Source organism: Eretmochelys imbricata, chromosome 20 (genome assembly GCF_965152235.1).
Source record: "Eretmochelys imbricata isolate rEreImb1 chromosome 20, rEreImb1.hap1, whole genome shotgun sequence".
NCBI classification, from domain to species: Eukaryota; Metazoa; Chordata; order Testudines; family Cheloniidae; genus Eretmochelys; species Eretmochelys imbricata.
This window is the reverse complement of record NC_135591.1, coordinates 2,795,847-2,856,794: the sequence shown is the minus strand read 5'-3', so window position 1 is coordinate 2,856,794 and position 60,948 is coordinate 2,795,847. Positions and strand designations below refer to the sequence as shown.

General features: G+C 63.9%; 3 protein-coding genes and 2 non-coding genes across 10 annotated transcripts in view; 4 read left to right on the top strand and 1 right to left on the bottom strand.

The window, feature by feature from the left end:
* The first annotated feature begins 372 nt into the window (after nucleotides 1-372).
* On the top strand, nucleotides 373-5,894 carry ATP5F1B (ATP synthase F1 subunit beta). Its single transcript, XM_077838675.1, has 10 exons — nucleotides 373-544; nucleotides 1,344-1,526; nucleotides 2,057-2,231; nucleotides 2,726-2,847; nucleotides 3,221-3,405; nucleotides 3,726-3,884; nucleotides 4,150-4,272; nucleotides 4,429-4,641; nucleotides 5,045-5,246; nucleotides 5,671-5,894. Exons 1-10 carry the CDS (start codon nucleotides 412-414, stop codon nucleotides 5,766-5,768), a joined length of 1,593 nt encoding a protein of 530 aa, XP_077694801.1. The 5' UTR covers nucleotides 373-411; the 3' UTR covers nucleotides 5,769-5,894.
* On the top strand, nucleotides 1,574-1,647 carry LOC144277961 (small nucleolar RNA SNORD59). Its single transcript, XR_013348500.1, has one exon. It is a non-coding gene; the product is annotated as a small nucleolar RNA SNORD59 (small nucleolar RNA).
* On the top strand, nucleotides 3,049-3,122 carry LOC144277960 (small nucleolar RNA SNORD59). Its single transcript, XR_013348499.1, has one exon. It is a non-coding gene; the product is annotated as a small nucleolar RNA SNORD59 (small nucleolar RNA).
* Nucleotides 5,895-11,374: 5,480 nt separating the features above from the next.
* Nucleotides 11,375-46,471, top strand: BAZ2A (bromodomain adjacent to zinc finger domain 2A). 6 transcript variants are annotated; one of them, XM_077838204.1, is made up of 30 exons: nucleotides 19,269-19,362; nucleotides 20,139-20,280; nucleotides 24,766-24,903; nucleotides 26,643-27,170; nucleotides 27,877-28,062; nucleotides 29,198-29,419; nucleotides 30,243-30,434; nucleotides 30,547-30,607; nucleotides 30,711-30,819; nucleotides 31,034-31,135; nucleotides 31,477-31,693; nucleotides 32,335-32,396; nucleotides 32,527-32,592; nucleotides 32,698-32,904; nucleotides 33,264-33,518; nucleotides 33,732-33,946; nucleotides 36,083-36,157; nucleotides 37,144-37,306; nucleotides 37,667-37,726; nucleotides 37,858-37,996; nucleotides 38,089-38,642; nucleotides 39,170-39,380; nucleotides 39,813-39,968; nucleotides 40,056-40,213; nucleotides 40,553-40,836; nucleotides 41,217-41,349; nucleotides 41,589-41,735; nucleotides 42,010-42,242; nucleotides 42,373-42,516; nucleotides 42,981-46,471. In XM_077838204.1, the coding sequence occupies exons 3-30, from the start codon at nucleotides 24,768-24,770 to the stop codon at nucleotides 43,147-43,149; spliced, it is 5,184 nt and encodes a 1,727-aa protein (XP_077694330.1). In that variant the 5' UTR covers nucleotides 19,269-19,362; nucleotides 20,139-20,280; nucleotides 24,766-24,767; the 3' UTR covers nucleotides 43,150-46,471. The 6 variants fall into 6 exon arrangements, with proteins under 6 accessions (XP_077694331.1, XP_077694328.1, XP_077694330.1 ...); XM_077838205.1 differs by lacking the exons at nucleotides 19,269-19,362; nucleotides 20,139-20,280 and adding an exon at nucleotides 11,375-11,466; XM_077838202.1 differs by lacking the exon at nucleotides 20,139-20,280 and having other exon boundaries at nucleotides 19,226-19,362.
* Nucleotides 46,472-52,913: 6,442 nt separating this feature from the next.
* The window catches only part of RBMS2 (RNA binding motif single stranded interacting protein 2), a 24,928-nt gene continuing 16,893 nt past the window's right edge, over nucleotides 52,914-60,948 (bottom strand). The window contains 10 exon segments of the mRNA XM_077838365.1: nucleotides 52,914-54,626; nucleotides 55,209-55,295; nucleotides 55,741-55,821; nucleotides 55,903-56,013; nucleotides 56,697-56,747; nucleotides 58,373-58,453; nucleotides 58,455-58,467; nucleotides 58,677-58,723; nucleotides 59,826-59,935; nucleotides 60,692-60,771. Coding sequence (XP_077694491.1) covers nucleotides 55,215-55,295; nucleotides 55,741-55,821; nucleotides 55,903-56,013; nucleotides 56,697-56,747; nucleotides 58,373-58,453; nucleotides 58,455-58,467; nucleotides 58,677-58,723; nucleotides 59,826-59,935; nucleotides 60,692-60,771 — 655 coding nt within the window. The 3' untranslated portion in view covers nucleotides 52,914-54,626; nucleotides 55,209-55,214.

Sequence of the window (60,948 nt, the reverse complement as noted above, 5' to 3'; positions counted from 1 at the left end):
CCCCCTCCCCCCCCCGACCAGCCCCCCATCCCCGCCAGGTCCGGGCTGCCCTGCAGCAAGGACAAGGCAGAACACGTGCTCACGCCTTCCTGGGTCCTGTGCCCTTAAGCAGGGAGCCCGCCTTTTCCAGCTGCACCGGCCAATCCCCTTCAAGCTCCGCGGAGGGTTTCCTCCCTCGCGCGGACCAACTGGGAGGGGGAGCGTGCCCCGAGTGGCAGAGCTCCTGCCCAATGGAAGAGAGGCGCCCGGGGCGATGGACAGGAGCCTCGCCCAATGAGCGCGCGGGGCCGCAGGACGGGCAAGCCCGCCGCCCAACAGGGCGCACTGGCCTGGGTGACGTGTGGCCCGGCGGCCCCGCCCCCGCGGCGCAGGTCTTCTGCGGGCGGGCGGCCGGGCTCACTCTGCGCCGCCATGTTGGGGTTCGTGGGTCGCTGCTCGGCCGCCGCCGCCTCCCCGCTGCTGCGGCGCGGGGCGCTGGGCCCGGCCGGGGCCGCGGGGCCGCTCCGCGAGCTGCTGCTGCGCGGCGCGGCCGCCGGCGGGGCCCGTGAGTGCGGGGCCGGGCGGGGTCACCTTGGGGCCGGGAGCAAAGGGGGGGCCGGGCTGGACCCGGGCTGCGGGGGGGGGTCGAAGGGAGCGGGGGGGGGGGCCGGGCTGGAACCGGGCGCGGGGGGGCGGGCAGCGAAGGTGGATCTGGGGGTTGTGCCGCAGTGGGGGGGGTGGAAGCGGGGGGGGTCGAAGGGGGCGGGGGGGGGCCGGGCTGGAACCGGGCGCGGGGGCGCGGGCAGCGAAGGTGGATCTGGGGGTTGGGCCGCAGTGGGGGGGGGTGGAAGCGGGGGGGGGGTCGAAGGGAGCGGGGGGGGGCCGGGCTGGAACCGGGCGCGGGGGGCGGGCAGCGAAGGTGGATCTGGGGGTTGGGCCGCAGTGGGGGGGGGGTGGGAGCGGGGGGGGAACCCCAGGAGATTTGGGCTCCAGCGGGGGGCGGTGCCGGGGAGGGAGCCGGGCTGGAACCGGGCCCGAAGGGGAGTGGCGGGGACGGGCATCGGGGAGGGGGCCGTAGCCCTGGGTTGGGATGGGACTGACCCAGGTCAGGGCGGCCTAGAGGGAGGTTGGCCTCCCACAGCAGCGGGCGGCGAAACTCGGGGCCGGGAGACTCGCCCTGGGAGCAGGGGGCGCTGGTCCCCCCGGGGGGCAGATAGCAACGGCTGCAAGGATCATTTCTCCCACGGGGCCCAGCTCCCTCTGACAAGCAGCTTGTTTTCCCCCAAATCCCTTGGTGGGGCATCGCAGCCTGTCCCCTGTCCCAGCATCTGACCTTGACTCTCGCCTCCTTTGCCCCGTCCCAGGACGGGACTATGCAGCGCAAGCAGCCCCCGCCGCCAAGGCCGGGGTTGCCATGGGCCGCATCGTGGCTGTCATCGGCGCCGTGGTGGACGTCCAGTTCGACGAGGGGCTGCCCCCGATCCTGAACGCCCTTGAGGTGCAGGGCAGGGACACCAGGCTGGTGCTGGAAGTGGCTCAGCATCTGGGTAAGCGGTGGCCCCTCCAGGTCTGTAACTGGCACAGGGTTGAGGCTCCTTCGCTGATGATCGAATGTGATGACTTTCGTTCTTCTGAGCATGCTGAAGCCACTACTATGGTCTGAGGAGGAGCAGGCTTAAAATGGCTGCTGGCCTGAATCTGTCTAGGAGGAAGCCACAGCGGGGGATGCAGTGAAAGCTGTTCCCAGGGACTCCTGTGCACGTCACCTGCTCTGATGTCCTTTCCACCTTGGCTACCTATGCAGCCTCCAGTACCAGAGGCAAAGCGACTTGCCCAAGGTCACACACGTGTCAGAGCAGGGAGCTGAATATAGCTCTCCCAAGCTAGTGCCCTAACCACTAGGCGTCCCTGGAACTGTCCTCCCTGCTGAGTACGGAGAAACACACACACACAGAGCAGTGGTCAGTCAGGACAGGTTGCAGTGGTCAGTCAGGACAGGTTTTGCAGCAACTGTCTTGTTACCTGTGATTACCTTTATGTAGCATCCATGTAATGCTCCTTTCCCGTGCCCTGGCAGGTGAGAACACAGTTCGTACCATCGCCATGGATGGTACCGAAGGCCTGGTGAGAGGACAGAAAGTGCTGGACTCCGGGGCCCCAATCAGAATCCCCGTAGGCCCTGAGACCCTTGGTAGAATCATGAATGTGATTGGGGAGCCCATCGACGAGAGAGGCCCAATAACGACCAAACAGTAAGTGCAAACGGTCTCCGGCCTTGCAGGGCGGGGGAGAAGGGGCAAGCCCCTGCAAAGAGACTGGGCTGCATGTCACTTGGGACTGCCTGAGAGAGTGGGGGGGCGGGCATTGTCGCAGACCCTCTGGGCCTAGGTAAATGGCTGAGAGTTTGCACTGGCGTCTCCTTGGCATTACAGGGACTTGATTGGCAGGAGCTAAACTGAACATCGGATGTTTTCTCCCTATTAAGTGACTTCTGCCCTTAGATTTCAGTAGTGCCTTGAATCCAGCCAGCGTGGGTCCCGGTTACCTAGGTGCGGTACAAATGCGGAGAAGCAGAGTGAACTGAACCTCCGCTGCCCACAACAAGAGAAACCCCAACGGCTCGTGTTTCCTCCAGCTGTGGTCGCCGGCCGGTGGCACAGTACACCCTAGCAGGCCTTGAATGCCATCCTCCCAGGCCATCCAACTTCTGCAAGCTGACATGATCCTCTGGGCCCCTGTCTTGCAGGTTTGCTGCTATCCACGCCGAAGCCCCAGAATTCGTTGAGATGAGCGTAGAGCAAGAGATCCTGGTTACCGGCATCAAGGTGGTGGACCTGCTGGCACCGTACGCCAAGGGCGGCAAAATCGGTACGTTGCAAATCAAAGGGCCCATGTGGGGGAGGGAGGCGGGGTTCGGGAGGGGGGGTCAGCACGTGGTTCATGGAGCTGGACTCCCTTTCAGAGTTTAGGAAGCTACCCTGAACCTTTGTTAGTGTGGGGGCCGAGTAAGAGGAGCGTGGTGGGTTCAGAAGTCGTATCCGTTCCTGCCCTTGCTAATGCGCCCTGTTTCCTTCGCTGATGAGTAACCTGGTGACTTTCGTTCTTCTGAGTTTGCTGAAGCCACTTCCAATCTCCTGAGAAGGAAAAAGGGGCGGGGGCAGGGAGAGCCTTGTGGCAAAGGAGCTGCTTGTCAGGGCGCTATTGAGCTAACCAACTGCACTCACTTCACCCGCCCGCCCAGGTCTGTTCGGAGGCGCTGGCGTGGGCAAGACCGTGCTGATCATGGAGCTGATAAACAACGTGGCGAAAGCCCATGGTGGCTACTCGGTGTTTGCCGGCGTCGGGGAGCGAACCCGTGAAGGGAACGACTTGTACCATGAAATGATCGAGTCTGGAGTCATCAATCTGAAGGACACAACCTCCAAGGTGAGGGGGGGCCCTGGATAAGGTCCCTAGGGGTCGAGCTGCTCCGCCGTGTTTGCCCAGGAGGGAAAGCCGAACCTTCAGATCTAGGAAGCGTGCCCTGAGCAGTGCTTTGTGGCTGGCCAAGCAAAGAGCCTCGGGGTCAGCCCCTCTGGGAAATGTGTGGTCCTTGGGGGCAGAGCTAGGGCTGTCCCTAGCCGCGGGCAGTAAGTCTGTCACCATAGCCCTGGGGCTCCTGGAACGGCCCAGCGGAGGGCGTTAGGTGGGGCCTGGCGAGCAGCCCCAGCTGTCCTGGTAACACGTTCGCTCCCTTTGTGCTGCAGGTCGCCCTGGTTTATGGGCAAATGAACGAGCCCCCAGGCGCCCGTGCCAGAGTCGCGCTGACTGGGCTGACAGTGGCCGAGTACTTCAGGGACCAGGAGGGCCAGGACGTGCTGCTCTTCATAGACAACATCTTCCGGTTCACGCAGGCTGGCTCTGAGGTATGGCGGCAGGGTGGTGCCAGGGAGCCATGGTCACCTGCCCAGCCTGACTGGCAGGTCCCCTGGCCAACGGGGTGAGCTAGGGAGCACTGGCCACCAGAGAAAAGCGGGGTCGGGGGAGGAACTCCCTGCAGGTCCAGGTGGCCCTTCTGTGTCTCACCATGGAACTGTCCCACCTCGTCCAATCCATGTGAAAGGCTCCCGTCCGGGCAAGGCCGTCTGTGTCTCTGCAGCCTCCGCCTGACCTGGCTTTGCTTCCTTTCAGGTCTCCGCCTTGCTTGGCAGAATCCCCTCAGCCGTGGGGTACCAGCCCACCCTGGCGACTGACATGGGCACCATGCAGGAGAGGATCACCACCACCCGCAAGGGCTCCATCACCTCTGTGCAGGTAACTGTTTTGGGGAGTGGCCCGTCAGTGCGCCCTCGGACACACAGGCCTCTCCCGGCTCATGGAGAGGTTTCCCATAGTGCTGCTGTATCATGACCTCAAGGGTGACGTCCCACTGGCATTCAGCCATCATAGCCCATCTCTCTTGTTGCCTAGGCGATCTACGTACCAGCTGATGACTTGACCGACCCTGCCCCTGCCACCACATTTGCCCATTTGGACGCCACTACTGTGTTGTCCCGCGCCATTGCTGAGCTGGGCATCTACCCTGCCGTCGATCCTCTGGACTCCACCTCCCGCATCATGGACCCCAACATCGTGGGGCAGGAGCACTACGATGTGGCCCGGGGGGTGCAGAAGATCCTACAGGTGAGAGCTGTGACGGGAGGTTGTATGGGGTGAGAGCGACAAAGGCCCCGTGGTTAGGAGGTGAGACTGGGCCGTGGAAGGGCAGAGTCCAGTTCCCTGCTGTGTTAGCTGGGACAAGTCCATTGCTCTCTCCGCAGCTCAGTTCCCTGTCTGTACAGAGGGGAGGGGAGGAGCACAGACTGGGAGGCGCTTGGGTCCCCTCTTCTGTGCCCCCAGGCTGGGGGCACAGCAGCTGGCCTAGAGGCTGATGGGAAGGGGAAGCTCAAGGGTACAGCCTGTGGATCTGTGTACGGAAGGCTTGGCCAGCTGGGAGCCCTGGTTAGCTGCCGAGGAGCGGGCAGTTCTGGTTGCCCCCAGCTCTGCCAGCCTGTCGGTGGCCTGCAGCGCTTCTCTCTCCCCCTAGGACTACAAATCCCTCCAGGACATCATTGCCATCCTGGGGATGGATGAGCTGTCGGAGGAGGACAAATTGACAGTAGCCCGTGCCCGCAAGATCCAGCGGTTCCTGTCCCAGCCGTTCCAGGTGGCCGAGGTCTTCACTGGCCACTTGGGCAAACTGGTCCCACTGAAGGAAACCATCAAGGGCTTCCAGGACATCCTCGGAGGTGAGGTGCCAGGGGTGGGGCTTCTTGACTTTTCAGCTAACCCAGCCCTAGAAGTAGGGGGTACAATGGCTGTGGCCCATGGAGTCTCCCCTCTGCTCTTAGCTGGGAGGCTGGACCCACATCTCCTGGTGCTGCAAGCAGGGCACTGAGGTACGTGGCTGTCTTGCTGTCCTGGGCTGCCTGGCAGGGACTTGGCTGGTGTGTTCCAGCTTCATCTGGGGAGCTGCTCTTTGGGCTGAGGGGGGTGGGGAGGGCATGGTGTGTGTGCGCGCTATATCCCCCCCCATGATTCCTGTGAAGCTGCAGGGACCTTCCCCACATGTATAAGAGCCCTGGTGTTTACTGCCCCCTTGTGGGGAGTCCCTGGGGTGCAGGGAAGCTGGGTCCCCCTCCTCACTGCTGCCCCTTGCTCCCTCTTGTGCAGGTACCTACGACCACCTGCCGGAACAGGCCTTCTACATGGTGGGCCCCATTGAGGAGGCTGTGGCGAAGGCGGAGAAGCTGGCCGAAGAGCACTCGTGAGCGACTGGCTCCGTCATACCTCTCCCCCAGCGCATCCCCACCCGGCTCCTCGGGCCCGAGCTGGGTGTTGTCCTGTCTCCAGAGTATATTTAAAGTTTCCAATAAAACATCTGTCTAAAACATGAAGCAGGGCTGTTGAGGCTGTGGGGGGCAGGATCTGCATGGGGCAGAGTTCTGGGTGAGGGGTGACACCTGGATCAGTGGGGGGGGATTCTAGGAGCCACAGCATAACTTACAGGGCTAGTAAAACATCGCCACTAGCTTCTAAACCAGCTGGTCGCTGGGCCTCGGCTGCCCCCTTCCCTCCCCTCAGCTCTGTGCCCTGCAGAGGGGCTGAGCGGCAGCAAGGAGTCTAGCTGCTGAGTCATTTCTCCCAACCTGAGCTGCTGTCTGTGGCTCCTGGCTAGTCCGTGGCCACCCCCCGTGGCCGTGCTGCGGTGCAATCTTCTGGCCCGGCTCCTGCCCACGCTTAACTAGCGGGTGGGGGGATCGGCCGAACTCTGTCCCCTGGTGGCTGGGGGAGGTGGGTAGCGAGGGCCTGAGATTGCAGAGCAGCTTGTCGGATGCTTCTGGGGAGCAGAGAACAAAGGGCCTTGGCTCTGAAACAGTTTGGCCTGGCCTGGCCTGGCCCAATGTCCTCCCTCGGCCGGCGCCGTTCTCTTCCCAGGGGCAGGTGGTCTCTTGGAATGAGCCTCTGTCTCTTGGTGTGCAACCGTTGGGCTTGGCTTTAAGAGGTGGGGGCCACTGGCCTAGGGGCGAGTACCCAGCCCTGTCTGCTTCCTAATATGCTCATCACCTACCCAGGACTGAAAGACTCCTGAATGCCACCTTCTGGCACTGCCCCGGCTCCAGGCCCAGTCCTTGACCCCATCCCCCTCTGCCCTGAAAGCCCCGGTCTGGCACCAGTGCCTGCTTAACATGGCTTCGCTGGCAGCCGGGCGATGACGCAGCCCGGGGCTTGGGGGAAGTGCTGCAGGAGACATGCCAGCGCAGAGTCCGTGAGGGAGAAGCAGCGGGTTGCTCAGCTGTACCTGCGGGCTGCGGCTGGCTCTGTTAACTCCTGAGTGTCTGGGTCCGGCGCTAACAGCCACTGCTCTGCAAAGCCTGTACCCCATGCAAGAGCAGAGGGAGGCTGGGGGGATGCACTTCCAGCTGGTTGCCTTGTCTAGTTGCTCACTGCTCCACTTGCAGGGCTGGCTTGGGGACTGGGGCGAGGATATTCCACTCACAGCAGCTGCCAGAGAGCTCGCGAGCCAGGTTCATGTGCAATAAGTGGGGTGTTTCCCTTTGGCCCCTCTGTTTCCTCCAGCATCTTCCCTGAGCCGATCCCATGGGTCTACAGCCGCATCTCGAGGTCCTGAGAGCTCAGGGCCCCTGGCTGCTGTACAGCTGGTGGGACTCTCCCTGCCCTGAGGACCTTAGACAAAAGCTGGGGAGGGGAAGTGATTGAGCTGGTTTGGTGGCGAAGCTGGGCCTAGAACCCAGTTCTGCCCCCCAGCTCAGGGCTCTGTACACTAGGCTGGAGTTAAGCCAGCCCAGGCCCCTGGTCTCTGAGCAGCACCTGGCACAAGGGGCCTAGGTCTGTGACTGGGACGACTGGGTACTACCGCAATACAAAGGCCACTGAAATGCAGCCACCTCTGGGTTGGAACGTGGCAGCTGTTGAAGGCTCTGAGGGCAACAGTCCAACAGGAGCCAAAGACTGTATCCAGCTGCCTCAGGGAGGCTAAACGCAATGAGGGGGCGGACAGCAGAGCCCCCGCCCAGCCCGGTAAGAAGAGCTATGGGAGTGGGCGGAGCCCTGGGGCCCCAGGGCATGTGGGTCCCCCAGCGTGTGCCAAGGGTGCAGCTCTGAAGTGCCCCACCCCTGCCGGGGAAGCGTAGAGGGGAAGGGGCTGGTTCACCCACCTGGAGTGAGCCAGACGGTGCATGGCCCCGGGCTGGGGGCGGGAGGGAGTTTCCAAACCGCTCTCCTGGCAGCATCTGTAACCCAGCAGGGCAGGGGGCGGCCCGGAGCAGGCAGGGCCCCTTTGCGCCGCTGGTGATGTACAGGGGCTAGCCCGAGCCGTGCGGATCTGCCCCAGCCGCATCTAGACGGGGCTCCGATGCTTTGTGGGGGCTCCTAGCTGTGGGGGTGGGGGCTGGCTCTGGGGAGCCCGGGGCTGGCCTCACCGGGGTGCGGGGTGGTCCATGTTGGCGAGGGGTGTTTCCGTATTATTGGGGGCTGATTTAAAAAGGCACCGCTGGGGTAGGACGCTCCAGGGCGCTGGCAGCCCTCGCCCGGCCTCCCCTCCCGTGGGCCCTGCCCTGCGGGGCTGAGCCTGCCGGGGCCTGGCAGGGGGAGAAGCACCCAGCGGCTCAGCAAACGCTGGCTGGGACCCGGAAGGAGTTGGGGGGGGCAGGCAGATGCGGGATTCAGCCAAGACCCCGGGGAGCTGCTTTTGGGTGGGGGGGTTAGATGAGAGGGGGTTACACAGGACCTGGTAGCTGGAGTGAAGCCAGCTGGGGGGGGGGAGGCACCACAGTCCCCTTTGCCCCCTGCAGGCCTCTCCATTGTGGGGGTGCCCAGCAGCCCCCTTCCCCCCCAGGCCTCCTGTCTCTTGCACCATTTTGAAAACACAAAAGAGCCATTTGCTCGGCTGCCTCTTGGCTTTAATCACCATCCCCAGAGCAGCTGGGCCTTTTGTGTGGCTGGGCCGGGCTCGGGGCTCCCCCTAGTGAGAGCAGAGGGGCCGGGAGCCTCGCAAGGGGGAGGCCTCTGACCGTTTGTGGGGGGGGGGGGGGGAGTATAAATGCGGGGGGGAAGGTCAGATTTTCATGCCCCACTTGGCACTGAATCCAGGCCAGGCCCTTGGTTGGGAGGGGAGCCTGGTCTGGGGTCAGAGAGAGGGGCATGAACCGTGGGAGAAGGGGAGGAGCCCCCCCCCCCCCAGTCCCTGAGGGGGGAAATGAGTTAGGACCAAGGCCCCAGCCCCACCAGCCCTGGGAAACCCTGGCTCCTTGCAAGAGGAAAGTGGCTATGTGCCCCAGTGCCCCCCCCTCCAGCCCCACTCCCCTGGGGTTAGTGCAGGGCAGAGATGGGTTCTCCCCCAGCTCAGGACACAGCGCCTGGGGGGACATTTCACCCAGCCCATCTCCTCCTGCCTTTGAGCAGACACAGGGAGAAGCATCAGGGTGGGGAGGGCTGAAAATCCCACCAGCCTGGCTCCTCCTGTTGGGCCGAGGTGGGGAACAGGCTCCGTGGGGCGCTCTGCAGTCTGGGGCGGGGGGTTTCCAGGCTGGCCCGAGCACACAGCAGGGAGTGACACGGCCTCTCCCCGCGGCTCAGAGTCCAAGAGGTTCGGCCTGTGTGCCAGGGAGCCCCGGGTGGGTGATCGGTGCCAGGTCTCGCCAGTTCCGCCCCACACTTTCCCCCGCGCAATCAGCCAGCCAGGGGCCAGGCACCAGCCCCCCGCCAGAGGGCACAGGAAAGGGGCAGGGGAAAAGCGCTTCTCTGGGGTCTGCTGGCTGTCCTGACCAAGGTGCCCGATGCTGGGGGCTGCGTGGGGAACACCGAGCCCTTGGCCTGCACCCCATTCAACACAAGAGGCTTTGGGACCCCCTTTTTGCAGAGGGCCCCAGGGGAGGGTCAGGCTTGAGCATGCCAGGGAGGGAAGCAGCGAAGCCAGCCAGCAGGGACGGTGTCTCTCCCCTCGGATGGAGCTAGCTGCGGGGCTCTCACGCCCCTCCAACCGGGTGGTGCCCAGTCCCAGAGCTCCCTGCCCTATTCCTTTATCTCGCAGGCCTGGGGGCCACCTTTGCCTGGCAGCTTCAGGTGCCATAAAGCAGCCAGTGCCCCAGGACCATGTGTAGCTCAGACCCCCGCCAAAACCAGCTCTATTTCCCCATCGGCCATGGGCAGAGACTGGCTATTTCGCGGCCTGCCCATGGGGCAAAGCCGTAATGGTACCCCATGCAGCGGGGCAGGAGGGCTCCGGCTAGCTGCTCAACTGCTCCAGAGCAGGACGGAGGTGGGGGGGGGTTTCTCCCCTTTCCCAGGCACAAGATTTAGCGCAGCAGCGAACGGAGAGGAAAGCATTTGCCTGCCTTTGCGGTGCCTGAACTGGCCCAGGCTTCGAAAGAAGATTCCCAGGATGCTTTGCAACTTAGCTAGCCTGGAGATCACCTGTCACTGAAATGCAGCTGCCTCTGGGGTGGGGCGTGGCAGCTGTTTAGCACCTTCTCAGCAACACGCTCAGTTTGGGACAGGAAGTGAAGACCCCCCTTCTCCGGCTGATTAACCCCTCCATTGGTGGAGGGCCGACCGGATGTTCATGGGCACGAGCAGTCGGGATCTCCAGCGGCACAGCACCCCCTATCAGCATGCTGGGGATTGGGGCGATGCCAGCTCTGCGGGAGGAGCGCCCCCCTTGCATTCCTGGGGCATTAGTTTGCGGCAGGGTGAGCTGGCTTCACTCAAAGTTTTGCCCGCACTTGCTGCTGGGCAGGATCCGAAAGGGGACCAGGGCCTAACCCTACGATCCCAGCCCAGCTGGGGAAAGCCCTGGCTGGGGTGGGCTCCCCTGGCACTGTCGGGGGGAGCTGGGAAGAGGTCCCGGCTGCTTCCAACCCTGAGCTAAAGAACCAAGGGCTAGGGGGTGGGTGGAGAAGGGAATTTTTTTAACCCCTAAATCCATTCTCAGGGGGCTCTAGCGAGGTGCGGCTCCCTAGGGCTTTGAACCCATTTAAGCTTCCACCAGCACCCACTCTTTACCCTGTGCCTGGTGTACTGGGGGGGTGTCATAGGGTGCATGTGGCATGTCCAGGGCATCGGAGGGTGCCCAGACAGGCATGGGGGGGGGTCCATTATGATGCATGTGGATCCTGGTGCACTGGGGGGCCATTACAGTGCACATGGGTCCTGGTGCATTGGGGGGGGGGACCCATGACAGTGCACGTGGGTCATGGTGCATTGGAGGCCCCATTATGATGCACGTGGCTCAGGGTGCATGGGGGGGCATGACGATGCATGTGGGTCATGGTGCATTGGGGGGCCATTACAATGCACATGGGTCAGCGTGCATGGGGGGGTCCCCATTACGATGCACGTGCGTCATGATGCATGGGGGGGCCATTACGATGCACATGCGTCAGCGTGCATGGGGGGTCCCCATTACGATGCACGTGGGTCAGTGTACATGGGGGGGTCCCCATTACGATGCACGTGGGTCAGCGTGCATGGGGGGTCCCCATTACGATGCACGTGCGTCACGATGCACGGGGGGGGCCCTATGATGCACGTGAGTCACGGTGCTTTGGGGGGGCCCTATGATGCACGTGAGTCACGGTGCTTTGGGGGGGCCCCCCCATGACGATGCACGTCGGTCACGGTGCATTGGGGGGGGCATTACAGTGCACATCCGCCACGGCACCCCATGCACTGGGTGGGGTGGGGGCTCCCTATTACGGCCTGCAGCCGCCGCCCCCTCCCGCACATCAGGGCCGGGGCTCGCTCCGCTCCGGCTGCAAATGGCTCCTGCACCTTTAAATAATTCATCCGGCTGCCTCCTGCACGGGGCCGGGCGGGGAGGAGCAGCGCCCGCCGGTGACATCAGCGCCCGCCCGGGCTTCTGCAGCCACCTGCTCCCAGCCAGAGCCCGGCGGCGGCGGCGGCCCGGAGCTGCTGCGCCCCGGGACCCCCCCGCCCCCTCTCGGCCAGGTAAGGAGCGCGGGGTGCACCCCCGGGGGGGGCGGCTCCCCCCAGCTGAGCCCATCCTGCCCCCCCCCAGCCCAGCTGCTGCGTGCAGCCTCCGGGGTCCCAAAGCCATGGGCCCTGCCTGCCCCCCCCCCCCGCATGGGGATCCCCCGATCCGGCTGCCTGGAGTGTGTGTGTGTGTGTGGGGGGGGGGTCCCTCCGCTCTGCCCTCCCCCAGGCGAAGGGGGCGTTGGATGCTGGGAGAAACTTTGTGCAACTCTGTCCGGGGGGGCGGGAGGGAGGTGTTTGGGGCTTGTGACGCAGCAGAGGGGGGGTGGAGAGGGGGGTCTGGGGCTTGTGACGCGGTTGGGTGGGGGGGTTGCAAAGGGGAGTATGTGTGTGTGTGTGGGGGGGGGGGCTTGTGATGCAGCTGGAGGGTTGGGGGTGCAAAGTGGGGGCCCCGGAGGATCTGGGTCTTGGAACACAGCTGGGGGGGAGGTGCAAAGTGTGTGTGTGGGGGGGTGGAGCTTGTGACGCAGCTGGTGGGGTGGGGGGGGTGCAAACAGAGGCCTGGGGGAGTTTGGGGCTTGTGATGTGGGCAGAGTGGGGGGTGCAGAGGGTGGTCTGGGGCCTGGGACACAGCTGGTAAAGCACCATCTGGCCTGTTCCCCCTCCCTGCCCCAGGGGCTCTGGGGCAGGATTGTTCCCTGGCATGGCTGGCCTGTGCTTTGCCTAGCTCCCAGGGATGGGTTTGGGGGACCCTCCCTCCTTCTGTCATGGCCTGGCCCCTGCCTGCTCTTGGGGGTCTCTCTGTGATCAGTGTCATCTGGGATGCTCCTCTTAGGGGTTCTTGTATGGGGGGGTCCTCCCCAGACCCCTGCAGTCAGGCTGGGAATGAATGTGAAATGAGGGGTCACTGGGTAATAGAGTTGTGGGGGGAGGGCTGGGAACCAGGACTCCTGGGTTCCATCCCAGGCTCTGGGGGTGGAAGGGGATCTAGTTGTTAAAGCAGGGATGCGGGAAGTCAGGACTCCTGGGTTCTACCGCCAGCTCGGCCACTTTGGGAGTTGCTTCACCTCCCTTCCTCAGTTTCCCCACTTGCACATCTGGGAGAACATTTGCCTGGTTCCCGGGGTAGGGGGTCAGTGTGTGTTGGGGGCCCGGTCCGGAGGCTGTAGGGCTCTGGCTGGGCTGGGCTCTCTAGCTGGGTGGTGCCCGTTGCCTGAGCTAGGGTTTGCAAAGCACTCTGGTCCCGCTGGGTGGCAGGGGGAGGCCAGAGCAGAGGGTCTTGGCAGCTGGAGCGAAGCCTAGGCCTGGCTGTTTCTCCTCTTTCCCCGGGCGCACGGTGCAGGCGGCTCCCGGCAGCGTCTGGCTAGCCTGGGCCAGTGGGGACTGAGGTGCCGGGCAGGGCCGCAGGTGCACGGTAGGGGGGCACCAGGGTCTCCGCTGGGCGCAGGGGGCTGGCTGATCCCCTCTCTCCAGCTGTTTCGTATTGACTGGCGAGTGATGCTGGAAGCTTCCTCCCTTGTCTTCTGCTGCTGCCTGGCAACTTGCGACCTTGTTAGCCTCGACCTCCACACTGTGAGAGGGGGTCTGGATGGGGGAGTGGGGGGGCAGCATTTCTGGGGGTCTGCGTGGGGGGGTGAGCTAATGGTACTAAGGTCCTACAGCCACGTGCCGCCCAGCAGGGAGATTATCCTGGGACCAGTGAAAGCCCTTTGCTCCCTGGAGATGCCGGTGGGGGTCAAATTTCTCCAGCAGGGAAGCTGGGTCCAGGGGCATGGAGCCCAGGGGGGTTGGGTGAAGTGGGAGCTGGGGTGAGGGGCAGAACTGGGGAGGAGGCATTGGAACCGGGGGCGTGAGAAACAGGCCTGGTGAAAGTCTTTGCACGGAAAAGTTTTGACCCACCGTGGCTCTGGGGGCCGGGGTGAGGGGGGTGAATCTGCCCGTGGGAAAATATTTTCACAGGAAAGCAAAGTTTCCGGGGGGGGGGTCAGCAATAAATAAATAAATACCCACACACATCGTGAAAACGCTTGTGCAAATTGTCCCTGGGAAGCGTGAGCTGCTTTGGCGCAGCTGTGGCAGGCGGGGGGGGGGTGTTCCTGGGCGCGTGGGGGTGGAGGGCGGGCCCGGCGTCTGACTCCTCGCGTGGCATCGGGCCAGGGCCTGCTGCCCGGCCTCGCTTGATGGGACCCCTCCGGGGTCTCCGTCTTTGTGGCTCTGTGCTAGGGACGGCCCGGAGGGGGCCTGTGTCCTCTTCCCCGGCTCCGCGTCCTTGGGAAGGAGAGCGTGCCGAGGCTGGAGGGGTCCGCGAAGGGCTCGCCCGGCCTGGCCTGGTCACGTTTCACGCTGCTGCTGCCCTGGGTCCCGTGTCCCTGATCGGTTGTGCCAGGAGTTGTCTGGGCAGATCGGTGCTGGGGGAGCCCTGTCGTCCACCCCCCCCCCCGCCCATCTCTCCCAGGGCCTGCCGGGACACAGTCAGGCGTCCCCCCTCCTGGCTGGGGACGCGCCCGTGCTTGTCCTGGTGGTGATTCACGGGCAGAGCCAAGGAGCGGGCTGGCGAAGGCTTCCCGGCTGCCTGCTGATCACGGGTGGGAGGGGAAGTGCAGGGTGCTCTCCAGGGGTTGGGCGGGGGGGGGCTCCCCCCCACTGCCTGGCACAAGCGTTCGCCAAGCTTAGCCATCTGTTCCCCCTGCACCTTGCAGCCGCCTGGAGCGGCGCCCAGACCACAATGGCTCCTGGTTTTGTCTCTGATGGGGGGGGGGGGGGTGTGACATGGGAGAGAGGGGAGGAGTTGGCAGCCACAGGCCAATCTGGAGGCAGCCCCCACTGCCTCTCCCCACCCCCCATGCCCCTTGGACTTGTTAGCATCCTGCCCCCCACCCTGAACACCAGCCTGTGCCTTGCCCTGTCCAGATGCTCCCGGGGGGCTACAGGAACGGGGGTGGGGGGCAGCCGGTAACTTAGGGGGCAGAAAAGAAGCCCATGTGGCCAGATCATCTGATGGTTCTTCCCTGCCCCCCCCTGGGTGCTCCCCCAATCCCTCCTGGGGCTGAGCTGTCTCCAGCAGAGCATTAAAAGCCCCCTTGGCTATGGGGTGGTGGGACAAGGCCCTGTGTGTATTTGAGGGGGCCAGGTGAGAGTAGCTGGGGGGCTTGCACTCCTCCCCCAATCCTGGTCCCTTCTCCCTGCTGGGGGGGCCGGCGGCACATGATTCCCCCCCCCTCCAGTGCTTTGGCTGTTGGAGCCGGCTTGTGGCATCTTCCCCATGGCAGAGGAGTTGGGGTGGTGACGGGGTCCCCCACTCCGGCCTTCATCTGCTGCCTCCCAGGGTTGTGAGCTTGTCTCTGGGTGGGCTTGGCAACTGTGGGGGAGTCAGGGGGACATTGGGCAGAGGAGCTTGGGGAGGGGTTCTTGCAGTTGGGGCCACTGGGATGGTGGGTTGGGGGGCACTGGGATGGGGCGGAAGGTTCAGAACTGGCTGGAATTGAGCAGGAGAAAAGCAGAAGGGTTTAGAAATAGACCAACTCGGCAGCAGTGGGTGGGGTGGGAGTGGGGGCCTGGGCCGGCTAGCGGGAGCGATCCAGCTAGCCCCTCTTGGGGGAGGGCAGAGAGCCAGACCAGGCGCATGCAGGGTCCCTTCTCTCCCCACCCACTTTTGATTCCTACGCCTGCTTGGAGACGTGGCCAGGACTCCCCGATGGAGGGGGGGATCTGCACCCTTGGGTGGCACGGAGGCAGGAGAGGCGAGGGATGCTCAGCAGGCAGCCCCCCCCCCCCTTCTTCAATTGCTTTGGCTTCAGAGCCTGGAGGGCTGGAGGCTTCCCACAAGAGTGGGGATGAGATGGGGTGTGGGGGTCCAGGGAGAGCAGTGATGCAGGTGGGAGGGGCTGGAAGCCTTTCGCGGTGGGGGGGGAGCAGAGGTGGGAGTCGTCTCGTCCCACAGCCCTAGAGTCAAGGGGAGCTGATTGGCACCCCCTCCCTCAACGCTGCAAGTTGGAACCCCCCCCCGCTCCTTCCCCTTCAGCCTGTGGCCCTGGGAGCAGATGCGGGGAGCGGGGGGCTGGCTCAGTGAGGGATCCCCTGAGCGCTTGGGGGAGTGGCCCTGCTGGGGCGGCTCGGGGAGCTCGCCGGGCAGGACCATGTGCCCAGCTCTGTGCTTGGCAGGGCCCCCGCGCGTGAATGCGGAGGGGAGATCCCCTGCACCCCTCCCCCCCCAGATTTGCTCAGCCCACCAAGCCATGCTGGAGGCCTGCTCCATCCACCCACCCCCCTCCCATGCTGGAACGCCCCCCCTGCTTGGGATTACCACAGCTTCTCTCCTTAACCTACTTACGCCTCTGGCATCGGAGGCGAGCAAAGTCTCCCCCCCCCCCGCCCCCAACGGGAGCTGAGCACGGCTCTCGCTAATGGGGTTGCCTGGTGCGTCCCTCACCCCCGCAGGGAGGCAGGCTGGGGAGGGGAGGGGGTCTGGTTGAGCTGGGCTCTGCATGGCGATGGAGAGGGCGCTGGTGCAGCCCTGCCGGGGGCTGGGACCCCCCCCCAGGGGCTGCGCAAAAGGGCAGCTGAGTGCCGTGTTCCTAGTGAGAGCTGGGGGGGCTGCAGCATGCGCTGGCCGTGCCGGCAAATGCCCGTGAGGCTTGGAGGCCTGGCCTGCTTGTGCCCACCTGGATTGTATTCGGGCTCCCTTCCTGAAGAGGGCAGGTGAGAGGGTGGGGGCGCAGGGGAGGGGAAGTAACTAATTGGCCATCGGGGGGTTCAAACTCTGTGTGATGAGTTTGATGTTCTCAGGTCCAGTCCCTGTGGATTCAGGAGCCGTCTCCTCCTCACTGTGTGACCGTTCCATCTTCCCCGCTGTGTGTACCAGGCTGGTCTAGGCCAGTACGTAGACACCCCACCACCCAGCGGGTCTTAAGGTTCACGGGCCTTGGACTCGTCCTGCATCCTCCTGTCTGCCACAGGAAGCAGAGCTCGGGATGCAAGGCTGGGGGGCTGGGTGGGGTGGATGTGCTAGGACTCCTGGGTTATTTTCTTCGCCCTGACTTGCTGTGCTGCCTTGGGGGGGTGGGTGGATGAGTCATTTCCCGGCTTGTGCCTCGGTTTCCCCACTTTGTAAAATGGGAGTGATGCCTGCCTCCCAGAGGGGCTGTGCTGATGGATTAGCTGGTGGCTCAGTGGAGTGCTTTGAGATCCTTGGGTGAGAGGCCTAGGGGAGGGCTGATGATAATACCTAGCTGTCTGGCTGAGTCAGCATTCGGCACCGGGAAGAGCGGCTGAGGGGGGGGCTTGTGCCCGCTTACACTGTAAGATTTCTCCATCTCCAGCTGCCCGCTCCCTGCGTCCTCCCGGATCGGTGCGGCCGGTGGCTGTTCTGATCCATGCGTGTGCCCCTCCTGGTCCTCCACTTTGCCCCTGGAGCTGGGAGGGAGCCATCAGCAGCCCCAATCTGCTGACGCTACGGCAGATGGAAAGCTCAAGTCGCTGGCGTCTGGACCCGGCTCAGCAAAGCCAGGAGATGCAGCCACTGGCCTCTCCCCAGAGGTCCAGTATCCATGCTGTCTTGCAAGGAGCTAGTCTGAGCCCCCACTTTGTGGGGCACGTTAGATGCAGGATGGGGCTTCGGATCCAGATTCTGATCCACAATGGGGTGAACTAAACCCACCGCCCACCAAGGCTGGTTCCCGACTCTGCCCCTGGGGCTCATCTCTGACGTGGGGGTGCGGGGTCTGGCCTGGGGTTAGCTATGGAGATGAGCAGGCTGGGTTTGGGATTGATCGCTCTCCTGGGAGCCGGGCAGTGGGAACGAAGGATGCACCAGGGAGAGGCTGTAAATGCTCAGCATCTAGCCAACTTTCGCCCTCCCTGCTCTGCGCTACGCTTCGAGGGGCATCTTCTGTGCTTTCCTGAGCTCTGTGCGCGAGTGAGAGAGAGGTGAAAGGCGAACTGGGAGGCTCCCAGGGGGCCACGCATCTGGGAGTCTGGGGAGCTCGGATTTGGGGAGGGTGGAGTGAGGAAATGCAGTGCTGCGGAGGAGGATGGGTGGCATTGCCTAATGGTTAGAGCACAATATGGGGAGCCAGGACTCCTGGGTTCCGCTCCCAGCTCTGGGCAGAGAGCGGAGCCTAGTGATTAGAGCAAAGGTGGGAGGTTGTGATCCAAGACTCCTGGGTTCTGTTCCCTGCTGTGACTCCCTTGAGTGCCTCGGTCTCCCCTCTGCAAGGTGGGGCATGCTGGCCCTGACCCACTGGAAAGCGCCATGAGCTCTATGGAGGGGGACAGGGGGTCCCTTTGGGGGCAGGAGGGGAGCTGTGAGTTGGAGCTGAGTGGGGGTGTGTCTGAATAGAGGAGGGAGCTGAAGCTAAGAAGATGCCCCTACCTGAGGGTGGGTGGGGACTAGAGCTTTTCTAAGGAAGGGGAGATAACACCCCAGCAACCTGGGGGGAGGGGACTGCCCCAAAGTCTCCCAGGCTGGCATCACACTGGGGAGTCCTACCATGGTGCCCCCCAACCCCCTTCTCCCTGTGTCCTCAGTGCCCTCTGCCCCTCTCCTCATCAGGACCTCTCCCACCCCGCTATCCGCTCCCTCTCTGTGTCCCTAGTGTCCTCCCTGGCACCCCCTCACCATATCCTTGGGGACACCCCCATTCTCTTGTACTGAGCTTAAGGGGCTCAGCACTGGCACAGCCTGCCCCCGGGCAGCTACTGCCCCCCAATCCCTGGGGGAGGGGGGAAGGCAGTGCTAGGACCCAGCCTGGCCCCCCAATTGGGGGGGCGGGGAACAGGGCGGCGCTAGGACCCGCCCCCCCGCCATTCCCCAGGGGGGTGTGTGTATGGGGGGGAACAGGGCAGCGCTAGGACCGGCCCCCCACCAATCTCCGGGGGGGTGTGTGTGTGGGGGGGGACAGGGCGGCGCTACTACCCGGCGCCCCCGCCAATCCCCAGGGGTGTGTGGGGGGGGAACAGGGCGGCGTTAGGACCCGGCGCCCCCGCCAATCCCCGAGGGGTGGGGGGGAACAGGGCGGCGCTAGGACCGGCCCCCCACCAATCCCCGGGGGTGTGTGTGTGTGGGGGGGGGGGAACAGGGCGGCGCTAGTACCCGGCGCCCCCGCCAATCCCCAGGGGGGTGTGTGGGGGGGAACAGGGCGGCGCTAGGACCCGGCCCCCCGCCAATCCCCGGGGGTTGGGGGGGGAACAGGGCGGCGCTAGGACCCGGCCCCCCGCCAATCCCCGGGGGTTGGGGGGGGAACAGGGCGGCGCTAGGACCCGGCCCCCCGCCAATCCCTAGGGGTTGGGGGGGAACAGGGCGGCGCTAGGACCCGGCCCCCCGCCAATCCCCAGGGGAGGGTGTGGGGGGTAACAGGGCGGCGCTAGGACCCGGCCCCCCGCCAATCCCCAGGGGAGGGTGTGGGGGGTAACAGGGCGGCGCTAGGACCCGGCCCCCCGCCAATCCCCAGGGGAGGGTGTGGGGGGGAACAGGGCGGCGCTAGGACCCGGCCCCCCGCCAATCCCCGGGGGTTGGGGGGGGAACAGGGCGGCGCTAGGACCCGGCCCCCCGCCAATCCCCGGGGGTTGGGGGGGGAACAGGGCGGCGCTAGGACCCGGCCCCCCGCCAATCCCCGGGGGTTGGGGGGGGAACAGGGCGGCGCTAGGACCCGGCCCCCCGCCAATCCCCGGGGGTTGGGGGGGAACAGGGCGGCGCTAGGACCCGGCCCCCCGCCAATCCCCGGGGGTGGGGGGGAACAGGGCGGCGCTAGGACCCGGCTGCCCGCCCGGCCCCGCTTCCTGCCCAGCGCGGCTCCCCGGACCCGGCCACGCTGAGTCGGCCCCGAGCCCGGAGCCCGCAGCCCGGCCCGGGCCATGTGAGCGGGACCCGCCGCCGGGGCGCCGAGCCGGGCCCGGCACCGCCCGTCGCTCCAGGTCCGGGGGGGGGCAGGGCGGGCGGGGGAGTGGGAGAGCCACCCCCCACAGCCTGGGGAGGGGATTCCCCCCGTGGCTGGTTTGGGGGGGCAGGGTTATGGGGGATCCCCCCGGTGGCTGGTTTGGGGGGGCAGGGTTATGGGGATCCCCTTCTGGCTGGGTTGAGGAGGGCAGGGTTATGGGGGATCCCCCCTGTCGCTTGGCTGGGGGGGGGCAAGGCTATGCAGGATTCCCTCTTTGGAGGGGGGGATTCCCTGTGCGAGGTGGGTTTTGGGGTGCGGGGTGGAGCCCGGGAGCCCTGGCTCCCAGTTAGGGATCCCCCTGCGTAGGAAGGGGGAGGGGTGCAGCCCCCCTGTGCCTGGCTTGGGATGTGGCTGTTGCGGGATCCCCTCGTGGTGTGGCTGGGGTGGAGGGGGGCGGGGAATGGATAGCTGGGGGGGGGTCTCCTATGTGTGGTTGGGGAGGGGGAATCTATGGGTATGTCTGTTGGGGTGGGAGAGTTCTGTGGCTGAGATCACAGGATAGCCAGGGGAGTCCCCGCTGTGTGGCTGGGGGGGATCCCCCAGCATTTTGGGGGGGGAGGGGCTGGGGGGGAATCCCCTGTGGGGTCCAGGGCTGTGTCACACATAAACACGGAGCCCCGGTGCCAGCAGCCCTTTTCCTCTCCCCCCTGCAGGAAGTGGCCTGGAAATGGCAGCCGGGTTTGTTGCGTCTCTTGTTGTTTTTGAAATGTCCTTTTTTTTTTTTTTTTTCTCCCCAACCCTATTTGGTTTCAGTTTCTGGACTTCCCGGAGCTTGGGAACCTGGGCCACAGCAGCCCCTTTCTGGCCGGCCGGGGTCCATCTCTGCCTGTTAAAAATTGCCTTCCAGGGTCCAAGGCAGTGTAAAAGCCCTATTTCGGAGCTCTCCCTTCCCCGAGTGAGTTAAAAGCCCTTGGGGACAAGCCAAAACAGGGGGGAGGACCTTAAAACCGAACTCGGGGGCTGCTGACGCTGGGCGTGTGTATTCGCTCTTGACTCCCCTGACTAGGCCTTTCTCACGCTTGTGTTTTATAGTCGGTTTCCCTCTTTCATTCGGTTCCCTTGTGGGTGAGGGAGGCCCAGACCCTGTCTGCACTGAATCCACCTCTGGCGGACCTTGCTGACGGGTAGAAGGCCTTGTCTGAACACACAAGACGTACCGCTTTCACTAGACCAGGAGAAACGTACAGTTCCCCTAGCGTCAATGTGGTTATCCCATGTAAACGGACAGGAAGGGGGGTGGACTATGCTGGGGTAACGGGGTTCATACCAAGGCTTGTACTGGGGTAACTGGATAGTCCCCCTACAAATCATGCACCCCTGACCAGACATGATTGTGCCAGGACAAAAGCCCTGGGTTGGCTGGGCCTAAAGCCATCTATTGTTCCTGAGCAGGGACCAGTTTTACAGGCTTGTCTAGACGCGAGTTGTCCCAGTTTAATTTAAATCTGTGTAAACTGGTTTAGCTCCTGTGTGTGGACGCGGGTAATATATCGTTTTCAAACTGGTTACGTTGGTTCATTTGCGCCCGTCCAGTTACCGATGTGAGTTATAAACGGATGGGAACCAATATAAGGAGGTGTGCGTAGGTTACGCTGGTTTAATGAAACTAGTTTAAAGAAACTGGTTTAAAATCACACCTTCGGTTAACCCTTTGTGGCTAGATAGGTCTGAAGTGGTTGGGGAAACACAAAGCAGGTGGTTGGCGCCGCTGCAAATGTCTCAATAGTCTGTTGCCATGTTGGCTTGGCTAAACCCCTGTGTTGGAGAGGCTGAAATCGAAAGCAAGGAACCCCCCTGTTTTTAATCGAAATGAAATCAACACAACAAACCACCCACCTGCGTTTCAATCGGCGTTGGGTTTAGCAAACCGGTGCTGCCTAGAATAATACAGGGCCTAAATTCTCGGCTGCCGTCTCTTGAAAGCTTCTGGCTGGTTCCGAGGTTCTGTGAGCGGCTCCGTGGGTTTCTAAGCATCCCGGTTCCCTGCCCACTGAATTGATCACAACTGCCTCCTAAGTACCCCCCACGCCCGTTCCTGCCTGTGATGTTTCTCATTTGCTCATGATCTCCGGCTGGGTCCAGAATCCTCCTTGTTCTTGTCACCACCTCTCCTGTGAAATGGTCGGCTGCAATGACAAGCCGTGGCCTAATTCTGTCTCCTGCCCAGGTGTGGGGAGGGTTGCTGGCCGGTTGGGGTGAGTGGCTCATTTCCGGGTGGGAGCCGAGGCCTGGGGTTGTTGGGATGGGATTTGCGGGTGTCTTGGGGTGTGGTGGGGAAGGTACTGTTTGTTTCAAGGGAATCCGATGCTGCCCAGTCCTGTCCGTGCTGGGCTGTTGGCCGGGCTAGGCCCAAGGAGATGTCTGCTCAGCCCCCGCGCAAACAACCCGTTACCGACGGGGGAGGTCAGGGAGAGGCGTCTGGAAGCTGCCGGTGCCGGTACTGGCCTGCGATCAATACCCCGTCAATACCCCATCGGGAGAATGACGCCCGCTCGCCTCCAGTGCTGCTCATCTGGGGAGGAGCTAACGAAGCAGCCAGCTCACAGCTACAGCCAATGTTCTCTCGCAGCCGCGGCTCCTGCTTTCAAACCCTGACCCTATTAGTCGAACCGCTCCCATCCTATTCATCTCCCTCCTCCCTCGCTGTAATTAATTCCCCATCTTCCCTGCTTTTATTTGGTTCCCTCTCAGCCAGGCTGCACTCACCCTCCTCCTCCTCCTCCTCCTGGCTGCTTTCCTAAGGCCAGGGTTCCTCCACCCTGCGGTTAGCTACCTCGCCCTCCTGTCCCCAGCACCTCCCTTCACCTTGGCACCAGCCTGGCTTGTCCCCATGCTCTCAGAGCTGACCCTGCAGCAGTCACCTGTCTGGTTCCGGCTTCTCGGCTCCTCCTCTGGCCCTTAAAGGGCCAGAAACAGGTTTGCCAGCTAAAAAACTGCTGCCGGAAAGGGGTGGGTGTGTGTGGTGGTTTTTGGTTTTTTTTTGTTTTTTAATAACTGTCTGGCCCGGCTTTCCCAGTGCAGGCACGGGCTGGAGCCCTGTTCTTGTTGTGGCTTGTAGGAGCAATCAGAGCTAGGCGGTGATGCTCTGTGCGGTGGGGGACTCTTGGTGTGGCTGTGAAAGGGAGACGTGCCTCTGAAGGGGGGGGGAGGGAAGGTCACTTTCTCGGCTGATCGCTAGTGAATGTGACCTGTGCCCCAGTGAGCAGCACGGACGGGGTGTCACGAAGCAATAGCGAGGGGGGTCCCCCGCCTGCGAGATGAGTTGCCTGCCGCTGAAATTTCCCGAGTTGGTGAATCAGACGCTGTCGTTATCCTGCGCTGACGGGGAGCAGCCCATCGGGCTCCTCCGGCCTGGGAGCATTGCAGCGAATGCCGCAGAGAGTGACGAAATCGCCGGTCTCTGTTTCGACACTCCGCGTCTGGCCTGCTGCTGCTTGCAAGGCCGTGGCCTCGGTGCGGCCCTTCGAGAACGGCTGCCGCTGGGCTCACGCCGTCCCTCGGCCCTGCTGTGTTAAACCCTCGCCTTGTAACTCAATGAGGCGGAGAGGAATCCACCGTGGCCTGCGTGGGGAACTGAGGTGGGAGACGTGGGTTCTCAACTGTCTCTGCTGCAGGGTGACCTCAGACAAGTCACTTCCCCTCTCTGCGTCTCCTTTCCCTGAGCCCTGAAGGGTCCCCGGCCAAATCCTAGGCACACGCCCCATCTATAGTTGGGGTCTCTTGGGGATACCGTCATTCACATGCTAGAAAGCTACCGACGTCTGGGAGGGGGTTGGCGTTTGCTTTCCTTGGTGGCTAAGGCTGGTGCCTGGGTCAGGAGGGTTTTCTTCTGGAGCTGGGAGGAGGCAGAGACCAGAGCCGAGCGGCAGATACCCTGGAAGGCTTGTTCCAAAAGCCATCAAAGAGGAAATGAGCTGCAGTGCCGGAGGAATCGGTCGGGCTGAATTTCAGGTTTTTTCCCCCCTGTCTTTTGTTTGCACCGCGGGTTGTCGGGTGTACGAATCCCCTGGAGACGCCCATGGGGAGTTGGAGATGATGGGAGGCCGGTGATTAGAGATGGGCAGGGGACTAGGACTTCTGGGTTCTCTTCTTGACTCTGGCTTGCTGTGTGGCCTTGGGGAAGCATGTCCATCTCTCTCTGCCCTGTCTGTGAAATGGGGCTAATCCACCCACTTGGAGAGAAGTGGTCTAGTCAATAAAAGGCTAATAGAAAGCAAGTTTTATTACTCTTCCCCAGACTTGGGGGCGCGGGGTGGGGCTGCCCTCCCTCTGGCAGGCCGGGGGTGGGCAGAGTGATGCATTTACTCCTTGTCCCCGTTCCTTTATACGGGGAGGCGCTGGGGCAGCCGTCCAGACGTGTGGTTAGCACTGGCCCTTTGTGTCCGCGACACAGCAACCGAAAGATACGACCCACGCGCAGCTGGTGTGGTGGGTAGGTGTGTCTGGGAGGCGCCACTCAGGCAGAAGTGACCCGTCAGAAAGACGAGCGCCGAGCTAGCTGGGCTCTATGCCCTGGGATGACGTTCCCTGGCTTATTTCGGCCGGCTCGTCTCTTTCGCGTGGATCTTGGCAACAGGAAATGCTGTTCTTTCCCAGTGGGGCGCGTGAGCCCTGTGAAATGGGCAAACAGCTCCCAGCCTGGGAGGGGGGCGAGGATCTGTAACCGAAACGTGCCGGCCCGCTGGTGGGAAGATGCTAGAAGCAGTCCCATGGGATTGCTCCAGCTACAGCCGAAAACTCTCCGCAGCCCTCTGCCGGACCCTGAGCCCTGGGAGCAGAAGCGGAGCGGCTGAGTTTAATGCAAAAACGAATCCGGGGCCGGGAGCACGTGAGATCTCTCGGTAGCCCCCTTCCCTCGGCGAAGCTCCCAACACAGCAGTGAAACGCCGTCTTACGCCAACGTTGGTTTGTTTGCCGGAGGGCTGCTGGCTGCTTGGGGCTGCTGCAGGGAGTTTTCTAGCCCTGAATGTTCCTGGTGATGGGAAGTGGGGACATGGCCCCTTTTCTCAGAGCCTCCATCTGTCAGCGTCACGCAGGCCGGGAATTTGCACCGTGGTTTCCGCGTCCACTTTCCTTCCACCGATTTGAGATTCGGTTGCTTTTGCACCCGTTCTGCCCCCTTCTGGGGGGCGGGGGGGGGCTCTTCATGCACTGCTCTCCGGCTCAGCTTGTTTTCCATCCAACCCTCCCTCACCACCACCACCCCCCCACACCCCGGTCAAGGAGCTTGGGTACAATATCCCCCACCTGGCCTTGATCCCTGCCTGGTGTCTGGGTGCATTATACCCAGTAGGCGGGGGGGAGATCCTGTCCCCCCCAGGCAGTGGTTCCAGGTCGGGGCACTTTTAACCCTTTGGTGTCTCGTCTCTTCTCTCCTCAGAAATGGAAACGAACAACCATTTTAACTTCCCTGGCCTCCCCTCTGTCCCCACTGCCTCAGGACTGAAGCCCGCACCTTCCTCAGGGGACAGCCCCTACACTAACGGGTCTCCTATCAACTTCCCCCCGCAAGGGAAAGGTGAGTGCACGGAGGGGGGCTGGCCTCTGAGTGGGCTTGGACCCTTTGGCCTGTCCACCCTTCAGAAATAACCCTCTACTGGTCTCTAGCACCCTGGGGTGCTTAACAAACCGCAGTGACCACCCCCCACTCCTGCCAAGTCGGGGATCTCCACTGGCTGCACAGTGAGTCAGTGTCTGATGTGGGGAAAAGAACCCAGGAGTCCTGGGTTTCAGGCCTGCTGCTCTCGCCCACTAGATCCCACTTCCCGCACAAACCCTGCATCATTTTGACTGGTGCCTAGCGTCCTAGCAGCATGTGGTCAGCGGGTTCGCTGGGGGCTGGGATCCTGGACGCAGGGGCTGAGCCAGTCCCCAGGGAGGAGGGGGTGCACAGGCTAGGGCAGGACCCGATCCGGCCAGGCCATCCTCTGGGTGGTGATGCTTCCCTTGAGAGAGCAGGGGGTCCCAAGGAGTTTGGGGGGGGAAGGGGGTGCTGAGGGCACCCCCTGCTGGAGTGGACGGAGCCCCCGTGCAGCAGAAAGAAGGAAGCTGTGTCTAGACTCCTGTCCCTGGTCCATGGCCAGCCAACATGGGGGTTGGCGTTGGGTTCGCTTCAGCGGGAGCAGGACTGAACCGTCTGGTTCAGGAGACCCAGGAGCTGAGAGCAGCAAGGTGGGGCTTGGAGGGCGCCGGTCGCCCGGTCTGCCCTGGGCCAGGGGATCCTCCTCCCAAGGAGGCAGCCACTGGAGAGGAACAGTTATCCCGGTTTGAAGGCAGCTGTGCCATGGGGCAGACACTGGGCTGGGCGCAGGAGAGGAACCCGGGTGGTGTGGGGGGGATGGGATTCTGGCTGGGTTGGAGTGGATTAGCGGGGGGGATGGGGCTCTGTTTGGGATTGCTTCATCCTAGAAAAGAAACGACTTGCCAGAACGGGTCTTTGCATGGATTTGGCTGGTCAGCTGATCTCGCCAGCAGCCCAGCCGAGGGCCAGCTAATCCCCGCGGGACTCCAGGGCTGGCTCGGACACCGGGGCCGCTTGGCAGGTTTCACCCGGACCTGCGCGTTCTCCCTCTCCTGGGGACGTTTGCCGGGGCAAGAGCCCCCCACCCCCACCCCGGCTCGCAGCCCCCTGCGTTTGGAGCCAGAGCTGCCAAACTTCCCGTGTCCATGGCTCTGGGTGGCTCGGATGCCAACGGGCGGCTGGCCGCGTGGTTCCTGTCTACGGCGGGTCTCCGAGGCCTGCTGCTCCTGGGACAGAGAGGGTCCCAACATACGGGGCATAGTACCCTGCCGCAGCCCATGGGGAGGATCTGGGGGAGACACCTGGGCAGCTGGGGAGAAATCAGACAAACCCTCCTACCTCCCCAAGGCCCCGCTTTGGGCTGGGTGACTTGCTTGCATGGGGCTGGGGGGTCAGTCTGCAGCCGGCCTGCATACTGTGATCTCTAGGGGGCTGAGGAACCAGACGGCAGGACCTCATCTGGGTTGGGCGAGGTGTTCCCCGTGGACAGCCCTTCTGTGGCTTCCTGTTCCCAGTTGCTGTCCCAGGCCTAGAGTTTCCGGGGCGGGGGGGTCTGTGCCCCACACGCTTTAAGCTCTCTCTGGGAAGATCCTTCATCCCTGCTGCACGCCTGCTGGCTTCCCGCCCTCGCCTAGGCTCTTCCCCGCGGAGAGGAAGGCCGGGATCTCCCCCCAACCTCCCCAATCCGTGTCCCCAGCACAGCCAATTAACCAACGGCTCTGCCTTTCCCTCGGCAGGCCTGAATGGCGACATGAACGGGAATGGCTTATCTACTGTATCTCACACTAGTACTTCAGGGACCTTCGCTTCTGCCGGGCACTCCCTCGACGCCTCCGCCCTGCCCCACCCATACGACTATCTCTGGAACTACCCGCCGTACCAGCCCGGCGGCCTCAAGGAGACCCCCGGCGTCTCCCAGTTCTCTGGCCTCGGACAGTACCCGCTCAACGGCATCCTTGGGGGCGCCCGGCCGGCATCCCCGGGGCACAACACTAACCCCCGGGGGGCCCAGGAGTTTTGGGCCAACGGCACCTCTGGCTCCATGGGGCTGAGCTTCGATTCGCAGGAGCTGTACGACTCCTTCCAGGATCAGAGCTTCGAGCTTGTGCCAAACGGCGCCAGTGGTTTCTACGCGGCCTCCCAGCCCTCCCCCATGCTGGGCACCGGCCCAGAGGGGTCCTTGGCGGCAAAGGAGATGCCGCCTGCCGGCGAGGAGACCAGCACCGCACTCATGGGCAGCAAGGAACTGGAGGAAACGCAGCCGGGTGAGTGGGGGCAGGGGAGGGTCATGGTTAAATCAACCCCCCTGCCTCCCCCGCAAATCCCTGCTGTGGTGTAGAGCTGCCCTGAGACTGCTCCGAATTGGGCCCCCTGCACTGCGTGCCAAGGGCTTTTTCAGCAGTGGTGGAGGGAGCCCAGCAGCGCTGCCTGGCTCCCTACCCACGTTCTGCACTTGCAGACGCACACCTTCCCTCCCCCCCCCCCCCAACGTGCCCAGGGAATTCCCCAAGGGCAGGGGTTGGGGATCAAGCCCATGACCTGGGAGAGGGTAAGGAGGGGTGCACCGGGTGGGAGGCTCCCCCTCCCAAAGGAGGGAGGAGACGAGTCGGCAAACTTGATGTGTTGCGAACAGGGCTGTGGAAAGCACGGTCTGGGGGTGTGGGGACCAGCAATTGTGCCATGGGGGAGGCTGCGGCATGAGCCCTGCTGAGCTGCCCATAACCGACATCCTGCCCCAGTCCAGGAGCTGCCCAGGCAGCATCTGCCTGGCTTGGCTGCCCGGGACCCGGGGCTGCTGACGGCAGCCCTATGCCAGCACCGGGGCCGCCCGGCGCTCCGCTCCTGAAGCGGGGTCCCTCCTGGGGTGCTGGGACTGTGGGGGGGTGCCGACACCTGTGTCGGGAGGGGGACGGAAGGGTTGTGTTAACGTGTTCTCTTTGGGGTCGGGGGGGGGGGTCCGGTCGTGTCTAGACCTGCAAATGTGCAGCTACAACAGGTCCGGGTCAGGTGTGGAACCGCTCAGCCAGGAAGCTTCCGTCTTGTCCCCGGACACCGCTGGGAGCTGCCTGGGTGACACCTCTGCCATCGCCGGTCCCCTGGCAGACCCTCCTCTCCTGAGCGAAGACCCCCTGGAGCCCTTCGAGTCGCTGGCTAGAGGTAGGGAGGCTGGCGGCCGGCCCGAGAGGGTGGACCCCCTTCCCCGGGAGGTTGGCCTGGGGCGTGAAATCGGCAGAGGGCGGGCGGGTGGGGGCGGTGATTTGGAGAGGGCGGGGTGGGCATCGCGGGTGGGCGAGTTTGCAGGTAACGTGAGCTGCCTTTTCCTCAACACTGGGCCCACTGGCGCGCCGTGCCCTGTCCGTGGGGAAGCTCCCAGGCCGGCCGGCTGCGGGACCAGAGCGCGCCGCTCGCTCGGGGGGCGTGAGGTATTCAGAGAGCCTCTTCGATCTGGGGTGAGGGGTGGAGGAAGTAAGGGGGCAGGTTCGTGAAACGGGCTGGATCTCGACCAATCAAAGGCTCTGTCGGCCTGCGCCCTGTTGCCTCGCTGGTGTTGCGGGTCTGGGGGGTCAGGCCGCTGGGAAGTCTGGCGCCGAGGGCGTCGTTGAAGCTGCTGACTATTTGCTGGGCCCCATCCCGGTCCTTGAAAAATGTCCCTTTCTGGTGCTGGCAAACTCTTCCCACCTCCCTTTGGCCCGCCAGTCAGCCCCAGCAACGGTGTCTGGTGTCGGCTGTGGGGCTGAGACCCCCAGGGGCAGCGCTCCAGGTTCACTCCAGGTTCAGGTGGTTTCTAAGTGCAAACTTCCTCCCCTAACCCTGTCAGGTCAGCACTGGGGGCAGGAGCGGGGACACCCACTGCCTCTTATACCCCTCTGGCTGTGGAATCCCGCCCACTCGTAGGCGGAGCCATGAAATCTCTCCCAATAGGGGTGGGGTTACCCGGCCTGGCTTCCTTGTTTAAAGGGCCAGGCTTTCTTATACACAGTCACCCAGCCCAACTCACTTCCGGGATGGTTATTACACAGCCATCTTGGGTTTCGGTTCCCAAAGGAGCCGGGGGCGTGGCTAGAGCCAGCGAAATCCATTAACCCCTGGTGTGCTGGAGCCAGCGAAATCCGTTAACCCCTGGTGTGCTGGAATCACGGGAAGTGCGCTCAGTGTGGGTTTAACTTCCCAAGCAGACACCCACCCCACCCCAGCTGCTCCCCGGGCACGACCCTAACCACAATGGGGTGAACACTCGCCCCCCGGTAGGACGCGCCTAAGGCCTCTTGCTCCGATTGTCCCCACCCCGCAGACCCAGGGACCGGAGATCTCTACGAGATGGACAACTCCCAGCTGGTGAACGACAAGTCTTCTCTGGAGGCTGCTCCGGACATCTCGACCCTCGACTGCTCCGAGAGCCCCTCCCTGAACAACTCCAGCTCCTTCAGCCTGCTGCCGGAGGACAGCCAGGCCCCCTCGTCGCTCTTCGTTAGCCCCGTCTCGCCCCCTGTCCTGGGGGAGGCCGTCTTGCAAGGTAGGGAGCGTCTCTGGTGCGGAACCGGCTTACAAGTGGCTGTAGGGCCAGACCGGGCTGCTTTTGCAAAGCGCACAGCTGGTGGGGACTACGTGTCCCAGCAGACGCTGCGTCATCTCCAGCCCAGTGGCTCAAACTTTCTTCCGGGGAGGTGGGCGCACGGCGTGGGGGGAATCCTGCCTAGTGTTGTGTGTTACGGCAACGCCTGGGAGTCCGAGACCGGGGCCCCATGGTGCTGGGCCCTGTACGTACCCGAAAAAAGACAATCCCTGCCCCACAGAGCTTCCAAGCTCCGGTTAAGAGGTGGATACAGATGGCCGGCGTACCCCCAGGGAAGTGGGCCTGTGGAAAGCCGGGGGGTATTGAGTGGGGGGGTTGATTCTAAGGGCTCCAGCCAGGGGAGAAAAATCCCAGAGGAACCATGAACAGCAGCAAGGCTCGGGGTCTAGGATTTTAGCAGGGGGCGTATTGGGAGCCCCAGTCTGGCAGCCGGCCTCTCCAGTTCTGCAGGGAGCATGGCTCAGCGGTTACAGCAGAGGTGATGCGGCACCGGGGCTGCCGTCCCGGCTCGGCTGCAGACTCGCCGCATGACGTGACAGGGTTTGTTTCATCCTGTCACCCCCTCCGCCCCGAAAGGGGAGTCCCAGGGCCTGCCCATGGGTGGGGGGGCAGAGACGAATCACTGGGATTGCCTCGAGTGGCGGGGGGACACAGCATGGGGTGGCAGCCTGGCAAATAACCCCAGCAGACAGCGTATTCCCCCGCTCCACCCCAGCTGGGGTGGTCCTGCCCCACGAGTCTCTGTCCCTCCCTGGTGTTGCAGACAGCAGCTTAGACCTGCAGGACGGGGGCGACCCAGGGGAGGAGGATTCGGAGTCTCTGGAGCGCAGCCCCCCGCTGGAGCCAGAGTCCCCAGCCGCCTGTCTGGAGCAGGAGGAGGAGGAGGAAGAGGAAGAAGTGGCTGAGGACAGCTGCCTGGAGGCTCCAGCCGCCCCGCTCAGTGCGTCAGCAAGGGGTAGGTGAGAAGCTGTTCACCCCCGGCTGTTCCAGCCCCTTCCCCTGCCCCCACCCTGGCCTGTAAGCGAGCAGCTGGCGCGCAGTGAGTGACTGGCCCCCTGTCTTGGCAGGCGAAGTCCCCCGCAGACGGATTGCCACGGTGGAGGAGGTTCGCTTCCCCCTGCAGCACGGGTAGGTGGCGCCCGGGGGCTGGTCCTGGAGCAATGCCGGGGTGGGGGACGGCCAGCGCTCCGCCCAGGTGGGTGCCGGCCACTGACGGGCCTTTCCCGCGCAGGTGGAGGAGGGAAGTGCGGATCAAGAAGGGCAGCCACCGCTGGCAGGGGGAGACCTGGTACTACGGGCCCTGCGGCAAAAGGATGAAGCAGTTCCCGGAGGTGATCAAGGTAAACCTCTCTCCCCGTCAAGGACCAGGGTGGAATCCCTCGCCCGTGGCCGTCGGGAGGCTGGCGTGCCGGGTTGGAGCGGGCAGATCCCTGCTGCTGGGTGCCCCCATGACGATGCCCAGTGTCGGCCAGGGGGGTGGGGGTTGCCCGTTGTGCTGCAGAGGGAGGGTGTCCCGGTGCCTGATCAGCCCCATTTGCCTTGTCTCTCCCCCAGTACCTGAGCCGGAATGTGGTGCAGGACGTCCGGCGTGAACACTTCAGCTTCAGCCCCCGCATGCCCGTTGGCGACTTCTACGAGGAGCGGGACACGCCCGAGGTGGGCACCTTCCCTGGGGCGCAGGCTGCAGCCAGCTCTGCCCAGCCACGGGGCCTGTTCCTCTCTTGGGAGCGGGGTGGGTAGGGGCGGAGGCGAGCTCCCGTTTATTGGGGATGCGCCCGAGGCGCAGGGTTTGCAGGGCCCGGGGCCCCATGGCTTTGCCAGCTGGCAGGTCGGAGTCCCTCCCGTGCTCCCCGGAGCCTCCCTGCCCGGCTGGTGCCCTCGCCACGGGCGAAAAGGAGACTTCCCCAGGGGCCCAGGCGAGCGGGCATTGGGGGGTCGGGTCAGGGCTTGGTGCGGAGACCCAGTGGTGATTTGCAGCTCCCCCCTCTCCCATGCAGGGCTTGCAGTGGGTGAAGCTGACCCAGGAGGAAATCCCCTCGCGCATCCAGGCCATCACAGGCAAGCGTGGGCGCCCCCGCAACACGGAGAAGGAGAAGGCCAAGGCCAAGGAAGCGCCCAAGGTGAAGCGCGGCCGGGGCCGGCCCCCCAAGGCCAAGATGGCCGACTTGCTGAGCAAGACCGATGCCCGGCTCCTGAAGAAACTGGAAGCCCAAGGTACCCCGCCCCGCGTGTCATGCGGCCCCTGTGCTCTAAGGGAGCTCATCTACTGGCCCCAATGCGCCGGCCCATTCCCATTGATTTCAGAGCAGGGACGGGGCTGCTCAGCATCACTCTGGATCCGGCCCCACCCTCAACCCGCTGCATGCCCCAGCTGCAAAGGCACCGTCCAGGGAGGAGTCTGGCTTAGACGCTGCCAGCTGGAGGGCGTGAGCTTGGGCCTGCTCAGGCAGGCTGGGCCTAAAACTTCAGCCTCGCTAGTTCTGCCCAATCCGTTCCATTCAGTGCAACCCCTGGCCCGTCTCCCCCCCCCCAGCAATTTGCTCCCGTCTCCCCCATCTCGGCACACGCTGCCGAGTCGAATGGCAGCTTCCAGGCAGCGTGCGCTCCCAGTGCCGCGTTCCTGGCCACCAGGAGACACGAATTCTCCGCCAGGTGACACCCACAGCTCAGACCTGCCCCCTCCAGCGGGGCGAGGGCCTGGAGAGGCCTGTGTGGCTGCTGGGGCACGGGAATCCAGGGCCAGGGAGCTGTGCCCAGCCTGGGAGTGGGGTTAGGGGTGCATGTTCCCCCCCGGCTGTGCCAGACTCCACCCTTGAGTCTTCTCTCTCCCCCCCCCCCCCCCCTCGAATTTGCAGAGGTGCTCAGCGACGAAGAGAAGCTGAAGATGAGCAAGATCAAGAAGAAGATGAGGCGAAAGGTACGAGCGGCGCTGGGGAGGGCTCCCTGGTCTGTTTCCCCTCCATCTGGGGTACCCAGTCGGAGCTGGGAGGGTATCCCCCTCAGTCTGGGACTCCCCTCCCACCTGAGCTGGATTTCATCCCTTCTAGGCAAGGAACAAACAGAAGCAGGAGGCCAAAGTGCCCAAGCCCAAGGAGGCCAAGAAGAAAGCCAAGGTGGGTGTGGAGGGCCCTGTTTGGGGGGGCAGGGGGGAGACACAAAGCTGGGGGGGGCTGCATCCCTGACTCGCCCCCGTGCCGGTCGCTCTGTCTGTCCCCCAGGCAAAGAAGGAGAAGGCGCGGCCGGAGAAGCCCAAGGAGAAGGGACGGCCCAAGGAGAAGGGGCGGCCCAAGGAGAAGGCCAAGGCTGTGCGGAAGGTGGACAAGAACCTGCTGGCCCAGCGGCGGCTGGAGGAGCGGCGCCGGCAGCAGATGATCCTAGAGGAGATGAAGAAGCCCACGGAGGACATGTGTCTGGGCGACCATCAGGTTGGGTGAACCCCCTGGCGGAAGGGGGGAGATCAGGGCCCCGCACCCCGAGGCTAGCGCCCGTCTGGCTCTGCAGCTTTGTGGGGAGCGTCCCCCAGCTGCCCCGGGCTCCCACGAGTGGGTCAGGTGTGGGCTCCCCGCAGGGCAAGGGCTGAGCGAGGCCCCCGCCACGCGGGGCACGGGGCCTGGTGCCTCTTGCGCTGGCCCTTTGGGGGTGGGGAGGCCAGTATCACACGCCTGTGTGTTGAGGGGCCGGGGGGAGGAAGAGAATCCATGCTGAAACCTGGTAGGGTCCTTGCTCCACCCACTAGGCCCCGCTGACCAGCCGCTTGTCTCTTCCCCCCCCTCCCTGCCCGCAGCCCCTGCCAGCCTTCTCCCGCATCCCCGGCCTGGTCCTGCCCAGCGGGGCCTTCTCCGACTGCCTCACCATCGTGGAGTTCCTGCACTCCTACGGCCGGGTGCTGGGCTTCGAGGTGCCCCGGGACGTCCCCAGCCTCTGCACCCTGCAGGAGGGGCTCTTCGGCGTGGACGACAGCCTGGGCGAGGTGCAGGATCTGCTGGTGCGGCTGCTCCAGGCCGCGCTCTACGACCCCGGCCTCCCTTCCTACTGCCAGGTACGTGGCCGAGCCCCCTGGACTCCGTCTGAACGAGGCGGACGTGGGGCCGGGGAAACCCAGGTTCCGTTTCTTGCCCGGCCCCACACTTCCTGCATGAGCTGGGGCATTGTGCAGCCAGGATCCCGCCTCCCCCGTATCCCAGCAAAGACCCTCCCCTGGCCCTTCCTCCGCTGCTTTAAAGCCTCTCCTCCTCCTCCTCCTCCCCCCCAGTCCCTGAAGATCCTCGGGGAGAAGGTGTCCGAGATCAGCCTGAACCGGGACACCGTCTCCGAGATCCTGCGCTGCTTCCTCATGGCTTATGGAGCCGACGCCGACCTATGCCACGGCCTGCGGACCAAGCCCTTCCAGGCGCTGCCCCCAGACCGCAAGGCAGCCATCCTGGCCTTCCTGGTCAACGAGCTCAATGGCAGTGCCCTCATCATCAAGTGAGGAGCGGGGGCTGGGCGGGGCCGCTTATGCCCTGCAGCCTTGGGGGGGCGGGGGCTAGAACCGGGAGCAAAACCCAGCTGTTGCCTCTCACAGGGTGATACAGGCCAGGGAGACCACATATCGCAGCGTGCATTGGGCCACCGTGAGCCTCTGGAATGGTGCAGCCCAGGGAGACCACATATCCCAGCGTGGGCCGCCTTGAGCCTAGGGCTGGTGCAGGCCAGGGAGACCACATATCCCAGCGTGCGTTGGGCCGCCGTGAGCCTCGGGAATGGTGCAGGCCAGGGAGACCACATATCCCAGCGTGCATTGGGCCGCCGTGAGCCTCGGGAATGGTGCAGCCCAGGGAGACCACATATCCCAGCGTGCATTGGGCCGCCGTGAGCCTCTGGAATGGTGCAGCCCAGGGAGACCACATATCCCAGCGTGGGCCGCCTTGAGCCTAGGGCTGGTGCAGGCCAGGGAGACCACATATCCCAGTGTGCGTTGGGCCGCCATGAGCCTCTGGAATGGTGCAGCCCTGGGAGACCACATATCCCAGCGTGCGTTGGGCCGCCGTGAGCCTCGGGAATGGTGCAGCCCAGGGAGACCACATATCCCAGCGTGCATTGGGCCGCCGTGAGCCTTGGGAATGGTGCAGCCCAGGGAGACCACATATCCCAGCGTGCGTTGGGCCGCCGTGAGCCTAGGGCCGGTGCAGGCCAGGGAGACCACATATCCCAGCGTGCATTGCGCCGCCGTGAGCCTTGGGAATGGTGCAGCCCAGGGAGACCACATATCGCAGTGTGCGTTGGGCCGCCTTGAGCCTCGGGAATGGTGCAGCCCAGGGAGACCACATATCCCAGCGTGCATTGCGCCGCCTTGAGCCTAGGGCCGGTGCAGCCCAGGGAGACCACATATCCCAGCGTGCGTTGGGCCGCCGTGAGCCTCGGGAATGGTGCAGGCCAGGGAGACCACATATCCCAGCGTGCGTTGGGCCGCCTTGAGCTAGGGCCGGTGCAGGCCAGGGAGACCACATATCGCAGCGTGCGTTGGGCCGCCGTGAGCCTCGGGAATGGTGCAGGCCAGGGAGACCACATATCCCAGCGTGCATTGGGCCGCCGTGAGCCTCTGGAATGGTGCAGCCCAGGGAGACCACATATCCCAGCGTGCGTTGGGCCGCCGTGAGCCTAGGGCCGGTGCAGGCCAGGGAGACCACATATCCCAGCGTGCATTGGGCCGCCGTGAGCCTCGGGAATGGTGCAGCCCAGGGAGACCACATATCGCAGTGTGCATTGGGCCGCCTTGAGCCTAGGGCCGGTGCAGGCCAGGGAGACCACATATCCCAGCGTGCATTGCGCCGCCTTGAGCTAGGGCCGGTGCAGGCCAGGGAGACCACATATCGCAGCGTGCGTTGGGCCGCCGTGAGCCTCGGGAATGGTGCAGGCCAGGGAGACCACATATCCCAGCGTGCATTGGGCCGCCTTGAGCCTCGGGCCGGTGCAGGCCAGGGAGACCACATATCCCAGCGTGCATTGCGCCGCCTTGAGCTAGGGCCGGTGCAGGCCAGGGAGACCACATATCCAAGCAAAAAGAAAAGGAATACTTGTGGCACCTTAGAGACTAACACATTTTTTTGAGGACACAGACTAACACAGCTGCTACTCTGATACATATCCCAGCATGCATTGGGCTGCATTGAGCCTGGGGAATGGTGCAGGATAGGGAGACTACATATCCCAGCGTGCATTAGGTTGCCTTGACCCTAGGAATGGTGCAGGTCAGGGAAACTAGATATCCTATCATGGTTTGAGCTAAGCGTTCAGCGGGCTTGTAGACAAGAAGTCCCAGAATGCAGTGCTGCCATCTGGCTCTGAGTGGGAGGCTTTGCTCTAATCCAGGTGGGAGTGTTGCATGCTGGGACTCGTAGTCTATGGGCTGTGCTCCGCCCGCCCCAGCCGTACACGCTCTGAACTGTCCCGAGCACGTGATGGGCAGGGACTCAACGGGTTGGGCCTGGAGGCGAGATCCAGCCCTGGCACCCTGGTGGGTGTTGCTCCTTTGCCTTCCCCAGGGGGCGCGGGGCGGGGAGAGGTCCGGACGGGACCGCTCTGCGGGTCTCCCACTAACTCAATTCTGGGCTGTCCTTGCAGTGAAATCGACAAGACTCTGGAGAACATGTCCAACTATAGGAGGAACAAATGGATCATCGAGGGCAAGCTGCGCAGGTGGGTGCTCCTGAGGGCTTCGGGCGGCCGGCTGGGTCGGGGAGGAGGCTGGGAGCTGGCTGGGGGCGGAGTTTCCGGGCAATTGATTAGCCAGATAATGTCAGCTGGCTGCCTATTATTCGACCAGAGTAAAATATTCCAGCAAGATGCCCTGAAGTAGGCGCTGACCTACCCTTGCGATTGCATCTTTCATCAGTTGGAACTTCATTTCAACACATTTTCCGTTCTGAGCTCGAGTAGCTCATCGTTTGGAATGAAGCACCAATGTCTAAGCTGGGATGCTCAGACCTCAGTGGTTCAGGAGCCAAATTAGCGCTCCGCATTGCCCAGCAGAGCCACCGCCGTGTGAATTCATTGGTCCATGGACTAGAGCGCTAGGTACTCCCTATTTAAAGAGTATCTAGTTTTTATTTCTATATGATTCTCACCCAGTCCGTCATTCTGCTGTATTATTCTTTCATCAACTGCGGTTAAGAACATAGCAAAAGCATCCTGACGGGCTGATACTTTAGACAGGTCAATAATTAAGTCACACGGTGTTTTAATGTCGTGTGTCGCAGAGAGACGCGGGGGAGACACTGAAGAGCCACTTGCGGCTCGCGAGTCTGTCTGGGGATCGCTGATCTCGGGCGCAGCCTGCGGGAGGCCATGAACGCCTGTGGTTTATAGTTGGAATAAGTCAGTGCTTTAAAATATTGGGCAATTTTTGATTGATGAACTGACCGCCTATTTTAGGATCAGTTAAATGCCCAGCCTTACTTCTGGCAGAGAAATGTATGGGGTGGGGGCAGAGGGGCTCCAGGCGTCTTGGTGAACTGGAAGGAGGCTGTACGCTGCTGAATCCGCTCTGCGAGGGCAAAAACTGAGCTCCCGGCCTGTTGGATCCAAACTGTGCACCTGCCCTCCGCCCACATGGGTACCCGAGGGGCGGAAGGGAGTCGGTGTCCCCGGCTGGTGCTCAGGACGCTCCCTGTGTGGCTCGGCAGGTTGAAAATCGCCCTGGCCAAGAAGACGGGCCGCCCGGAACCCGAGATCACGGGCCTGGACGAGGGGCCTAGGCGGCGCAGCTCCCGGCTCCCGGAGGAGACCAGGGGCCTGGAGACAGAGGAGGAAGAGAGCCGGGGCCGGAAATCCCGCAAGGATGAGGAGGTAGCTGCGTGGCAGGGCCAGGCCCCAGGCGAGGGGAGTAGGGATGTTCGCCTCTGGCTTTTGGAGGCAGTGTCATTTTTAGGGGTTCAAGCAGAGGCAATGGGGGAGACAGGACTGCTGGGTTCTTGTCCCAGCTCTACCACTGGCCCGTGCAAGTCTCGTTCCCTGGTGCCTCAGTTTCCCCAGGGGCGCCATAGGGGCGACAGCACGAGGGTGAACCAGAGCTGCTGCTGATGAAGAGGTTAAAGGAGGGACTGTCCTCTCTCTCCCCCCCCCATCCGCATAGGGGTCCCGTATGCAGAGCCGGAGGAAGGGGGTGGGCATTCACTCCTCCTGACTGTCCCATTTTTTCCCGCTCAGGCCAGCATTCCCGCAGCCAGCGTCCCCGAGCTGGAGAGACAGATCGAGAAGCTAGCCAAGGTAAGCCTGGCCAGTGTTGGGGTGGGGAGCTTCCGGCCTCTGGCTCTGGATCCCCCGGGACAGCCCCCAGCAGACGATACCTCCCCCCGGTTCACCCTCTCTGCCCTCTTTTCTCCCCCCCACCCCCACAGAGGCAGATGTTTTTTCGGAAGAAGCTGCTTCACGCTTCGCAGACGCTGCGGGCCGCAGCACTGGGCCAGGACCGCTACCGCAGGCGGTACTGGGTCCTGCCCCACCTGGGCGGGATCTTCGTGGAGGGCTCTGAGGCAGGTGAGCTGAGTCGGGGGCCTCATGGGGAGGGGGGGCTGTTGGAGCGGAGGGGCTTGCATGGCTCTGATCTCTTCCCACACCCCCACCTGCAGCTACGGAGGAGGGGCCCAAGGACACGGAGCAGGAGGAGGAGAAAGAGGCGGCCCCGGAGATCTCCCCAGTGAAGAAGGAACCGGTCACGGTGCCCATCCCTGGCCGGCCAAACTGTCCAGCCTCCCGGGCGCGGGGCCGGCCGCGGAAAAGCAAAGAGGAGCCGGCCCGGCCGGGCGGGCCCAAGCCCCCGCCCCTCAATGGGCTCCTGGAGGACTCAATGCCCCCCTGCCAGAGCCAGCACGACCTGAGCCAGTCGGCCTTCCTGTCCTGGCTGAGCCAGACGCAGTCGTCCCTACTCAACGGCTCAGTGCTCACCCCGGACAGCAGCCCCGGGAAGGGGGACCCCAGCCCCCCTGCCCCCGAGGTGCCCGCCCTGGAGGAGAGCTTCCCAGAGACAGCGGAGAAACGGGGTCCCTGGTTTAACCTGCTGCCCAGGACTCCCTGCCATGCCGCTGCCCCCCTTGCTACCTCGGAGGAGGAGCCCCACTTGCGAGCAGCCCCCCAGCCTCACAGCCTTCACCCCGGGGACCAGCCCAAGGCCACGGGCAGGCAGGTGAGAGCTGGCAGGGTGCCTGGGGCCACTGCTGGAGTGGGTGCGAAAAGAGTTAGTGGAATGGGACACGGGTGGGGGGGCCTAGCAATTCCCTTTGGCAGGCGCCTGACTCGCTGTGCCCACAGGGTCAGCTGGCACTGCCAAAGGGACCCTCCCCTCTGGCCCCTGTAGGTGTCGCTCTAAGCAGGGCTGGAAAGCTGCCCCATCCTCTTCCCTTAGCCCCTGCGGCAGGATCTGGGCCCCAGGGAGGGGTCAGGGGAACTGGCTGGCGCCTGGCGGATCCGCGGGGTGCCTGGGCTGAGGGTGTGGGGCTGAGTCCAGGGAGGAGTAGGGTGGTGGCTGTGAGGGGAGGAAGGGTGGGCAGGAGCACAGACGAGGCCCGTGGGAAATGAGGGGAGCCCTGTGACATGGGTCACTTGGATTCCGAGCCCTGGGGGGCTGGAGGGACTGGCTCCGGGGGGGCAGCAGGGCTGGGGCGAGGGCTGTGCACCCGGCACCTCTCACCTGCGCTGTCTCTCTCCTCCCAGCCAAATGGCCCCGCGTCTCCCCCCTTCGCTTCCACGCCCGTCCACGCCAGTCCCAGGGTGCCCAGCACGTGCCCGAGGGGCCGGGGCGGACCCGAGAATGCCCAGGAGCCGCCAGGGCAGCCCAAGCGCCGGGGCCGGCCCCCAACCAAGTTCTTCAAGCAGATTGAGCAGAAGTATCTCACCCAGCTGATGGCACAGCCCGTGCCCCCAGGTGAGGATCCCCCTGCAGCTGAGCAATGCCCCCAGCCCTGCTCTTCTCTTCTCCCCCGGGGCAGCCCAGTTCCCCACCTGCCACTTCCAGCATGGCTTTTTCCCCCAGTGCCACCCTCTCTGCCCATCCAGACTTTCCTTCCTTGCCTGGGGGTGGGTGGGTCTCCCTCTTGTGTCTTTCCCCCAGCCTGCCATTCACTGGGGGCACCCAGCCTCGGGTGAAGCACAGGGTGGCAGGAGACCACGTTCGCCCACGTCTTGGTAGAAGGCAGGGAGCTGGGTTTCGGTGCCAGTCAGGACTCCTGGGTCCCGTTCCCTGGCGTGCTGCGGGGTGGTGGGGATTGTCGGATCGTCTCCCGTTCCTTGCTGGGGTCCCCTTCCCCTGGGGTCCCCCCCCTCCCCCGGCTCAGCCGGCTCCCTCGCTGCCTTGCAGAGATGCAGAGCGGCTGGTGGTGGCTCAAGGACCCGGAGGAGCTGGAGGCCATGGCCCGAGCGCTGCACCCGCGGGGGATCCGCGAGAAGGCCCTGCACAAGCATCTCACCAAGCACAAGGAGTATCTGCACGAGGTCTGCACCCGCACCTCTGCTGGTGAGGCTGCGCCGGCGAGCGGGGGGGGGAGGTGGGGGGGGGAGGGGGGAGGATGCCGGGCTGTAACCCTGCCTTTCTCCTGCTCAGATCCCATCTTCCAGCCCCAGGCCGCCGGCCCCCCCGTGTCTCAGGAAGCCTTGGCCCGGTGGTCCGTGACGGAGCGGGCCTACGAGATGGACCTCGCCCTCCTGCAGTGGGTGGAAGAGCTGGAGCAGCGGGTCCTGATGGCGGATCTGCAAATCCGGGTGAGGAGCCTGGCCCCCGCCCTGCGCCCCCCCCGCGCTAGCTGGGGAGAGCTAGAGGGTGCTGCGGTTTGCACGCCTCCTGGGTGCTGCAGGGCGCACCTGGCGCAGGGGATGGGGCCCTGGCCCAGGCGGCTGCCCGGTCATTCCAGCGAACTCCTTCCCCGGGTCCGGCTGCCTTGCCCAGACTCCAGGGTCCCCCCGCGGGGCTGTGAGCTCAAGAGGTTGGCACCTGGATGAATGACCCCAAGGCAGCCCCAGGTGCTGCTGGGTAGCTGGTAAAGCCGGCTGGCATCCGTGCAGGGGATCCCGGCCCCCCTCTAAGGCTCTCCCTCCCCCCAGGGCTGGACGTGTCCGAGCCCCGACTCGGCCCGGGACGACCTGCAGTACTGCGAGCACAAGGTGGGGGCCCTGGAGGACATCACCCTCAAGAACCGGCGGGAGGGGTTGCCCCCGCGCCGGGAGGCCACCAACCCCCTGGACCTGGCCGTCCTGCGGCTGGCTGCGCTGGAGCAGAACATGGAGCGCCGGTACCTGAAGGAGCCGCTGTGGCCCCCGCATGAGGTGGTGGTGGAGAAGGCCGTGCTGAGCAGCCCCGAGGCGCTGGACCTGGGCAGCACGGAGATGTAAGTGCCTGGCCCGTGAGGGGGCAACAGGGGCCTCCGGGACCAGACTCCAGAGCACAGGCTGGGAGCCCGGACTCCTGGGTTCTTCTCCTGGCTCTGGGATGGGGGTGGGGTCTAGTGGGTTAACGCAGGGAGTTGCTGGGTGCCAGGACTCCTGGGTTTTCTTCCTAGCCATGCCATTGCCTGGCTGTGTGGTTTGGGCGAATCCCTGTCTTTCCATGCCTATGTTTACCTCTCTGGACAACCTGCTCAGTAGCCCCCTCCCCAGGGCTGGGTGCAGGGTGGCAGTGAGGGTTACTTAGCATGTGACCAGCTCCCCGTCAGGGCATCCTCCATGTGCCAGACTGAGTGTCTGTCCGTGTCCGTCCGTGCCCCCCCAGCGCCTACGAGATCACTCCCCGGATGCGGACGTGGCGCCAGACCCTGGAGCGGTGCCGGAGCGCGGCCCAGGTCTCCCTGTGCATCTACCAGCTGGAGAAATCCATCGCCTGGGAGAAGTCGGTCAACAAAGTGGTAAGGGGTTGGGGCGGGGACATTGGGGTGGGGTCATGCAGGGAAGAGGTGGAACTCCCCGCTGCAGGAGGGAGAGTCGGGGCTGGAACTCTGTTGGGGGAGCCATGCAGAGGCAGGGAGGGGGTCAGGGCTGGATGGGCCTAGTAGGGTGAGACATAAATGCCCGGCTGGGCTGGGCTCCTGTCGGGGGCTGGGGGCCTCTCTCAGCCCGCCCACCTCGCATTCCCCTCTCCTCCTAGACGTGCCTGGTGTGTCGAAAGGGGGACGATGACGAACACCTGCTGCTGTGTGATGGCTGCGACCGCGGCTGCCACCTCTACTGCCACCGGCCCAGGATGACGGAGGTGCCGGATGGGGACTGGTTCTGCTCCGTCTGCGTCTCCCAGGTACGCTCCCGTGGGAGCCCAGCTGGCTTTCGACCTGTGCATGGGCTGAGCCTGGCTGCCCCCCTCACTGAGATCTTTCTGAGGCCAAATAATGCCTCCTCTCCCCTACCCCATTCTCAGCACGGTCCCCTGCTGGGAGCCAGGACTGCTGGGGGGTGGCTGTGTGACCTCGGAGGAGCGCCTCCCCTTGTGCCTCAGTTTCCCCAATGTGCAGGTTGTGGGAGGGAGTGACCGGTCCCAGCGGGTGACTCCCCCAGTCTCTCTTTCTTTGCAGGCAGGAGGCGAGTATTACAACGACCCCAGTTCGCCCAGACGGGGCAAGAAGCGGAAAGGCGGGCGTCTTTTCGGGGGGGGCTTCCCGGAGGAGGAGGAGAGCCCCGGGCGCCGGGTCCTGCCGCGGAGGCGTGACACCCTGTCGGTGCCCCGCTACTCAGGGGAGGGCCTGTCCCCCTCCAAGCGGAGGAGACTGTCCCCACGGGGCCAGAGCAGCGACTTGACCTTCTGCGAGTACGTACCCTGGGGTGTGCCCCCCAGCTGGGGCGGGGCCTGATGGGGGGGGGTCATGTGCATGTCCCAGCTGGGGGGCGGGGGGGACACTGTACACCCCAGTTTGGTATATGTCCCTTCCCTTCTGCAGGATCATCCTGATGGAGATGGAGTCTCAGGAGGATGCCTGGCCCTTCCTGGAGCCCGTCAACCCCCGGCTGGTGCCCGGCTACAGGAAAATCATCAAGAACCCCATGGACTTCGCCACCATGCGGACGCGGCTGCTGCGGGGCGAGTGAGTGCCGGGGTGGGGGGCTCTGCTGTCCTCCTGGGGAGCGGGGGGCTCTCTGCAAGGAGCCAAAGGGAAGCATGGAGCTTGTGGGCTGGTGCCGTGCGACTCTCCCTGGGCCGCTTGGCCCCAAGGACTAAGAACCTACCTGCACCCATCTGGCTGTGTGGGGCTGGCGCGGGGGCCTCTCCTCCTCCTTTCCAGGGGCTGGCAGGTCACTGCCCAGGTGTCGCTGGGCCAGAGGGGCAACTGCTGTTGTGGGGGGAGGATAGAGGGGAAGAGCCAGGATGGGGGATGGGGTGGGGGGTCAGGCAATGGGGGAGGGTGGCGGTTGTGGGGTCAGAGGGCAGGAGATCTGATCCTGGGAGCACAGGGGCCCAGACACCCCGAGACTCTGTTCCCTGCTCTTGGAGGCTGCTGTGATCCGGGTGGGGGGCACTTGGGGGTGACTCAGTCCCTCCCCCCCCCAGATACGTGAGCTGCGAGGAGTTCGCTGCCGACGCCACACGCGTGTTCGACAACTGCCAGACCTTCAACGAGGACGACTCGGAGGTGGGCAAGGCCGGGCGCGCCATGCGGAGCTTCTTCGAGAGCCGGTGGGAGGAATTTTATCAGGGAAAACACGCTCCTAACCCGTGAAGCGGGAGCCCGGGGCTTGTGTGGGGGGACGGAGCCCCCCTCCCTCCACGCTCCTGACCTGAGACCTGTCTCGTGCGGGGTGGGGTGGGGAGAGACACCCCGTCCCCCCTGCAAAAGAACTGACTCCCCAGGAGCCGATCTCGCTGCCTGCTGAATTCCCGACGGAGGCTGGTCCCGACGTGGCGTGGAAAAGGCCCCCCCACCCCCACCACCACCAGGGGGCTTGGGGTAACGGGGCGTCTCCACGGTCCAGCTGCTCCCTTCCCCCCCACCCCAGCCACCCGGACTCACGGACTGTGTAAGCCAAAAAAGAAAGAAACCGGGCGATCGCTCGTCGGGTTCCTTTTCTACTTCGCCACCGCCCGACCCGGCAAACGAGGAAAGACCCCCCCCCCTTGGCTGGGAGTATTTAACATAGCAATAGTTCGTAGTCAACGTGTATGAGGACAGTACCGCTGTGCGCTGTCCCTGAGGCATTAATGGCCAGTAAAGTGAACTCAACTCCTCGAGATTCGCGTCGAGCTTCACGCCCGGACCCGCTCGCAACGACACTGAGACGTGCTGCTTCCACACACCCCTCCCCCCTGCCTCGCTGCTTCCCTTCCGGGACCTTCCCATGCCTTCCTTCCCTCGCCCTTACCTTCCGGGACCTTCCCATGCCTTCCTTCCCTCGCCCTTACCTTCCGGGACCTTCCCATGCCTTCCTTCCGGGACCTTTATACTACCTCCTTCTCTAACCCTAACCCTCTTCCAACCCCCCCCAAAAGGCCCCTCCCTCTCCCCCATCAGGCCCTATCCTGGCAGACCCTTTAGCAGCGGGTGTCCCTCTGTTGTGTCCCCCACCCACCCCCCTCTGGGTCAGAACCTTCTCTCCTGTTGGACTGTCCCTTCCCCCCACCCCTATTATCTGTGTGTGGGGGTCGGTGTCTGACACACCCACAGGGCCCTGGGCTGGGCTGAGTACGGCCTGGAGCTGGAGCTGGGGGGGGCGGTGGTTCTGCGGGGGGTAGCTCCTTCCCTGCCTCTGCTCCTCAGCAAGAAACCCCCCAGCCCCAGTGCCCTGGGCTTGTTCATGGGATCCCAGCCTTACCTCGGACCCTGACTGTGTGTGCCCTTCCCCCGGGTGTAGGGCTTGTGGTGTTTCCTCTTCCTTCAGCCCCCCTCGCTCCCCAAGCTGGTGGGTTTGCACTCCATGGGGGGGGCCCAGCCCCCCTACCCCACTGTGTGCTCTTCGCAGGCAGCACGCATCCCCCCCCTCGCCGCAGCAAAGAACCGGCAGGGGGAGCAGGGCAGGACCCCTCCCTTTGGGCTGGCGGCTGCCCCACAACGGGATGCGGGGGCCAAAGGGGTGGTCGACACACACCCCCCCCTCCCCCAAGCCCCTGAATGGCTCAGCTGGCACCAAGGACTCCGCTGCCCAGTGTGCAAGCCCCGCCCCCAGCTCGTGGGAGGCCCCGCCTCTACTCAAGGCTACATTTCCCCCCCGCCCTCCCCAGCACCGCTCGCTGGGCCTGGGGGACCTTGGGGGGCCTTTGGTGAAGATGCACTGGGGGCGCTGGCCAACCTCGCAACCTGCTCAGGGCAGGGGAAAGGCCCCTGGCTCCCGACACTGCGGGGAGCCCAGGCCCCTTGGTCCAAATGGAGAGTCTCCCTCTGCCCCGTGACCCCCGTCCTTGGCTCGGGTGCGGGAGAGCTGGAGGTGAAGGCTTGCTTCTCTCCCCCCCCCCACCCCCCCCAAATCCTCCCCAGCTGCCTAGGGGGGCTAGGCACCCAGCTTAAAATGAAGGGGGGTGGGCACTCGGTTGCTGCATGGATTAGCTGCAGCCTGCGCCCCCCACCTCCCCAGTATTGAGGGTAATGTCTGCTGGTGAATGCTGAGGGGGGGGCAGGGGCCGGCCAGGCCTTATCTAGGCAGGGGAGGCTGAGCTGGGTTCTGTCTAACCCCCCCGGCCTGTTCTGTTTGGAAATAACTCCCCCCGCCGATGGCCCCCATTAACCCTTTGCTCATTCACTCTGCGGCCCTTGCTGGTCTCCCCCAGGCCTTTCTGGAAAGTGGGGGTGGCGGGGGGTCCCTTGCCCTTCCCCTTCCCAAGTCTTAAGCCAAGTCTGGGGATGGAGAGTCACGGAGCTGGAGTGATGGTGTGGTAATCAACCCCCTGGCTGCCCCCCAGCTCCTCAAACCACGATATTACGGGTACTCGCTTTGGGGCAGCTGGCGGGCGGGCCCCAGTGGAGCCCCCTTCAGAGTCCAGTCCGGCTGTGGGACAGCTGGGGCACCCCCCCCGCCCCCCCAGCCTGTCATCCACTCACCACAAGCACTGAAATCAACCAACCTACCTTGGGGGGGTGGGAAGCCCTGCGATGGAAGCAGCCTCTGTCATGCATTCCCCCACCCCCTGCCCCTCGTCTTTAAAAAGTAGCCTTGTTTCTATCAAATAACCTCAAACCCTTTTTATGTTGTTTTTTTGCTTTGAAAGAAGAGGTGGATTTGAAGTCTGTTTGAACTGACTTTATATTATGCATAAATATTTATATTTTATCTAAATAACGGCGCGGTAACAAACTTTTTTTTTTGTTTTTTTTGGGGGGGGGTTGTTTTTTTTTTTTTACTGTTTTGGGAGCTGTCAGGTTTCTGTTTTGGTTTTTGTCATGGGCGAGTTTTAGAGTCTCTGTAAGGATGTGGTGGTGTTGGTTTTTAAAAAAAATTTTTTTCCCTGATAAGACGCCCTGAATTGTAAACCCTCACCCTCCCTCTTAGCCCCTGCCATCCCACCCCCCCCCCCAAATTAATCCAGACGTGTCTGAAATCCCGCCAGTCCATGCTTCCTTACGGGGGATGCACCAGCGGGTAGAAATCCGTTCTGGACTAAGTAAGAGAAAGGGTAAGATGTGGAATATATTTTATTTTTTAACCCTTAATGAGTTGGCTTTGGAAATTACATTTTTTTTGAGGGGGGGGGGGAGTCTAGAACTGGCCCTCCCTCTCCCCTCCCCCCCCATCTCTGTCTGATCAAACAGGAAGAACCAGCCGCCCTAAAAGAAAGATATTCTCACGTTCCCGGTACAAGGATCCGGACTGGCTCTCTTTTATATAGCCCAGCGTGGTGGTTCAGTGGCTTTTTGATAATGTACAGGTTTTGTGAATTTAAATTTCTTTCTTTCTATATTTTTAGGACCAATCTCATTTTTAATAAGGTTTAAAGGAAAAAAAAAATATTCTAGATTAACTCCTGTTTGTTGCCATGTGATGTTCCCACAAGTGCAGCCGTAGAGAGTGCTTGTCAAGTTGCGAGAATAAAAACAAACCCACGTTTGATAGAGACAGCGGCGTCGGGGGTGTTTCTGGTGGGGGCGGGCGGATGGGGGTGGGGGCAACAGCTCGGCTGGGTTTTCGGGGCCGAAGTTTGGCCTTCGTGTCGGGAAGGCGGAACGGGGATTAGGCAGAAGCCGTGCCTAAGAGAGTTAGGAGCATGGAGTCAAAGGGATGTGAGCTGTAGGAAAAAATTCCTCCTCTCCCTGTGGTTCTCTCCCCCCCCCTCCCGCCCCCCCCCCCCCCCCCAGTTTGGTCAGAGTAGAAGCTCCCTTCCCTCATTTTATTACAGGGCATTTAAAAATTCCCCAGGAGCCCCCTTCTGGGCTGAGCCATATCCTCCCTCGCCAGCCCCTGCTGGAAAATCTCATCCCCAGGCTTCACTGGCCGCGCAAGGAAGCAGGCAAAGGACCATACTGCGGCCTTGCCCAGATCTTGCCCTGGTGTAACGTTTTCTTTGCTCCTCCAGCCTGAGCACGGTTCCACGGGGTGCAAGGGGCGCGTAGCCCCCTCCCTAATTCCCTGGCGTGGGGCTTGGAGCACTCCCAGGGTGGGGCCCTGCACCAATACGCAGCTGGTGGGTAAATGAGGCTGTTACCGTTAGAAAACTCAGCTCAGCTGCCTAGGGGATTCCTGTGCCCATGCGGCCAGGCGTTGGTGGCTCCCACCCGTGTCCCTTTCAGCTAGCCCCCGGGCCACTGGCGGGGGAGCTGCTGCAGAGGGGGCTGGCTGGCTGGCTGCCTGCACCCGCTGAGTCATGCCTGGGCAGCTGCTTCTGACGCATCTCCGCCGGCCTCCCTGCCCGCCCCCCTCGGCTTGGGAACGCAGGGAGGGAGCCTGGCAGCTCTGGTGCCGCAGGCCCCAGCTGCAGCCCCCTGGGCCGCGCGGGAAGGGCCTGGTTCCCGCTGCTGGCTCCCGTCTCTCCTGTGCTGAATTAACCCAGCTGGAGTAGGGGTGAGCCTGGGCCCTGCTGTGACATGAGCACGTTCGGTCTCAGACCGCTTCCAGAACAGCACCCGCTGCAGCGTGGCCCCAGGGTCCCGGCTGGTGAGCGCTGCCCTGGGGCCGGGGGCAGAGCCCATGCCGGGCTGCAGAGGAGTCTTGAATACACTGTCCCTAACCACCACCACCTCCCCCTCCCGCCGGAGTCGCTGGCGCCTATCCTCAGCCTGTTCCTGGTACCGGGAGCATCGCCCAAGCAGGGGTGCTATGCAGGGCGCTACGGGGCAGCTCAGCACCTGGCCCTGACGTCCTGGGCTTTGACAGTTGCTCTGCCAGGGTTAAATGGTTTGTTTGTTTTCCTGGGCAAAAGATCCAACCGAAACCGCTGGGGAAACGGACGCGCCCAAGCTAACGGTGCTCCGGCCTAGACGTGGCTGGAGCTCCAAGTCCCAGGCTGACTTGCTCACCCTGGGATGTGTTTCCTTACTCTGGACAAACCCTTTGCTGATAAACTGGCCCTGAATCCCCCACCCCCATGGCTTAAGAACAAAGAAACAGCCTCAGGGGATCAGCCCAATGGTTGAGCTAGTGCTGTATCCTGGCTCTGACAGCGGCCGGTGGCTGATACAGCGTCCCTTGGCAATGAGTTCCACAGGTTGTGCATCATGTGACTAATGTTGCCAGAGAGCGCCCCCTGGTGCTGGAAGCCAGAATTGCTGCAGCTGCACTAACCTACCGGGCCTTTCCCAGGCAACCGCCAAACCACAGAGGAGACTGAGCCAACTTTCCTTTTTTCTTTCCCACCTTTTTATTTAAAAACAAAAACTTCCCCATGAGCCGAGTGGGAGCTCCATCAGAGGCGGGGAGGGCGTGGGGGACACAAGCCCGGCTGGAGCACAGAAGCGGGAAGAATACAAAACTAGAAACCTTGAGATTTTTTTTAAAAAAACCCAAAACTTAAAAACCTGTACAAAATGCTCCTTGGTATAAATTAAAGGGTGCTAACTCCTGGGGGGGGGGGGCGGGGTGGAAGCTGCACAGGGGGGATGGCAAAAGAGGTGGTTGGTTTAGTGTCCCCTTTCTCCAGCGGGACCCAGTCCCCTGCCCAGCAGTTATGGCCCCATGCAGGCGCCTCCCTGCCTCGAGCCAGCGCTGGGGCTAGCCTGCAGCCCTCTGCTCAGCCCAAGCCGTGGCTGTCCTGGCACTTGGCCCCCCCTCCCCACGCCCACGGGGCTCACGTGTGAATTGGTGCCTGCTACGATGCTGAAGCAGGCGCTGGGATGCCCGCGGCTGCAGGGGTGGGGCCGGTGCCCACAGCTTGGGCAATGCGGGGCGGCTTCTGGGGCTCACAACTGCTGCATCTCAAGGCTCGGAGCTGCCAGTTTCAATCCGGGGGGGGGAGCAGCTGGCACAGGCTCAGCCCCGAGGCCTCATGGCTCCCCCCCCCTTAACCTCAGGCGTGAGCCTGTTTTGTTTTTGGCGGCCCCTCTGGCCAGCATCCCCGGCCTGGCACCCAGCTCCAGCCTGCGCGGGATCTGCTTCCTCTGCTGGGATTAAACCCCAGACTGGGCTGGTCCCGAGGCAGCAGTCCCCAGCCGCCAGCCATGCCCATGGCCTGGTCTTTAATGCAAAAGGCTGTTTTATTCTCTTCCGCGCCCCCCCCCCCCGCCCCCGCCACCCATGTGGCATCCCAGCACCAAGGTGTCTCCCTCTCCCTCTTTGGTTAGCTCCCAGGGTGTGGGCCCAGGTGGGCCCCCCACTCCCCGCCCCAGGGAATGGAATAAAAAACAACCAGCGGGGCCCTGTCTGGCGACCAGGCACCCCTGTAATTAGCAGCAACATGAGGTTTGTGAAACCATGAATGCTCCCCCCAGGGGCGGGGTGGGGGGGCCGGCGGAGCGTGGGGAATGGGCCGCGGCGTTTCACCGCCCGCCGGGGTGCGATGCGCTGGCGACGGGGCGAGGTAGCTGTGTAGCCAGGGGCAGGGAGCGCCGGCTGTAACAGCGAGCCGCAAGTGGGCTGCGGAGCCGGCTTCAGGAGCTCCCAGAGCTTCACTGGCGGGGGAGGCCAGGAATCCTGGGGGTGGGCTAGGGGGAGCCATGCTGGGGGGGGTGCTAAGCTAGGAGCTGCCAGGCCTCAGGGACTGGCACAACTCACGGATGTGTGGGCAAGGGGTCGGGGGGGGGGGGGTGTCTCTTGGGGATACAGGGATCCAACGTCAGGCCCAGGCTGTTCCTGGGGGAGATGAACGCTGGCCGCCCCGCTCTACACCCCGAAGTGCAGGGGCTGGATCTCAGGCAGGGGCCCATCAAGGCACAAGGCTCAAAATCCAGCAGGATTCCTGCCCATCCGGGTCCCTGCTCCGGCAGTGGGGCCGGAGGGGGCGAATGGCCTCTTAGTGCCCTGGCCTGACCACCAGCCAACTGGGCACCCCCCCACCCGCCTGCGCCAGGCACCCAGGGTGGGACCCGCCTGCAGGGGCCGGCCTTGGCCCATGGCTAGGCTAGGACTGCAGGGCCCTGTGCCCCCCAGCAGCCTGTGCCAGGGGAGACCCCACAGCCTGGTGCACCCCGAGGCCTGGAAGTGCTGGAGTGTGGCAGGGCCAGAGCTGAGACTAGCCCCCCCCCCCCCCCCGCTCCCCAACTCTCCAGTTGCTTAGACACCCCCCCACACTGCTCCCTTCCCCCTTCCTAGATACGACATGGGTCTGCCCCAAGACACCCCCCCCCCCACGTCCTCCAATGAATGGGCGAACAGAGGGGTGGGCCAAAGCAAGGCAAGGGGGTGGGGGGGCAGGCAGGCCAGCCAGCAGCCCCCCCCCCCCCGCGCCCGAGGGGGCAGGAGACCCAGCTCAAGGCAGAGGGGTTGCTTTTAGGTTTCACTGCACTTTTTGTGGGTCCTCCACTGCCCCCCCCGCCTGTCGAGGTCCATCCTGTTCCCTGACCCAGGCCTGGCCTCAGCTGCTTTGGTTGACACCTAGCATCTCCTGCTGCCTGGAGAGGGCCTGGGTGGGGGGGGCGGGGGTGCTGATGCTGCCCTGATGCTGTGGGGCGGCACCGGGGGGCCCGGGGCTCTTTGGTTAACGGGACAAAACAAAACACTGAACCTGGCTTGCTGGCCCCCCCGCAGCTGGCCCAGGGCTGCAAGTCCCAGGTCTGGCCTGTCAGGGACTGGCAGGGGGTGGGTGCACACAAGGGGGGGCAGGGACAGGAGGTTTATTGACTGGGGGGGACTGGCTGAGGTGTTTGGGGGAGGTAACTAGCTGGGGAGGGTAGGGGGAGGTGTTACCAGGGCAACATATTGGCCTATTTCTACGAGCCCCTGCTGGAGGCGCCAGCTGCTCTGGGCACTTGGCAATTCTGGGGCTTCCCCCCCGGGCCCCCATGGACAGGACCCCCCCCATCTCAGACGCAACCCGCAGGCCTGCGAGCTGGCAGGCAGGGGGTGTCCAGGGGCTGCACAACCAAATCACCCCAAAAAAGCAACTCCACAGAAAAAAAACCCCACACTTAAACCTTCCTCAAATCACCCGCCCCCCCCCCATGCCACACCAGTGCCCCCCCCCATGCATTCACGTCACAAATCAATAAAATATTTTTAAAAAACCTGCATCAAACAATTTCAACCGAAGACACCGTCACGGCCAGCAACGCCAAACCCCCCCCCAGCACTAGTGTCAGCAGGACCGCCCCCCCCAAAGGTGGAACTTAACGCCCAGAACATGAGCAGCAAAACCCACAGCTCAGCCCCCCCCCAACCCCCCCGCACCGGCCAGGGGGCTGGGAAACGACCAGGGAATTTGTCTTCTATATTTTTTTTTAAAAAAGGAAACTTACCAAAAAATTCATGAAAAAGAACAAAAATCTTCAAACGCAGCCATTGTGGGAGGGGGGCAGCCACAGCCTGCGGCTATCTTGGGGCTCCCCTGGGGCTCCAATCCCCCTCCCCACCCCGGGGCCCGAGATCGGCCCAGTGCGTCGGAGCCTGTCGGATTTCTGCACCGTTCCTGAGGCCCAAGAACCGGATGCTGCCAAGTCCCAGCATGGGTTTGCTGCGCCCACGGGGCTCCCCGGGTCCCGGGTTCGAGCCCAGCGGCACCAGCACCAGGCACCGCAATGCAGATTAAGGCACCGCAGTTTGCACGGGGTGGGGCCAGGCGAGGCGCCGGACACCTGTGGATTTGGGCATTTTGGAGGCCAACCCCCCTTGCCGATGGGCCCAGCGGGAAGCCGGGGCTTTTATTTAGAATGGGAGGGGCCCGTGGGCAAGAGCGGGGCTCAGCATGCATTATGTGGGGCAGCCTTTCTGCTCCCCTTTCCTCTGTGTTGGCACGTTTGGGCCTTAGTGTCTAGGGAGGAAAGAGAGAGCCAAGCTGCAGGGCCCCTCACCCTTCGGGACTGGGGCTTGCCAGGCCAGTGCTGGGCCACCCCCAGGAACCTTGCAGCTGGGGGAGCGGAGGTAGCGTCTGCTGTTCCCCGCCCCACCCCAGGCTGGCTGGATGCCCCCCTGGCTTCCTGCTGTAGGGACGGCCATGCGGGCAGCCAAGGGGTGAACAGGAGATGGGGTGCTGGGGGGAGGGTGCATTGCCCCAGGGAGGAACGAACGGATCCCACCCTGGGGGAGATTGACCATTAAAGTCGGATCTCCTGGCCCAGGCCCCCCCAACCTTGCGGTGGGGATGTGTGTGCGCAGAGGAGCTTAAATTGCTCTCAGGTGCATGTGGGGGGTTAACATTTAACTTGCCAGGCCCCAACCATTCTTCACCCCAACTGGACCAGGGAAGTGAAAACCCCTAACTGGCGTCCACCCCTCTGCCCCGCCCAGAATCGACTGGGAGGGGAGAGATGCGCTCCCCCCCACACACACGCACACCATCTGCATAAATCGTCCATTGCGCCCTCTACAAACCCCTTGGCCGGGGCTGCCTTCTCCCTCCAACCCCGCGCCCCCCCATTCGTCTGCTTCTCTCACTACAACACAACTCACTCGCGCGTGCGATACGAACATCACTGATTGTCAGCTGCATAAGAGCTATTTTCTCCAAGGGGCAGGGCGGGCCAACCCCCCAGCCCAGGAGGGTTAGGACTGGGGTTGGGGGGGCAGGGGTTCTGAAGGGGAGACGAGCAGGGATGCGGGGACCCCAAGTATGTTCCTCAGAGAAGGGGCCAGCCTGTCTGTTTCACAGTCTATCCAATGTAACAGATATTGGGGGGAGGGCAGGATTGTGCCAGCCTGGGGGGGGGTCTATCCCGTGGGGCAGGGGGAGGGTTTAGCACCATCTGGGGGGAAGGAATCACAGCAGAGCATTTCACAAAGGGCGGGGGCCGGGGGGGGAAGTTGTTTTGAGAACGTGCGGATGAGTTTAAAGTGCCTGGTACCTTTAAGAGCTTGGTCTCCAGGTAAAAGAGATTTGGGGGTCGGGGATCGGGGGGGGGGGGGGGGGGGGCGCGGCATTCTGGTTTATTGCACTTGTCCTGCCTCCTGCTATGGTGTGCGTGGGGGGGGGGGGGGAATCCAGGAGGGGCTGGGATGTGCATAGAAATGAGATCCCCATCTGCAGCAAGGGCAGCATCAGCTCTGCCCCCCCAACCCCCAAAAAGCCACCACCCAGCCCCCCCTTTTGGGAAGAAGGGGGGCAATCCAGCCGCACCCAGAATCCAACCAACCCCCCCCACAAGCTTGGGTGCGGGGTGGAGCCCCATCGTCCTCCTGTGGCCTGTGCCGACCGGCTGTTCCTACCGCAGTGAAGAGCAGCGGGGGGGGAGGAGGTTGTGTGTCACCAGTCGGCTGTTCCCCCCCCCGTGCATGGATCCCAGTGGTGGGGGGGGCAGGGAGGTCACCACGACGGCAGAGTGGGGTCTGCTGGCACGGTCTGGAACGCGGGCAGCGAAGGCACTGTGTATCCCACAGGGCGGACGGGGCTGAGCCGGTGCCGGGTCCCCTCGGGCTTTCGGTGCGTGGGGAGGGGGGGCAGACAGTGGATTCCGTCGCCGGGGCGGAGAGTCCGGAAGCACAAGACGTCACTGGTGACGCAGAAAGCGGCACGAGGCTTTTGGAAGGGGGGCGAGGGCCGAGTCCGGAGTCCTGACCCAGGCGCGGGGCGAGTCCACGTCCGTAGCATCCAACAGGAAAGGACAGGGGCCGGAGCAGAGACTGCGAATCCCCCCAGTCCAAGCTGGAGTCCAACACGTGCAGCAATCCTGTCCGGCGAAGCTCAAGCAGGGAGAAGATTAAGGATCCTAGAGGTTTCCTGGAGCTGTGTCCTGGCCCAGAGTTTGCGGCCAACTTTTCCCCTGCCCAAAATCCTGCCAGCCAGTGCCCGATGCAGCGTATCTCCCGCCTCATCCTCCCATTGGAAAGTCACGGATTCCTGCCAGGCTTGTCTCATTAGATCCTGGGTTTTTTTAGTGTTTCTTTTTTCTTTTCTTTTTTTTTTTTTTTTTTTTAAAGACTTTTTCCTTTTTTATAAAACCCGGGAGAAAAAAAGCAAAAAAACAATACAATAAAACGTGGGGCTTTTTTTGTAGGTTTTTGCGGTGTGTTTTTTCTTTTCTTTTAAAGCAACCCCTTCCCCCCCCCCGGGAAAAATTCTTTATCCTACAGTGGCATTGAGGCGTGGAGAAGCGTCCAGAGGGGAGCTGGGGGGGGGAGAAACGGGCGGAATCCGTCGGGGAGCAGTACAACCAAAACCAAACCCCCCTCAAAATAAACCTGTTCAAACGTTGCATATTTTCCCTTTAAAAAAAAGAAAAGAAAAAGAAAGGAACAAAAAAGTAATCCTTATTTGACAAAAGAAAACGACGATTGTCCCAGAAAGTTGAATCTGCAGCCTCTCCGCTCCAGGGCAGCCAGATCCACCCACCTGGATCAACCCTTTCCTTAAAGAACCACCCAGAAAAAAGGGGTTTCTCCAAAACAACAACAAAAAAAATAAACCAAACACATTTGTTTTCCTCATATTAAAACAGGCCTCAGTCCGTCTGTCCGTCCGCATGGAGTGGATCTGGTGACCCAGCCCCCCCATTCCACCGCTTTGGTTCCTTGGTGAGCAGAGTCTATTGCCGGGTTTTTTTGTTTGTTTTTTTTACAAAACTGTTTTCTTTGCAAAAGAAAGAAACGAACGAAGAAAAAAAAATGGATTCGATCTTCTAGATGCAGCACAAATCAAAGAGGAGGTGGCGTTCTCCCTCGGGGCGAGTGCTCGGAGCAGAGACGCCTGGTCCAGCTGAAGAGGGAGAGAACGGTTCACTGATACGGGGGGTTGCAGTGAGCCGAGGGGATAGGCCCCATGTCCCATCCCCCTGAGCCAGCCAGTGTCCACCCTGGGGCTGGATCAGACCTGGCACCCCCTACAGGGGAAAGGCCCCGTGCCCCATTCCCTGACCCCAATGGCCAGCCAGCCTGCCCCCCTGGGGCCAGATTGGGGCTGGTGCCCCCTGCAGGGGAAAGGCCCCATGTCCCATTCCCTAACCCCAATGGCTGGCCAGATTGGGGCCAGCGCCCCCTACAGGAGAAAGGCCCCATGTCCCATTCCCTGTCCCCCAGAGCCCACCAGTCCCCTGCCCTAGGGCCAGATTGCGGCCAGCGCCCCCTACAGGAGAAAGGCCCCATGCCCCATTCCCTGTCCCCCATAGCCCACCAGTCCTCTGCCCTGGGGCCAGATTGGGGCCAGTGCCCCCTACAGGGGAAAGGCCCCATGCCCCATTCCCCCCCCGCCAGCCAGTCTCCTACCCTGTGGCCGGATTGGGGCCAGCGCCACCAAGAGGGACAGGCTCTCGTCTCTTGAGACCGCCCCCCCAGCCCTTACCTGCCGTTACTTGCTGTACTGATAGGAGTAGGCGGCGTGGTCTGACGGAGACTCGACAGCCACTTGGCTCTGCTGGCCGCTGTTCTCCTGAAAGGCAGCCAAGCCCAGGGAGCTTAGGGGGGTGGGTGGGGGTGGCCTCCCTGTCTGGCCCCTGCACCCCCATCCTGACCAGCCTCTTTGCTCCAAGCCAATGCCCCATGCTGACCTGATGCCAGCTGGAGACAGGCGTCCCCGCCACTTCCTGTCCTAGCCTGCCAGGGCAAGGTTGCTGTGTTGGCTGCTCAACAGCCGTCATACCCCACCCCAGAGGTGGCTGCATTTCAACGCAGGGTGCGTGATCCCCGGGTTCCTTACTGCTGCGTCGGCTGTCCACCGGCTGCCACGTCCCACCCCAGAGGCGGCTGCCTTTCAGAGGTGGGTTGGGAGGCGTACTGTGGCGGAGGGGGGAAGGGGAGATTAGAACCCGCAGCTGACGGATGTGGCAGGGGCTTGCCCCTCCAGCTGCGCCCCCGGCCTGGAACAGGGCCCTTACCTCAACTGAGATGCTGGAGGAAGGCACGGGCGTGTACTGAGGGATGTAAGCTCCTTGCAGGGCTGCTGCCGCTGGCATGTACTGGGGAGGGAGAGAGGAGAAGTCAGGGGGCGGCTGGTGCCCAGAGGAGCCCACGCCGGTGCCGGCGGACGGGGGCCTTACCGTGCCAGTGCTACTGAGGGAGAGGTGGCCCAGCTGCTGGGTCAGGGGGCCCATCATGGAGGCGGGCTGGATGGAAATGGTGTGGTCCATGGTCGGCGTCAGCACCGTCCCCTGAGGCAGAGAAGAGAGAGGTTGGAGAGCGGCCGGCGGGGCTGGGAGGAGAGAGACCTGGCAACGGGGGTGCTAAGCGCTACGGGAGCCGGTACGGCCAATCAGCACAGGGCCGGGGGCGGCGCCTGGGGCCACGGGAGCCGGTACGGCCAATCAGCACAGGGCCGGGGGCGGCGCCTGGGGCCACGGGAGCCGGTACGGCCAATCAGCACAGGGCCGGGGGCGGCGCCTGGGGCCACGGGAGCCGGTACGGCCAATCAGCACAGGGCCGGGGGCGGCGCCTGGGGCCACGGGAGCCGGTACGGCCAATCAGCACAGGGCCGGGGGCGGCGCCTGGGGCCACGGGAGCCGGTACGGCCAATCAGCACAGGGCTGGGGGCGGCGCCTGGGGCCAGCTGAGAACCAGGCACCAGAAAGGCCCTTTCCCTGGTGGGAAGGCTGTACAGGAAATGATGTCAGAGACCACACGAGGGACAGGAAGTGATGCGTATAGTCAGTCGGTATCATTTCCTGTTAGCAATGAAATCCCGGTGAGCAACAGGAAGTGATGCATTTGGGCCCCACGGCTACCAGGAAGTGATGTCAGAGCATTGTCATTGGCCCCGCCCTGCAGCTGCCCCCCTCCCCTGGGCCCGGAGACAGGGGAGCCGCCCCGAGGGGTGGGGGGCTGGGCCGGGCCTCACCGTGGGCTGCATGAGGTACGACTGGTGGTGCATCCAGGACGGGCTGTGAACCTGCGGGCGAAGAGGGGTGTCAGCGGGGCCCAGCTGGGGGGTCTTACCCCGACACGGCCCCCCAGCCCCGGCGTCGCCCCCCCAGCCGGGAGTCTTACCCCGACACGGCCCCCCAGCCCCCGACACAACTCCCCATCCGGGGGTCTCACCCCGACACGGCCCCCCAGCCCCCGACACAACCCCCCAGCTGGGGGTCTCACCCCGACACAGCCCCCCAGCCCCCGACACAACCCCCCAGCTGGGGGTCTCACCCCGACACGGCCCCCCAGCCCCCGACACGGCCCCCCAGCCGGGAGTCTTACCCCGACACAGCCCCCCAGCCCCCGACACAGCCCCCCAGCCGGGAGTCTTACCCCAACACAGCCCCCCAGCCCCCGACACAACCCCCCAGCTGGGGGTCTCACCCCGACACAACCCCCCAGCCCCCGACACAACTCCCCAGCTGGGGGTCTCACCCCGACATGCCCCAACAGCCCCAGACACAACCTCCCAGCCAGGGGTCTCACCCCGACACGGCCCCCCAGCCCCAGCATCGCCTCCCCAGCCGGGAGTCTTACCCCGACACGGCCCCCCAGCCCCCGACATTGCCCCCCCAGCTGGGGGTCTCACCCCGACACAGCCCCCCAGCCCCGGCGTCGCCCCCCCAGCCAGGAGTCTTACCCCGACACGGCCCCCCAGTCCCCGACGTGGCCCCCCCAGCTGGGGGTCTCACCCCGACACAGCCCCCCAGCCCCGGCGTCGCCCCCACAGCCGGGAGTCTTACCCCGACACAACCCCCCAGCCGGGGGTCTCACCCCGACACGGCCCCCCAGCCCCCGACGTGGCCCCCCCAGCTGGGGGTCTCACCCCGACATGGCCCCCCAGCCCCCCACACAACTCCCCAGCCGGGGGTCTCACCCCGACACGGCCCCCCAGCCCCCGACACAACCCCCCAGCTGGGGGTCTCACCCCGACATGCCCCAACAGCCCCAGACACAACCTCCCAGCCAGGGGTCTCACCCCGACATGGCCCCCCAGCCGCCGATGTGGCCCCCCAGCCAGGGGTCTCACCCCGACACGGCCCCCCAGCCGCCGACGTGGCCCCCCAGCCAGGGGTCTTACTCCGACACAGCCTGCCAGCCCCTGACATGCCCCCCCAGCCCCCAACGTGGCCCCCCAGCTGGGGGTCTCACCCCGACATGCCCCAACAGCCCCAGACACAACCCCCCAGCTGGGGGTCTCACCCCGATCCAGCCCCTAACAGGCCCCCCCAGCCCCAGACACAACCCCCCAGCCGGGTGTCTCACCCTGACCCAGCCCTCCAGCCCCTGACACAGCCCCCCAGCCGAGGGGGTCTCACTCCGACACAGCCCGCCAGCCCCTGACATGCCCCCCAGCCCCCGACACAACCCCCTAGCCGAGGGGTCTCACTCCGACACGGCCTGCCAGCCGCTGACACGGCTCCCCAGCAGAGGGATCACGTCCTGACAGGCCCCCTCAGCCTCAAACACAGCCCCCCAGCCGGGGATCACACCCCAACACAGCCACACAGGCCCTGACACGGCCCCCCACCTGGGGGGGGTCACACCCTGACACAGCCCCCTTCCCCCTTGGCCAGGCCCCCGGCCGCCCCCCCGCGCTGGTACCTGGTAGGAGGACATGGGCGACGGGAGGTAAGGGGCGAGCGTGGTCTGAGCAATCATCCTATTGGGCGCCAGGCTGTAGGGGGGTCGGGTAGAACCTGCGGGGGGAGGAGGGGGACGGGTGTCACGGGGTTAAACTCCATGGCGGGCGGCACAGAAGGGGGGAGAGGAGGCAACCCCCCCCCAACACACACAGGAGCAAGGCCCTTACGGGGTTAAACTCCCCTGTGGGATGCACAGAAAGGGAGTGTGGCCCCCCCCAGCACACATAGGGGGGAATGAGGGGGGGAAAGACACAGGGACTCACCCGTTCTGCAGAGCCGTGGTGGGGTCGTAGGTCAAGGTCATGCCACTCTGTGGGGACACAACACCTGGCTCAGGCCTGCCCAGAAGCGCAGCCCCCCACCCCCGGGTACAGGAACCCCCCCATCCTGCCTCCACGACCCCCAAGGCAGCCACTGCCCTGCCACAGCATCTCAGGGAACTGACCCGCCCCACCACACCCCCCAGACGAGAAGGGGTTTATCAGCCCCACACACACATCCATGTCTCCCCCCAATATGGTAGAGAGACCCCCCCGCCAGCTCATGGGTTGGGGGCACACCAGAGTTGCCAACTTTTTAGTTGCACAAAACCGAACACCCTTGCCCTGCCCCGCCCCTGCCTCGCCCCTTCTCTGGGGCCCGATCCCCCACTCACTCCAGGCCCCCTCCCTCGGTCGCTTGCTCTCCCCCACCCTCACTCACTTCCACTGGGCTGGGGCAGAGGGTTGGGGTGCAGGAGGGAGTGAGGGCTCCGGGGTGCAGGAGGGGGCTCCAGGCTGGGGTGGGGAGTTAGGGTACAGGAGGGGTGTGGACTCTGGGAGGGAGTTAGGGTGCCGGTTCCGACATGGGAGCAGGGAGTTCAGGGTGCAGGCTCCAGTCAGGCAGCGCTTACCTCCGTCTCCCCAGCTGCCCTGGCTCTGCGCTGCTCCCAGAAGCGGCTGGCATGTCCGGCTCCTAGGCGGAGGGGCAGCCAGGCTGTGCACGCTGCCCGTGACGGCAGACCCCGCCCCCGCAGCTCCCATTGGCCGCAGTTCCCAGCCAATGGGAGCTGCGGAGCTAGCGCTGGGGCAGGGGCAGCACACGGAGCTTCCCTAATTGCCCCTGCGTCTGGGGGCCGGACATGCCAGCTGCTTCCGGGGAGCTGCGCAGAGCCAGGGCAGCTGGGGAGCCTGCTTAGCTCCGCTGCGCCGCCGACCAGACTTTTAACCAGGGCCCTTTTCAACCGGCCGTTCTGGTCGAAACCCGGGCACCTGGCAACCCTGGGGCACACAACTGAACCCTAGGGAAGGGTCCCTGCAGCCCCTCCTCGGTCCAGGGCCAGAGAGCGGCGGGGGATCTCTCTGGAACAGGGGGAAAATGGGGCCCCAGGCTGGGCAAGGGGCCGATTCCCACCCCCCGGGAGCTGGTCTCACCGAGTCACCGTCCCGCGGCCAGGCCCGCCCGTTCTGCACGTATTTCCCCTGGGGCTGGCGCTTCTTCTGCCCCCCATCGGCAAACTTGCAAAGCAGCGGATCTGAGGGGGCTGCCCAGAGACAGAGGCAGGCGTCAATCCGGACCCGCAGCCCCCTGCTAGCCCAGCCCTGGGCTCCCCCCCACGCTCTGCCGGGCCCCCCAATCCCGACCGCAGCCCCCTGCTAGCCCAGCCCTGGGCTCCCCCCCATGCTCTGCCGGGCCCCCCAATCCCGACCCGCAGCCCCCTGCTAGCCCAGCCCTGGGCACCCCCCACGCTCTGCCGGGCCCCCCAATCCCGACCCGCAGCCCCCCTGCTAGCCCAGCCCTGGGCTCCCCCCACGCTCTGCCGGGGACCCCCACTCCTGAGCCGCAGCCCCCTGCTAGCCCAGCCCTGGGCACCCCCCACGCTCTGCCGGGCCCCCCAATCCCGACCCGCAGCCCCCCTGCTAGCCCAGCCCTGGGCTCCCCCCACGCTCTGCCGGGGACCCCCACTCCTGAGCCGCAGCCTTCCCTAGTCCCGACCCACAGCCCCTCTGCTAGCTGAGCCCTGGGCTCCCCCCACGCTCTTCTGGGGCCCCCAATCCTGACCCGCAGGCCCCCCTGCTCCCGACGCACAGCCCCCGTTCCCCACCCCCAGCTCTGCCGGTGCCCCTCACTCCCGACCCGCTGCCTCCTGCTGTCCTGAGTTCGGCCTGGCAGGAGTTAAACCTGGAAGGGAAGGGTCCCAACCCCGAGGAGAGTCACTATATAACAGCCCCTTGCCCAGCTCCCGCTGCCCGGGTTCCCCCTTGGGTGCCCCCCATCCCCGCAAGGCCCTGCCGCCCACCTGGGATCCCCGGGGGGGTCTTGATGTATTTCCCGTTGAAGTGGGTGATGATGGCTTCACACTTTTCTGTGGACTCCATTCTGGTAGGGGGGGGGAGAGAAGGCCTGAGCCCAGCGCCAATGCCCCCCAGCGCCAACGCCCCCCTCCCCCTCCCGTGCCAACGACCCCCAGCGCCAACGCCCCCTCCCCCTTCCGTGCCAATGACCCCCAGCGCCAATGCCCCCCTCCCGTGCCAACGACCCCAGCACCAACGCCCC

What these genes read in the sequence shown, in the direction of transcription:
- ATP5F1B (XM_077838675.1), top strand. Translation starts at nt 412, where the DNA reads ATGTTGGGGTTCGTGGGTCGCTGCTCGGCCGCCGCCGCCTCCCCGCTG. An exon ending in CGCGGCCGCCGGCGGGGCCC is followed by an intron (nt 545 to 1,343) that starts GTGAGTGCGGGG and finishes GCCCCGTCCCAG; the next exon opens with GACGGGACTATGCAGCGCAA. An exon ending in GGGTGCAGAAGATCCTACAG is followed by an intron (nt 4,642 to 5,044) that starts GTGAGAGCTGTG and finishes CTCTCCCCCTAG; the next exon opens with GACTACAAATCCCTCCAGGA.
- BAZ2A (XM_077838201.1), top strand. Translation starts at nt 21,517, where the DNA reads ATGACAAGCCGTGGCCTAATTCTGTCTCCTGCCCAGGTGTGGGGAGGG. An exon ending in ACTGGAGGAAACGCAGCCGG is followed by an intron (nt 27,171 to 27,876) that starts GTGAGTGGGGGC and finishes GGTCGTGTCTAG; the next exon opens with ACCTGCAAATGTGCAGCTAC. An exon ending in AGAAGTCGGTCAACAAAGTG is followed by an intron (nt 41,350 to 41,588) that starts GTAAGGGGTTGG and finishes CTCTCCTCCTAG; the next exon opens with ACGTGCCTGGTGTGTCGAAA.